The sequence below is a fragment of the Piliocolobus tephrosceles genome, chromosome 5 (genome assembly GCF_002776525.5).
Source record: "Piliocolobus tephrosceles isolate RC106 chromosome 5, ASM277652v3, whole genome shotgun sequence".
Classification (NCBI taxonomy): domain Eukaryota; kingdom Metazoa; phylum Chordata; class Mammalia; order Primates; family Cercopithecidae; genus Piliocolobus; species Piliocolobus tephrosceles.
In genome coordinates, this window is record NC_045438.1 from 148,997,647 (window position 1) to 149,069,735 (window position 72,089).

Here is a 72,089-nt window from a genome sequence, read left to right on the forward strand (position 1 = left end):
AAGACAAAAACCACATGATTATTTCAGTAGATGCAGAAAAGGCATTTGATAAATTTTAACACCACTTCAAGTTAAAAACTCTCAATAAACTAGGTATTGAAGGAAAATACCTCAAAACAATAAGGGCTGTGTAATGGTTAATACTGAGTGTCAACTTCATTGGATTTAAGAATACAAAGTATTCATCCTGGCTGTGTCTGTGAGGGAATTGCCAAAGGAAATTAACATTTGAGTCGGTGGGCTTGGAAAGGCAGACCCACCTTTAATCTGGGTGGATACCATATGATCAGCTGCCAGCTGGCTAGAATATAAAAAGCAGGCAGAAAATGTGAAAAAGACAAGATAGGCCAAGCCTCCCAGCCTACATCTTTCTCCTGTGCTGGATGCTTTCTGCCCTCGAGCATCAGACTCCAAGTTCTTCAGTTTTGGAAATTAGACTGGATTTGGAAATCCTAGTTCCTCAGCCTGCAGACGGCCTATTGTGGGACCTTGTGATCATGTGAGTTAAAACTTAATACACTCACATATATATATATATATATTCATTAATTCTGTCCCTGTAGAGAACCTTGACTAATACAAGCTGTCTATGACAAACCCAGAGACAACTTCATACTGAATGGGCAAAAGCTGGAAGCAGTTTGAGGTCAGGAGATTGAGACCATCCTGGCTAACATGGTGAAACCCCATCTCTACTAAAAATACAAAAAATTAGCCAGGCATGGTGGCAGGCACCTGTAGTCCCAGCTACTCTAGAGACCGAGGCAGGAGAATGGCATGAACCCAGGAGGTGGAGCTTGCAGTGATCCAAGATCACGCCACTGTACCCCAGCCTGGGTGACAGAGCGAGACTCCATCTCAAAAAAAAAAAGTAAAAAGAAAACCCAGCACAAGATAAGGATGCCCTCTCTCACTGCTCCTATTCAACATAATATTGGAAGTCCTGGCCAAAGCAATCAGACAAAAGAAAGGAAAAAAGGGCATGCAAATGCAAATAGGAAAAGAGGAAGTCAAACTATCCTTGTTTGCAGATGACATGATCATATATTGAAACAACCCCATAGTCTTGGCCGAAAAGTCCCTTGATCTGATAAACAACCTTAGCCAAGTTTCAGGATACAAAATCAACATATAAAAATCACTAGCATTCCTATACACCAACAACAATCAAGCTGAGAGTGAAGTCAGAAATGAAATCCCAATTACCATTACCATAAAAAGAATAAACTACATATGGATACAGCTAACCAGGGATGTGAAAGATCTGTGCAAGGAAGACTGCAAAACACTGTCCAAAGAAATCAGAGATGACACAAATGGAAAAAACATTTTATGCTCATGAATAGGAAAAATCAATGTCATTAAAATGGCCATACTGCCCAAAGAAATTTACGACTTAATGCTGTTCCTATCCAACTACCATTGACATTCTTCAGACCAAAAAAGAGCCTAAACATCCAAGGCAGTCCTAAGCAAAAAGAACAAAGCTGGGAGCATCACACTTCCTGACATCAAACTATAATACAGAGTTACAGTAACCCAAACAGCATGGTACTGGTATGAAAACAGACACATAGACCAATGGAACAGAATGGAGAATACGGAAATAAGACTGCACACCTACAACTATCGATTTTCAATGAGCCTTACAAAAGCAATGGGGAAAGGACTCCCTATTCAATAAATGTTGCTGGGGTGACTGGCTAGCCATATGCAGAAAATTGAAACTGGACCCCTCCTTACACTAGGTAAAAATTAACTCAAGATAAAGTCTAAAATGTAAAACCAAAAACTATGAAAAACCTGGAAGAGATCCTAAATGATATTATTCTGGACATTGGAACAGGCAAAGATTTTATGAATGAGGAGGCAAAAGCAATTGCAACAAAAACAAAACTTGACAAATGGGATCTAATTAAACTAAAGAGCTTCAGCACAGCAAAATAAACTACCAACAGAGTAAGCAGGCAACCTACTGAATGGGAGAAAATGTTTTCAAATTATGCATCTGACAAAGGTCTAATATCCAGCATCTATAAATAAACTTATAAGAAAAAAACAACTCCATTAAAAAGTGGGTAAATGTCATGAACAGACATTTTCCAACATGCAGCCAGCAATCATATGAAGAAAAGCTCAGCGTCACTGATTATTAGAGAAATGCAAATAAAAACCACAATGAGATACCATCTCACACCAGTCAGAATGGCTACCATTAAAAAGTCAACAAATAATAGGTACTGGGGAGAATGTGGAGAAAAAGGAATGCCTATACACTGCTGGTGGGAGGGTAAATGTGTTCAACCATTGTGAAAAACAATATGGTGATTCCTTGAAGAACTAAAAACACAACTATGATTTTACCCAGCAATCCCATTACTGGGTATATACCTAAGGTAATATAAATCAGTCTGTCACAAAGACACTTGCATGTGTATGCTTATTGCAGCACTATTCACAATAGCAGACATGGGTTCAACCTAAATGCCCATCAATGGTAGACTGGATAAAGAAAATGTGGTACATATATATCATGGAGTACTATGCAGCCATATAAAAATGAGATTATGTACTTTGCAGAAACATGGAGGGAGCTGGAGTCCATTATCCTTAGCAAACTAACACAGGAATACTGCATGTTCTTACTTATAAGTGGGAGCTAAATGATGAGAACACGTGGACACATAGAGGATAACAATAGACACTGGACTGACCTCGATTATGGAAAGTGGAAGGAGAGAGAGGGTCAGGAAAAATAATTAATGGCTACTAGGCTTAATACCTGGGTGACAAAGTAATCTGCACAACAAACCCCTATAACATGAGTTTAGCTATATAACAAACCTGCACATGTACCCCTGAACTGAAAATAAAAAAGAAAAGATTTTGAGATAAATGAAATGAAAACACAACATACCACAACTTACCAGAGACAGTGAAAACACTTTTGAGAAGGAAGTTTATAGCCATAGATGCTCACATAAAAAAGAAGAGAGAACTCTGAAAAAGAATTCACAAAAATAAGAACAAATGGAACCCAAAGCTAGCAGAAGGAAAGGAAAAATAATTAGAGCATAGACAATAAAAGAAATAATGGAAAAACAATAGAAAATAATCAACAAAACAAAGAATTGTTTATTCAAAAAGAACAAAACTGACAAACCCTTAGATTAACAAAGAAAAAAGAAAGAAGACTCAAAAGACTGAAATTTAAAACAAATGAAGGGACACACTTCTACTGATGCCTCAGAATTCAAAAGAATTATAAGAGAACATATGAATAATTACATGCTAATAAATTGGATAACCCAGAAGAAATTTACCAAATTCCTATAAACACACAGCTTGCCAAGATTGAATCATGTGTAAGTAAAAAAATTGAATAGATTTATAACTAGTAGGGCGACTGAATCAGTAATCAGAAGCCTCCCCCCAGGCAAAACAAAACAAAGCAACAACAACAACAACAAAACCCAAGATCAGATGGCTTCACTGGAGAATTCTATCACATATTTTAAAAATATTAATACCGATTCTCCTGGAACTCTTTAAAAAAATTGAAAAGGAGGAAGCATTTCCAAACTCATTATATGAGACTAGTATTACACTGACATTAGAGCCAAACATAGTACAAGAAAAAGAAAGTACTGACCAATACCTCTAATAAATACCGATATAAGAATTCTCAGCCAAATAATAGCAATCCAAATTCAGCACCACATTAAAAGGATTATACACCATGATTAAGTAGATTTATTCCTAGAATGCAAGAATGATTCAACATATAGAAATCAAAGTAATACATCACCTTAACAGAATGAATAATAAAAACCTAATATCACCTCAATTGATGCAGAAGAGGCATCGGCAAAATGTAACACTCTTCATGATAAACTCACTCAACAAACTAACAATACAGGGAAACAACCTCAGCATTATAAAGATCATATGTGAAAAGCCAACTGCTAACTCAGTGGTGAAACTCAGTGATGCAAAATTGAAAGCTTTTTCTCTAAAATCAGGAACAAGTCAATGATACTCCTAGTATTTAAAGTCCTAGCCTGAGAAATTAGGGTAGAAAAAGAAATAAAAGTAGTTCAAATGAAAGAGGAAGATGTAAGTGTCTTTGTTCACAGGTCACATGATCTTATATATAGAAAGCCCTGAAGATTACACACACACACACACACACACACACACACCTGTTAGAATGAATAAACATGTCCAGCAAAGTTGCATGGTACAAACCAACATATAGAAATCATTTGTTTCTACATGCTAACAACAATGTATACAAAAAGGAAATTAAGAAAGCAATTTTATTTACAATAGCATAAAAAAGAATAAAATAATTAAATATAAACTTAACCAAGGAGATGAAAGGCTTATACATAAAAATTACAAAATTTTACTGAAAGAAATTAAAGAAGAAACAAATAAATGGAAAGATACCCTGTGTTCATGGATTGAAAGGCGTAATGTTGTGAAAATGTCCACACTACCCAAAGTAATCTGCAGTTTCAGTATGGTCCCTAATGAAATTCCAATGGCATTTTTTGTAGAAATAGAAAAAAATTATAAAATGTACATAGAATCATAAGGAACCACAAATAACAAAAACAATCTTGAAAGAAAAGAGAGGAAAGTAGGAGACCTTACACTCTCTGATTTCAAAACATATTATAAAGCTATAGTAATTGAAATGATATGGTATTGGCATAAAGACAGGCATGTAGACTAATGGAATAGACAGTCCAAAAATAAAATCTCATATATATGTTCAAATGATTTTCTTCAAGGGCACCAAGACTACTCAGTAGGGAAAGTACAGTCTCTTTAAAAAAATATTGTTGGGAAACTGGATAGCCACATGCAAAATAATGAAGAATGAAGTTGGACTTTATATTTCATTATGTTTAAGAATTAGCTAAAAATGGATTAAAGACCTAAATGTATAACCTAAAAATATGAAACTCTTGGAAGAAAACAGTAGAGAAGTTTCATGGCATTAAATTTAGATTTTCAGAGTGAAAGGCAACCTACAAAAAGGGAGAAAATACTTGTAAATCATGTTTGATAAGGGGTTAGTATCCGGAATATATTGAAACTCCTACAACTCAAGAACAACCAGAAAAGCAACCCAATTGAAAATTTGAGTGAAAGACTTGGGAGACATTTCTCCAAAGAAATTGTCAACAAGCATATGAAATTATGCTCTCAACATTATAAATCATTAGAGAAATGCAAAACAAAGCCACAATGAGGTATCATCTTCCATCTGTTCAGATGTCCACTATTAAAAAACTAAGAAACCCACAAAGAATAAAACGGAAAATAACAAATGTTGGAGAAGATGCACAGAAATTGGGACTTCTGTGCACTGTTGGAGGGAATGTATAATGACGCAGCCACTGTGGAAAATATTATGGAGATTCTTCAAAAAATAAAAAGTAGAATTATCATATAATTCAGCAATCCTGCTTCTGGATATATATCCAAAAGAACTGAAAGCAGGATTTCAGATATTTGTATAGCTATGTGTATTGTAGCATGATTCACAATAGCCAAGAGTGGAAGCAAGCCAAATGTTCATGGGCGGAAGAGTAAAGAAAATGGGGCATACATATAGAATGGAGCATTATTCATCTTTTAAAAAGAAAGAATCTTGTCACATGCTCTAACCTGAGTTAACCTGGAAAATAAGCCAGTCACAAGAAGACAGATATTGTATGATTCCACTCATACAAGGCACTGAAAGTAGTTAAATTCACAGGAACAGAAAGTAGAATTGTGGTTTCCAGGGGCTGGAGCAATGAAGAAACGGGGAGTTGTTTAATTGATACAGAGTTTTAGTTTTTCAGGGAGTTGTTTAATGGACATAGAGTTTCCACTTTGCGAGATGAAAAATACCTGGAATATACTTCACACTGCTGAACTATATCCTTAATTGTTAGATGGTAGAATTTATGTTATGTGCTTTCTTAGCAAAATATTTATTAAAAGCAGGTTATTCCCCAGATTTGGCCTGAGGACTATCATTCACTGCCCCCTGCAGAGGATCAACTGTTGCTGAAGCAGAAGGAAAAGTCAAAGATGAACAATGGGTGCTTTCTGTGGCTACTAGGGACCATGAAACAAAATGTTGGTTTGTCAATTCTTTTAAGTTGTCTTAGGCTGAAAAATGGGGAATTTGATGGACTATTCTGTATCCATATTAGAGGAAATATTGTGGAGAGAAAGCACTCTGGGCCTAGTAGCTGGAGGAGGTAATGCCTTACTGTTTTAAGTAGATAGGAAGAATGATTAAATGTGTTTTATGTTCATTAAGTACACTGAAACCTTTATAGGGTGAAGTGACTATAAGCCTTTTAAGAATGAAAAAATCTTATCAAAAATATATCCAATTTGATTTTCCTCTTGCAATGGAATTGTTGATAGAGTCCCACGTATTGTGTCTAACATCTAACAAAATTTATTTCAGCTTTTCTGTTGTTTTTGCTTTTTGTTTTTCTTTAAATCTTGGGTTTCACAATAAACAAGTTGATGTCTACGATTTGATTTTTCCTTTTGGGGTGGGGGAGGTATGGTTTAAACTCTTCTAGTGTTTTATTTGTGCAAATTAGATGGTAAAATCCTCGATATGGAAATCAGGTCTTTTTATATATTCAGGAAAACATCTTACATATATAGTGCTTTATGGATCATAGTTACCACAAACAGCTTGAATACAGCAATCAGAGGAGTTGAAAGTAATAGTATAACTAATATTTTAAAGAGAAACATAAAAGAAGATGATGCTAGTTTTAAAATGCTGTTAAAATGTTTGGACTGTCAGAGATGTTCCATTCTCATAGAACTTTAAATAATGTGAAAGATATATATTTCTTATTTCTTTTTAAAGTTATTTTTAATTGCCTGCAGAAGTGCTATATATAGGGTGGACGCTGTGACTCACACCCATAATCCCAGCACTTTGGGAGGCTGAGGTGGGCAGATCACCTAAAGTCAAGAGTATAAGACCAGTCTGGCCAACGTGGTGAAACCCTATCTTTTCTGGCCAACGTGGTGAAACCCTATCTTTACTAAAAATACAAAATTTACAAAATACAAAAAATACAAAAATTACCCAGGTGTGGTAGTGCACACCTGCAATCCCAGCTCCTTGGGAGGTTGAGGCAGGAGAATTGCTTGAGCCTGGGAGGTAGAGGTTGCAGTGAGCCGAGATCATGCCACTGCACTCCAGCCTGGCCACAGAGTGAGACTCCATCTCAAAAAAAAAAAAAAGAAGTTTTATATTTTATACACACACACACACACACACACACACACACACACACACACACACAGAGTAACACATGCACACACATATATATATTTATGTTGATTTATAATGCATAGTATGTATTTGTCTAATGGCAACAAACAAATATCCTATTAACATGTAACTTCCTGGCTATTAGGTAAAAGTAGATGTCTGGAAATTTAGAGGAGAAAAAGTTGTTGCTTTGGTAATTGAGAACCCCAGTGTTCCCTCATATTTCCCAAATGCAGCATTTGATACATCCTGGTTCATGAGGGCTCTGTCATCTATCAGATTCCCCCTTTGCATAGAGAACACCTCTTTAGGATGGAAAAGGTACACGCTCCACCCCACTGAATTTCTATGATTATAGAAAGCTCAGTGTCATGCACATATTAAAATGATCAGCATTCTCATAAAAGATTTGTAAATTTTACTACCATAAATATTACTTAAAAGATTTTATGTATTTCCCCAAATACTCCTTGGGACCAAATTCCTGGAAGTGCGTTTTTTTTTGCAGGGGGGCAGGATGTTTTCGGACATATTGCCAGCTCTCCCAGAAAGGTTGTGCCAGTCAGTACTCTCATCATTGGTGTTTGTGAGTGACTGCTCCTCTGAAAACATTTCCTCCATTCCTATCACACAACAATTAATCTAGACTAGTTAGTTTTGAGACAATGGCACAGCTCCCCAGTGAAGCCACACACTTGGTGTTTTATGACGCCTGTAAGGATGCTCATTGAAGCTTTCACAGTGGAAGCTGAGGGGTAATTGATGAAATGGTGCCCTCGTGGTCTCAAAGTGTTCTTCTGCTTTAACAAATTGCCCCACTGAATCAGAGAGGCAATTTATTAGATATGCCCTTTGATGAAGGAAGCATCTTGGAGAGGGTCCGTAGGTAGAAAACACAGGTTTAAAAAAACATTCAGTGAATACTGTGGTTCCTTGGTATCCATGGAAGATTGGTTCCAGGACCCCAAAGATACCAAAATCTATGAATGTGCTAGTCCCTTACATAAAATGGTGTAGTATTTGCAAATAATGTACACATATCCTCTCATATATTTTAAATCATCTCTAGATTATACTCAGCATCTAATACAATGAAATTGTTATGTAAATAGTTGTTATACTTTGTTTTTATTTGTATTTTTAAAAATGTTATATTTTTTTTAATTGTCTTTTCCCAAATATTTTCGATCTGCAGTTGGTTGAATCCATGCATGTGGAACCCACAAATACAGAGGGCCATCTGTACTGCTGTCTTAGAAAATATCATGGAATTTGTTTCATGATTAATTTAGAAATTCAGTCAGTATCTAGTGAGCACCGCACTGTTCACAACTATGGTTAGAGCTTAGAGTACAAGGAAGAGTAAAGCACTCACATGTGATTTAGGAGCTCACGGTCTAGTTGGGGAATAAGATGTTAAGGATGATAGCCTGAGGAAGCTCAGGAACTGGGCAGCAGAATCCGTACTGCATATGTGAGGCTCTTTCCTCCACATACAGCATCCTGGTGGAACCATGCCCTGTGCACTTCTGAGCACAGAAAGAAAGGGAAATATCATTTGCCACAAGTCTCTTGTTATCTGTTTATCTTTCTCACTCGTGACCAGCAGTTGGAATGACTGGATATAGTTAGTATTTTTTCCATTTAGAACACAGACACACATCTCATTTTAGCCTAATGTGTCAAATATTTCTACTGTCAAAAATAAAATCTGATCAAATTAGAAAATGTTATCGTGTAGTCAAAAGGGATGTTTGCCAACTGGGAGACTTTGAAGTGAAGATGGTTAGAAGCTCTGCTTATGGCAGTTACAGCACAGTTTATAAAGCATAAAGGAGGAAGTGTTTTGACCTTTTTTGCAATTGGCTGTTATACATTAACATTCTTTGTAAGGCAAGCAGAGCTGTTTAAGCTGATTTGTCTCTAGCTGATTGGTTTCATTTCACTGAATCATTCTGACAAGGGTGTAAAGCTTACGTTTTGTGTTTTGTTTATAATTAGAGCTGGCTTTTCAGGATGACAAGTTTTGCCTATGTAGTTACTGGTTGTGGGTGGTTGGACTTGGGGTACGTTTAAACTGTTGTCTCCATCTTAATTTTTTAACACTACAGATCCATGAAACATCATCAAATACCAGAATGTGCATAATCACAAAATCCCTAATAAGAGCAAAGAATGAAGAGAATTTCTTCTTTAGCCAAAAGGCCCATTTGCCTCTTGCAATGCGTATCTTCTCTTTGAAAATCAGCGCCATATATTTTAGGGGCTTTAATGCATGATTTCTGATTTTGGATTGTCAATAAAAGCTAAATTTAAAGCAAAAGAAACAATTTCTCCAATTCCTGAGTGATTTAAAATATATGGACTTGAACAGAAAATTTTCATGTGGTTGTCAGTTTTTCAGGGGGTTCATTGCTTTAATATCTTTCACCTGAACACTTCTTGTATGAATGGCATTCTAATGAGAATGTTTACAATATGGTGCTAAAGTAATAAAACAGGACTCAAAATTACAGTTATGCCATGATTATATCTGTGTTAAAATATGTAATCATGTGAACAAAGACTGGAAAGGAATATCCATGTGAAATTATTTACTATGTTAGATGCAGAAAGTTGACATGATTTATTTTTCACCTTTAAAACCTCCTTAATATTGCTCTCAAAACTTTTCTTTCCATTCTGAAAGTTTCATAATCATGTTAATAATAAATACTTATTTGAGAGACAGTCAAATCATAACTGAGACTTACAAAATTGTGCCCTGATTTTGAAATTTCACTGGCCAGTGAAATTATTAATGAAAATATGAGGGGCTGACACTGGGTGACTAGCTTTTACATTTCCAAGGAATGGGGGAAAGCTGCATCTATTATCTACTATCACCATCATTTTAAGAAGAAAGGCCGTTTTGACACTGAACAATTATATTTACTAAAGCATCAGAGGTTACCGAGGTGTTAATCATGAACCCAGGTCTTCATCATGTGGCTGGGAGTTCCTGGCTTAGGGACTGTGGTTACTACTCATCAGCGCTCCCCGGACCTGCAGGGCTGGTAACTTCTACCGATGCCTCTTAAAATCAACACTGTCACCCAGGAGGTGAAGCTTGCAGTGAACCAAGATTGAGAGCCACTGCACTCTAGCCTGGGCGACAGAGCAAGACTCCGTCTCAAAAAAACAAAAAGCAAACAAACAAAAAACACAAAAAATCAACACTGTCAGTTGCATACACAATGGTTATTTCTTGTCTTTCTACCATCCTAAACAGGATGTCAATGTTACCTGCAGCAGTGACCACACTAGGAATAACAAGGTCCTAGTGAATTCACAATTTAAAAATATTAACATAATTTAATAATCTCTGTGTATTTTAGCTTTCTCAACTATGAATTATTTGGCTTCCCAGTTTTTTTTTTTTTCCAACTCACAGAATCTCTTTAGCTATGTTTTGAATAGATAATATCCCAGGGCCATTCAAAATAGACAGATGTTCGACAGCATGACTGGAAGATACATTGGGGATATTATTAAATAAAATAAATGTTTCTATTCATTTGTTTGGGATATAAAAGAATATTGACTCTTTAGAAGAAAAAATGTGAAAGACTCCCATTATGATTTTTTGCTTGGTAGACAACAGTGTGATTTAAAACTGATAGCTGACTTCAGTACAGATTCTGTCTGATGATGAGTCCCCATCAAATCACTTCACCTTGCTGAATGTCTTTTTCTCTTCTTAAAAAATGTAGAAATCAGACCATTTCCCAATTCCTTTTCAGAACCAAAGCTCTGCAAACACAATAAGCAACTTTCCACCTTTGGTTTTAAAGCCATCTGAAGCCATGACGTTTGTGGCAAGAACAGCAATTTGCCCAGTGAAAGATCCCAGACTCTCCTTCAGATCCTCTAGCTTCAATGCTTGCAGCCAAAACCAGCACAGATATGCATAATTTCAGCCCTGTCCTCCTGAGGACAGAGGTTTCTCACATTAGCAAGGCCAGGGGTTCCCAGACTTCAGTATGCACCAAATCTCCATGAGACTTTTCAAAACACAGATTGCTGGGTCCCACCTCCAGAGTGTCTGATTCCATAGGTCTGGGGTGAGGCCTGAGAATTTACATGTATAAGTCCTTAGGTGATTCTGATGCTATTGATCCAGGGACCACAGTTCTGATCACAGAAACCTTAATGGTAAACCGCCAGTTCTTCTTCATTGATTGGTTGTGGCTGTGCCTCACAACTCCTGTACAGACATGTGAGGTGGCAAGGTCTGAGGATATAGGGAAAAAACGAAACTCAGTTTCTCCTATACCCTTACTTAATAATCAACACAGAAGACTTTTGCGCCCAAATGTGTGGGGATTTTCACCCTCTATATCAAGTAAGCAATCAATTTCTGCAGTAGTCACCAGCTGGGTATCCTCCAGTTCAATTCCAACAGAGACAGCGTTCAGACCCCACAGGCTGAGGCTTCAGTCTCACAAGACTAACCCCCACTTCTGCTGCCCATCAAAAGCCTCAGGTTGTTTTACCTGTTTTTCTGACTGACCAGGTATAAATTGGGATTCCCATAACGCCTCCCAGGGTTTGATTAATTTTCTAGAGTGGCTCATAGACCTCAGGTGAATACTTGCTTACATTTACTGCTTTATTACAGAGGATATTACAAAGGATACGGATGAAGAGATGCATAGGGTGAGGTATACAGAAGGGAAGAAGAGCTTCTGTGTCCTCCCCAGGCTCCCTGCTCCAGGAACCTCCATGTGTTCAGCTGTCTGGAAGCTCTCTGAATAGTCCTTTTGTGTTTTTATGGAAGCTTCATTATGCAGACACGATTGATTAAACCACTGGTGATCAAACCATTGGTGATCATCCCAGAAGTTGGGGAGTGGGGCTGAAAGTCCCAACCCTCTAATCCTATCGTGGTCTTTCCAGTGAAAAGCCACCCTCCTGGAGATACCTAGGGGCTTCTAGCCACCGGTCAACTCACTAGTACACAAAAAGCCCCCTTGTCACTTTGAAGATTCCAAGGATTTTAGGAATTGTGGGCCAAGAAATGAAGATGAAATATCTGTTTCTCTATATCACACAAGGGTTTAGGGTTGCTCTGGAGGAGCACAAAGTGTGGTGTATGCAGCCATACCTGGTCCAGGGCTGCTCTATGTGGGATAGCGAGAGCCTAGCCCAGTGTGTGTCATGAAAACCTCTGGCCCGTATGTTTCTTGGACCCTGCATCGTGTATAAATTTTTGTGTTTGCCCATGCCTTTCACTCAATGAATTTTCAAGTAATTTTTAACGACGATTTTTAAAAACATAAAGAGTAAAAAGATAGACATGCAAACTACTTTCAATTATTCCACAAATAGTGAGTGAGAAAAATAGTACGTGTTAATGTATTTTCTTGCATTTAAAAAAAATTATGCTGTGTGTATAATTTGGAGTCCTGGCTCTTTTTTTTTTCCACTTTACATTATTGTAACATGATCATTATCCAACTTATTTGAAATCATGTTAAGTGGTTTAACACACATACATATATAATTATTCTCCTAATTTTATAAATATGTCAGATATAATTATGAATATGGTTTAACTGTGTCCCCCATGATTGAATACTTTATTTATTTCTTATTTTTCACAATTTTAAATGGCCAAATGTCATACTTCTTTACCCTTAACTCTGATTACTTTCTTAGGATGCATTCTTAGAAGCAAAGTTAGTGGCCCAACTTATGAGCATTTTGAAGGTTTCTAACTATTGCTGAATCGCTTTCCAGAAGGTCAGAGCAATCTGTCCTTCAAGAGCAATGCAAGGGCAGTCTCTCAACTCTCGCCACCAGTGAGTCCTCTCAGAAATCTTTGCCAATTTCATAGTGAAAATTTGCATGTCATTATTGCTTTAATTTATATTTCTTTTTTTTTTTTTTTTTTTTTTTTTTTGAGACGGAGTCTCGCTCTGTCGCCCAGGCTGGAGTGCAGTGGTGGTATCTCAGCTCACTGCTGCAAGCTCCGCCTCCCGGGTTTACGCCATTCTCCTGCCTCAGCCTCCCGAGTAGCTGGGACTACAGGCGCCCGCCACCTCGCCTGGCTAGTTTTTTGTATTTTTTTTAGTAGAGACGGGGTTTCACCGTGTTAGCCAGGATGGTCTCGATCTCCTGACCTCGTGATCCACCCGTCTCGGCCTCCCAAAGTGCTGGGATTACAGGCTTGAGCCACCGCACCCGGCCTTATATTTCTTTAATTGTCCTAAAAAATATACCTTATTTCTTTATTAGACATGTATTTCTATTACTGTCATTGTCAGTTTCTATCCGTGCGTTTAAAAAATATTTTAAATTTGTATATGCCTTCTGAGGAAAAAATGGAATTATCATTAAACGAAGAGGGGAAAAAGTACTTATAATTGGAACAACAAAAAATTAAGCACCATTCCCATTATGCCAGATGTTTTTATTTGCATGGGTATGTACATTTGTCTATGTTCACCTATGTATTTTGCTCAGAAACAGGAACATTTATAGAAGTTGTCTGCAAAAAAGGAGGTCACAGTATATGTAAACCTTATAACCCACCTAAATTAAAAATATATTAGGCCGGGCATGGTGGCTCACGCTTGTAATCCCAGCACTTTGGGAGGTCGAGGTGGGTGCATCATGAGGTCAGAAGATAGAGACCATCCTGGCCAACATGGTGAAACCCCGTCTCTATTAAAAATACAAAAATTAGCTTGGCATCGTGGTGCCTGCCTGTAGTCCCAGTTAGTTGGGAGGCTGAAGCAGGAGAATCACTTGAACCTGGGAGATGGAGGTTGCAATGAGCCGAGATCGCACCACTGCACTCCAGCCTGGCTACAGAGGGAGGCTCCTTCTAAATATATATATATATATATAACATTTTAATTTCAAATTTATTTTTAATTTTAAAAAAACCTTAAAACATCACTGAAATTTACTGAATAGAATTTGAGTATATGCATGCAATATTCAACTCATTCTCAACTTAAATAATTTGTTGTAAGAAGCATATTATTCATTATTGGGAAAAAAATTCTAGAAATGGAATTTCTGAGTCAAATTCTTCAGCACATACACACACAAACACACATTTCCCCCAATAATAAATGAAATACAAATTTCTAAAAATTTAAATGTTTCATAAATAGACATGCTACTATATATTATTAATATTAAAATTTAAAAATTAGACTACATTTAGTATACTGTTCTGCAATTTACTTATTTTTCAACTTGCCATTATATATTGAACAATGCTCCCATCAATATAGTCAGATGTGTCTAGTTTAATAATCCCTGCGTACTATTACATTATATGGATGAACTCAAGTTTCATTTAACACTTCCTTTACTGATAGATGTTGGGATTGTTATCAAATTCTCTCCATTATGTACCCTTGCACATTCGTGAGACTATTTTCTTTCAGAAAAAACTAATATAAGTGGAAATGTTCAATAGATGTAAACATTTGAAATAAATATATTTCTAAATTTTCATTTGTGAATTTTTTTTTACATTATTCTCCAATGAATAGGGTATTAGAATGCCCATTTTCACCTATAGCGATGAACATTTAAAAGCTTTTGGAAGATGTTAAATGACTATTCAGAAAATTTGAACCAACTTAGTTTCCATCTACCAACAAAAAAGAAAGAAAGAAAAATCTAGAAGGAAAAAAGGAAGGAAGGAAGGAGGAAAAAGAAGGGAAAGAGAAAAGAAACACTTTGCTATTCTGTTATTCAAGAATTGTATTTTGCTTTTATTTATGATTTTTATTACTGGTCAAGCTATTTCATTTTATATGTAGTGTTTGCACAGAAAAGTAATATGGAAACTACACTGTACTTTTTTACTTTCAATAACCAGTCCGTCAATGCCCTTTCCTCATTTTCCTACTGAAGTCCTAGTGTCACGGTAACCGATTCATAGGAGCTTCCTGAAGCTCAAGGTCTCTAAATCACTAGCATTGATGCCCTTGGTAGGCTTCTAACATGTAAAATATATATATACATTTTATTACACAACATTAGGCATTTACATAAATTATTTCTAAAATAGCTGATTCAGATAAACTTTTAGCCAAACCTTTTGCTACATCTTTAATGTAAGCAAAGTGCTCGCAGTAAATAGTAGCTTCAAAGGTTGTCTGAAGCTTCAGGGATGGAGGATATCGAGACATAGGCTGCAATTACCAAACATGGAGTACTAGCCCTTTTAAAAACGAAGACATTGAGATGGCTGGGAGCAATGTAGGGTGTTATTCAAATTAGTTTATTTTGGTTGCTTTCTCTCTCAGATCCATTCTTTTTGGCCAATATATATGGACTGCCTTTCATTTGATAAGAACCATGCCAGTGGAAATGTGAAAGCATCAAAGTATTGGTTCCTGAGCTGTACTAGGGATAAATAACGTAATGACACTAATCAATAAAATGCTGCTTGGGGTTCAGATCAGCTGTGGTACGGCACATGGAACCGCAGGCCCAGCCATCTGATACTCACTTATTTTAGTGTTTTGTTTTCTACGTATTTCAAGAAACAGAAAAATGCATTATATTAATACGTTCATGTCCTCCACAGTTCTGAAGGGCCACAGTGGTGTCATAAGATTAAGTATTGCTTTAAAAGAACACTGAAATAACATCTGGCTAATAGACATAGTTGGCTTCAGCCTTCCAGTGTTTGTAAATAGCGTGTGATCTTTGTGATAGGAGATAAATTCATTTTAAAAATATTAACTTCAGAAGGAAATTGTCACATGTGTTCCTTTTGTTCTCATTCTGTTAACATTTATGGAGAATTTGGCCCCATATTCATGTGGAAAATAAATAAAAAGAAATACAGATGAACTATTAAATGAGATTAAGCCTTCTGAATTTTGAACCTACTCATATTTTTTCCTTTGATTTTTATTTGAGTTCTCAGATTAATTTTTAGTGGACATTCTTGTTTATTTTAGAAAAAAAAAAAAACCAGCTATTGTTTCCCATTCTTTAAAATTTCAAAAGGCCAATAACAAATTATAGTTTATCAGATGAAATAACATGGGGATATTTGACAAAAATCAGTGGATCTGATGACCTTTGATGAAGCCTGCAACTCTGAGATAATATAGAAAAAAAATATCTCTGGGCATAAACTCAGTAGACTGGAATTCAGAGAAATAGTGCTCAGCATTTAAGTAGATATATTTCTTTCTTTCTTCTTCTTTTTTTTTTTAAAAAAGAAAGGATGTTGACAATATAGAAAGTATTTGCAAAAACAGGTACTTTTCAGGGTGAAATGATAAAGGTTTCAGAAATTAATCTTCCTACATTTTCCCTGGAATCAACAAACAGAAATGGTCTATTTTCTTTCATTAAAATTGATTTGATTTTAATTTTGACAGTCATTGGATGTTATCTATCATCTATACTTTTGACAGTGAAGCAAGATAATGAAGCCTCTGAATAGGAGTTTTCTATGATTGGGGTAGTTGTCATTACTAGAAGGTTTTGTGTGAATAATAGATGCCAAACCTGGCTTGACTCCTCATTTCCAGTCCTTTTTACTTCTTTTGTATCAAATTGTTAATAACTAGCTTCATCTTTTGTCACCAAAAAAGAATGGCTTTTTTGTTTGCCCACAGAACTGTATTACTCAGTGCTGAGCAATGAGTTATCACAAGATGATAATCCACTCCTCTGGAAACAGGTCTGTGAATCCACAGGCACTTCCACAAATAACAGACTGCAGGCTTTTGAGCAGACACTTTTATACCCCTTTTGAAAGCTGTTTATTAAATCTGGAAAGAAACTGCTTGACTGAAAGAGAAAGCTACACCAAATAAGACGATTTCCCTGACTGTAGAAACATTTTCTTCTTCCTCAGAGGGAAAAGTCCATAAGAAATTTGAGTAACTTTAATGCGTTTTAGACAATCTATGCATATATGTGTTGTTTCCCCACCCCCAAGTCTTCTTTGGTATTAATAAAAGGATTTAAGGAGCAGTGGTCTAGGATGTTTTTTTAAAACAGAACTGATTAATGACAGATCCTTTGTATTCCAATTCAATGTCCCCAAAAGGAAATTACTTACAAGAAAAATCACATTTACCGGAGAATCATTTTTCAAGTTTTCTTCGTCACTTGGGATGTTGACAGTATATACTTGTATCAGTCAGGAAACCACTGTGAGCCACAGGACCAGGGGTTTATTACAGGAATGAGAGCTTTTCCAGTGTAGAAGGAGCTGGGGGAGTAGGGGTAGGCAGGAGTGGGGGCATCAGAAGAGTCAGCGGTCAGGAAGGCATAAGCTGAGCAAAGCCCATCCAAGGTGGATGGGAAGGGGAGGTCATGGAAGGCCTTGTGGAGCTTGCGTCTGTGTGGCAGCTGCCTCTGCGAGTTTGCTGCCAAGCATTTGCTGGTGGCCCCCCCGCTGCTGTTGATCAACAGTGTCCATTGGGACAGAGGAGCTGGACACAGAATAGAGAAGAGTGAAGATGAGCTGGGAACACCAGCATCTGCGATCTTGTCACTACTTCTCACCATTTCATTCAGAGTGTACTGGCCGCTGCCTCACTTCTGCTCTGTATCTCATGTAAATTCCTCCTTGGAGTCAGTTTGAAACTGGAATTATACAGGGAAGGGGATTCAAGGCTTTGTGGTGTTATCTTATTCAAGTTCACCCACCACAAACTCCAGCAGAACTTAACTGAGACAACAGAGGCATCCTAGAGAAAAGGGTTAAAAAATGCCTTGGAAAGATTTGTCTTAGGAAAAAATAATGGTAAGGTTTTAGATATTTTCAACAGTCTTTAAATAGTGTCTTCACAGAAACCCCATAGCTCACAATATTAGATAGTATTTACCTTTTTGACAAATGACACTCAAAGTATTAAAGGAGCCAAGGGAAATCTTCCACTTCAACCTCTAAAGGTTCTCTAAAAATCAATTGACAAAAGGCATATTAATAGGAGCAAAGGCATAGAAATTTACTTGGTCATAGTTTACCATGACGTGAGAGCCTTCAGAATGAATACACAAAGGTACAGGGGAAACTGTCCATTTTTATGCTTAGGTTCAATACAGTACAAACTGCCATGTAGGACTGCCTTGTAGAACTGCTATGTAGATGCTCATAGGAGCATAAACCTTATTGTGAACTGTGCATGGGAGGGATCTATGTTGTGCACTCCTTACGAGAATCTAATGCCTGATGGTCCCTCACTGTCTCCCATCACCGCCAGATGAGACTTTCTAGTTGCAGGAAAACAAGCCCAGGAATCCCAAGAATTCTGCATTATGGTGAGTTGTATAATTATTTCATTATATTTTACAACGTAATAATAATAGAACTAAAGTGCAAAATAAATGTAATGCACTTGAATCATCCTGGAACCATTCCTCCCCCACACCCCTCTGTTACGGTTTGGCTGGGTGCTCACTCAAATCTCAACTTGAATTGTATCTCCCAGAATTCCCACATGTTGCGGGAGGACCCAAGGGGAGGTAATTGAATCATGGGGACCAGTTTTTCCCATGCTATTCTCGTGATAGTGAGTAAGTCTAACGAGATCTGACGGGTTTATCTGGGGTTTCTGCTTTTGCATCTTCCTCATTTTTTCTCTTGCCACTGCCATGTAAGAAGTGTCTTTCAACTCCTACCATGATTCTGAGGTCTTCCCAGCCATGTGAAACTGTAACTCCAATTAAACCTCTTTCTCTTTTTTTTGAGATGGAGTCTCACTCTGTCACTCAAGCTGGAGTGTAGTGGCGTGATCTCGACTCACTGCAAGTTCTGCCTCCCAGGTTCACACCTTTCTCCTGCCTCAGCCTCCTGAGTAACTGGGACTACAGGCACCCACCACCACGCCTGGTTAATTTTTTGCATTTTTTAGTAGAGGTGGGGTTTCACCGTGTTAGCCAGGATGGTCTCGATCTCCTGACCTTGTGATCCGCCCTCCTCGACCTCTCAGAGTTCTGGAATTACAGGTGTGAGCCACTGCACCCAGCCAATTAAACCTCTTTTTCTTCCCAGTTTTGGGTATATCTTTATCAGTAGTGTGAAAACGGACTAATGCAGTAAATTGGTACCAGCACAGTGGGGTGTTGCTGAAAAGATACCTGAAAATGTGGAAGCAGCTTTGTAACTGGGTATCAAGCGAGATTGGAACAGCTTGGAGAGCTCAGAAGAAGACAGGAAAATGTGGGAAAGTTTGGAACCTTCTAGAGACTTGTTGAATGGCTTTGACAAAATTGCTGATAGTGATATTAACAATAAGGTCCAGGATGAGGTGGTCCCAGATGGAGATGAGGAATTTGTTGGGAACTGGAGCAAAAGTGACTCTTGTTATGTTTTAGCAAAGAGACTGGCTGCATTTCGCCCCTGCCCTAGAGATTTGTGGAACTTTGAATTTGAGGGAGATGGTTCAGGGTATCTGGTGGAAGAAATTCTTAAGCAGCAAAGCATTCAAAAAGTGACGTGGGTGCTGTTAAAAGCATTCCATTTTAAAAGGGAAACAGAACATAAAAGTTCTGAAAATTTGCAGCCTGACAATACAGTAGAAAAGAAAAACCCATTTTTTGAGGAGAAGTTTAAGCTGGCTGCAGAAATTTGCATAAGTAACAAGGAGCCTAATGTTAATCCTCAAGACAATGGGGAAAATGTCTCCAGGGCATGTCATAGATCTCATGGCAGCCCATCCCATCACAGACCTGGAAGTCTAGGAGGAAAAAAGGGTTTCATGGGCTGAGCCCAGGGTCCTCATGCTGTGCACAGTCTAGGGACTTTGTGCCCTGCATACCAACTGCTCTAGCCATTGCTAAAAGGGGCCAAGGTACAGCTTGGCCCATGGTTTCAGAGGATGCAAGGCCCAAATCTTGGCAACTTCCACATGGTATTGAGCCTGCAGGTACGCAGAAGTCAAGAATTGAGGTTTGGGAACTTCCACCTAGATTTCAGAAGATGTATGGAAACACCGGGATACCTGGGCAAAAGTTTGCTGCAGGGGCTGGGCCCCCATGGAGAACCTCTGCTAGGGCAGTGCAGAAGGGAAATATGGGTTCAGAGCCCCCACACAGAGTCCCTAATGGGACATCACCTAATGAAAGCTGTGAGAAGAGGGCCACCGTCCTCCAGACCCTAGAATGGCAGATCCACTGACGGCTTGCACAGTGTACCTGGAAAAGCCATAGACACTTAATGCCAGCCCACAAAAGAAACTGGGAGGGAGGCTGTACCTGCAAAGCCACAGAGGTGGAGCTGTCCAAGACCATGGGAACCCACCCGCTTGCATCAGTGTGACCTGGATGTGAGACCTGGAGTCAAAGGAGATCATTTTGGAGCATTAAAATTTGACTGCCCTGCTGGATTTGGGACTTGCATGGGCCCTTTAACCCCTTTGTTTTGGCCAATTTCTCCCATTTGAGTGGCTGTATTTACCCAACACCTGGATCCACACTGTGTTTAGGAAGTAACTAACTTGCTTTTGATTTTACAGGCTCATAGACACAAGGGACTTGCCTTGTCTCAGATGATACTTTGGACTGTGGACTTTTGGGTTAATGCTGAAATGAGTTAAGAGTTTGGGGGACTGTTGGGAAGGCATGATTGGTTTTGAAATGTGAGGACATGAGATTTGGAGGGGCCAGAGACATAATGATATGATTTGGCTGTGTCCCCACCAAAATCTCAACTTGAATTATAGCTCCCAGAATTCCCATGTGTTGTGGGAGGAACCACGGGGAGGTAATTGAATCATGGGGACCAGGGGTCAGTTTTTCCTGTGCTATTCTTGTGATAGTGAACAAGTCTCATGAGATCTGATGGGTTTATCGGGGGTTTCTGCTTTTGCATCTTCCTCATTTTTTTCTCTTGTCATGTAAGAAGTGCCTTTCACTTCCTGCCATGATTCTGAGGCCTCCTCAGGCATGTGGAACTGTACGTCCAATTAAACCTCTTATTCTTCCCAGTTTTGGGTATGTCTTTATCAGCAGGGTGAAAATAGACTAATACCCCCACCCACCCTGGTTCATAGAAGAATTGTCTTTCACAAAACCAATCTCTGTGCCAAAAAGGTTGAGGACTGCTGCTTTAGGGTCAAATTTCATGTGAATTGTTCTGAGAAGCCTGTATTATATATCCAGGAACACGTCTTCCTACTTAGGATTAGTTTCCTATCATGACCTATTATACGAAGAAACATGATTTCTCATGGGTGTATATGTCTCGTTCATACTATCATTTTCATAAACCACCAGTTTTTGAATGATGCGTGAAGAAGATATTTAGGCAATCTGTGAACTCAAAACTTTTTCTAAGTTCTAACTTACTGAATAAGCAAAAAGGAAGATGTGCTGGCTGACTGTATTTTTCATCTATATTAAACTACCTTTACAGCGTATGTATGTGTATTAGTCTGTTTTCATACTGCTATAAAGAACTGCCTGAGACTGGGTAATTTATAAAGGAAGGAGGTGTAATTGACTCACAGTTCGGCATGGCTAGGGAGGCCTCAGGAAACTTACAATCATGGCAGAAGGCGAAGGAGAAGCAAGGCACCTTCTTCACAAGGTGGCAGGAAGGAGAATTGCCCAATAGATGGAGAAGAGCCCCTTATAAAACCATCAGATCATGTGAGAATTCACTGTGATGAGAACAGCATGGGGGAAACCACCCCCATGATTCAATTATCTCCACCTGGTCTTTCCCTTGACTCATGGGGATTACGGGGATCATGAGAATTACAGTTCAAGATGAGATTTGGGTGGGGAGACAAAGCCTAACCATATCAATATGCAAGTAAGTCAAAATTTCCCATATTTTAGGAAAATTCGTTTTTGCAAAAGTATTACCTTATTTCCAAACCATTCCAAGCAATAGGACTTGGCCATATTTGTCTTTCTTGCCAGACATTGAGCACAGAAATGCCAGCCATCATCACTTGGCTAGACCATGGATTCCCAAACTTACTCCATTCACAGCATCTTTAGTGTCTTAGTTATTTTTCAAAGTGCTTCTAGCTAAAGTAAAACAAAACAAAACCAAAAACACCCTAAACATAATTGTTCCATTTATTAATTGAGTTTAGGTCCAAGCTTGCTTATTAAGTTGATTTAGGTCCAAGAAAAGTCATGGTAATAATAGCTCATGTGGTATTTGACAAATGTCACTATGTTTTCCTCTAAAATGTTGTCCATGCTGCAGTGACCATATGAATCACCACAGCACCTGGGTGCCCTCAGCACACAGTTTGGGAACTGTAGGGCTGGATTAAAAACAAAGCCTGAATCAAATCATGTCTGTTGTATCACTTCTCTGCCCAAACTCTTTTTGGATAATTTTTCAGTGTGGTTGATATTATTTTTAAAAAATGTGTATCAATGTAAATATTGAATATTATTTCTATACTCTAGCCTACTGAGTTTATCCCCAGGGATGGAAATATGGAAAAAAATATATATATCTCACCACCCCACCAATTGGAGGCATGTGATAGTACTAGGTACAGTGTGGTGACTGAAAAATAAAATTTTTCTGGATCAGTCATTCTAACAGCGTTTTACGCCCTAGGGACAAAATTATTTTATTAGTAAGTTTTCGATAAAGTTTGAGAGCTTGAGTCCCCAAACCCATGTTTTCTGGTTCCCTTTTCCTAATTCCTAATTGCAATGGAGGAAATGCATTTCTTATTTTACAAAAGTAGTGATATGGATCTGTATCATTAAACTCACTAGTGCCAAGCTGCTGTGGTGTTCTGACTCACCATGGCCATGGAGTGTATTAGGAGGTGAGGTTCATCGCATACAGAGATAATAACGTTCTAGTCTCTATTTACTTACTCAAAGGTGATGACAATGCCTCAGGCAGTGAGGGAAGAATTCCAGTGCAGCCCAGCTTCCTTGGGAAACTCTTGCATTCTACCACAGCAGAGCCCTGACTTGGCCAACCACAGATTTGTGTAAAAGACAGGTCTGATGCATGATTCATAGACACCCCTCCAACCCACGAAGGGTTCCTAGAAATACATTAGGAAATATCTGTACAGCGATAGGCTTCTTTAAGAAAAGAAAGTGGAAGCTCTGAGGCACTGAGAATTTTCTCATGGTTTGGTGAAGACTGAGATGCTGAGGTGAGTGTTTGTCCTTTGCCTCTTGTTGCAGGAGCCACCGACTGCTTCTCTCCCCTGAACACGTGCTGTCCTCATCCCTTGCAGTGTTGGTGCAGAAGGGTTCTCTTTCGCCAGAGATTATAAGACTTTGGAAGCATGGATAAGTTGACTGGGTGGGCACTTTTGTGAAGATGCCTTTTGTCAAATTCAAAAAGCACTCTCAGGCTATGCATAACTCATTCAAATCATGGTACAAGCTCCCCACCCAAGCGGAAGCTGGGAAAGCCTCAGTCTCCCTTTATTCTAGCAAGTTAATTCTGGTCAACTCAAATCAAATGATTATCCACCAAATCATGGTTATTATGACCCCTATGAGGACTTGAAGAGCTTCATATAAATTAGAATCTTGACTTCCCACACTATTTGTGAACCTCCCTTAATTTAATTTTACTATCTCCCTTTCCCCCCAAGTAAAAAAAAAAAAAAAAAAAAAATGAATTCAAACTTTCCTACAGTTGCATTTTGTGAAATCTTTTGATATAAAAATTTATCAATTCCAGTGACTTTAATCACTTAATGAGCCCTCTTATCTTTTTGCTGTTCCACCTTCTGAATTACTTACGGAGCAAGCCAACGGAAAGTGCCTATTGATGGAACTTTTGAATGGAAACAGATGCAGGCTCAATTTTGCACGCCAACACAAAAGGCAGCATCCACAGTTTTTGGGATTCAATTTGAAAATTTAGGTTAATTAATTTTAGACCAAATAACTCTGATAACGTTATTCATTAAGGGCTTTATTGTAGAGATACATATGCTGTTCCTTAGCAAAGTTCCTTGAAATTTTCTCTATTAACTATTTTAATTTTTAGAGTAAACTTTTATAACTTTACATTAGCTGAAAGTGGAAGAGAAATATAACAGATTAGAGCCAAAGTACTTATCCAGAACTGACATTTGAGAGTCTTTATAAGGCTATGTGGGACTCCTATGGGAGTTATTTTTTCATAGTTTTGTATAAAATTACAAAGAAATATGGTTTGAAAGTGAAGGTGCCCCCAAAATCTGGAGAGCCATGCCTGAATTTATGATGTTGGAATTGCTTTTGTAACGTTTATTTATAGATTACATGTTATTTTAAATAAATGATTTAATGGTATTTGCTACTTAGAAAAATCTTGCAACAAATCCTTCTAAAATATGAAGAATTCTTGGGTTAAGTCATCAGATACTACCATGTATATGTGCTGTGTGGTTGTATTTTCGTATAATAGATTTTCTCAAAGCAGGAGACTCTTAGACCTAAACGTTTCCTCATGCCAAATTGTTCTCCATCTTGGGAGAAGTGGGCCAGGCGCAGGGGGTGCACTCTGTTCTTCTGAAATGGTCACCACTGCTTGTGAGTGTGTGTGTATGAGTGTATGTATGCATATATGTGAGTGAGTGAACTGAATGAGTGTGCGTGTGTGTAAATGTGTGCATATGTGTGAATGTGTGTATGCATGTATGTGTGTGGGAATGTGTGGCTGTGTGAGTCTGTGTGTGTGTGAATGTGTGTGTGAACGTGTATATATGTGTGAGAGTGTGAATGTGTGTGTGTGAGTCTGTGTATGTGTGTGCACGTACTTGTGACTGTGTGTGTGAATGTGTGTGAACGTGTGTGTGTGTCTATGTGTATGTACATATGTGTGACTGTGTGAATGCATATGTATGTGTATGTGTGTGAACGTGTATGTGTATGTGGGTGTGTATGTGTTAGTGTGTGTGCATGTGTGAGTGTGCAAATGTGTGTGAGGGTGTGAATGTATGTGTGTGATTGTGTGAATGTGTGCATGTGTGTGACTGTATGCACCTATGTGTGTATGAGTGTGTGTGTGTATGTGTGAGCCTGTGTGTGTCTGTGGGAGTGTGTGTGTGTCTGTGTGTGTGTGAATGGGCAGGATTAGGCAGGAGAAATAAAAACATTTGTAAAAAGATTAGAGGTGGACCCTCTGTAATAGCACAGATATGATCTCACTGACCATCAAAGCCCCTTGGACTTCCTTCTTTTGAACTTCAGACCTCAGAGTGTACACTCTTAAATGGCGTATTTTTTCACTCCTGGTTTAGTGTTCATATGTATGCTACATTCTTTTTCTTCGTTGTTCTCATTCTCTTTCTCTCTTCCGTCTCTCTCTCTCTCCCCGCTCTGTCTCTATATCCCTCTCACACTCCCCCTCATTGCCTTGGTTGTGTGTACACAGTACCTCTGCATTTGACCCTCTCCATGCATGCAGTAAAGTTTAAAACGGATGCTTTCCTCTGTGCCTGTCTTTTCACCTGAGAAGCAGGAAAATTACAAATTTATAATTAATGTGGATGTTGTTTCCATGGATTCATCATATTTTGTATCTCGGTAAGGGAAAGGGAAGGGTGGTAGACAAATATGAGAAAACTCAAGATTTTTATAAAGTACAATTCATAAAGAGAAAAAAAGGTATTAGTATGTTTACTATGAAAATCTGAATGACAGACAGATCTCCACAGAGAATCCAGAAACAAAACTGAGACCGAGGACCACAGACCAGATGCTCAAAAAGACAGAGGTCTGGAGTAAGAGGCATCAAATGATAATTCAAGGTAAATATACGGATTTTTTAGGGAAAAACTTACATCCTTCAGTCAATTAAGCCTGCAAACAAAAAAGTTTACAGAATGGTGGTTTATGCAATTTTATTTCCCAGATAGCTAGCTTATGGAGAAAGAGGCTCTCGAAGCTAAAATTACTTAATTTCCCTAAAAGTTACTAGACTTTGTTTTTAAATACTTAAATCATATGATAATGAGATTCATTTTTTTTTCTATGAACAAATGTCTTCAAAATTATTCTAAAGTGATTTCTGAAGTGTCTCATAATGGTTTTATTTCTATTAAAACCAGGGCACATTTGGAAAGTCAAAAGTGCGGTAATGATATTAACACACTTCCACACACATTCTAACTACCAAATTATCTTATTCATTGTTACTAAAAATAAAAATTGGAACGTATGTTTGCCACGTATATTGGTTTGAAATAGAAAACTTGAGACAACAGATCTCAGTGCTTGCTAATGGGTTTTTAAAAACCTACATTTCGTGAGTACCCAGAAAGGACCTCTACAGAGGATTTCCAGTTTGATAACATTGCGATAGATGACACTGTATGTGCTATATTGTTTGAGTATAATGATTGCACAGGTGAAGGGTGGTTTATAGCAATGCAATGGTCTAAAGGGCCTACTCACCTTCAATTTCATATTTTGTTTCTCTTCCCATCAGCACCTTCTACCTCAATATTTTCTATGGTCAGATACATACAATGACTCCTAGGACTGGACTGACTAAGAAATGCCAGAATATTGAAGGGAGCCTGGGACTTAGGACTAGGCAAGTGAGAGGTTAGAAGAAATGATGAGTGAAGAACGAAGCTTATAAGCAACAGTGACAATAAGTAACAGTGACAAATGGGCAGAGAAAGTATGTGGACAAATTATTTGAACCATCTCCCTACTTAAATTTTCTGGATGGAATTGCTATGTACCCAATGTGCAGCTCTCTCCCTGAGTTAATGCTGTTGGAATATCCTTGTTTAGATTTCCTTCTCTTCCCATCTCTCTACCACCACACAATGATTTTCACTGCTCCTAACTGCTCCGGCTCACCTCTCAGATCATGGATTAATCCCATTACTAAATACTCAACCCCAGATCCCGTTATCCACCCAAGAACTTTTGATGTTGATCTTGAAGCTTCCTTCTTGTGCACAGCTAATTTTCCTGTGCCAACCTGGCTGAAAAATCTGTACTTACAAAAATATTATGATCAGGCTAAGAGGTGAATCAGCTCTCAAGAAGACAATTAGGTGAGTATCGTGGAGACAGACAAGGGGCAAATTAAGGGAATTAGAGAGAGAACTCTGGTGGAAGTCACAAGTACAAGCTCTTAGGAACATGACAGGAGAATATAACCGTTCATTTAACAAACATTTGTTAAAACATTTGTAATATTCCAGGCACTTTGATTATTAAGTCTGATCAGTTAATAATTGCTTATACACTTTTTGCAAGGGCAGGAATTAATTCAGGGCATTAAAGACCCAAAAGCCAAGTATGCGGACAGGTAGTATGAGCATGCCAGGAGGAAGGATAATTTCCTAGATTAAACTGGAATTGTCTAGGAGGAACAGTAGGACCATAATTCTCCACCCCTTTAGGTCCACATAAGACCTAAAAGCATTGATAGGCCCAGGACTCTGTGCTTTTAAAACACTTTCAAAGTAATTCTCATATGCAGCTAAATTTTAGAATTACTGATTAGGCACACAATATTTATTCACACAATGGATATTTGTAAACATCTGCTACAAGTTTACATGCAATAATAAATTAGAAAGGACTCCTACTCTCATGCAGTTTATATTTTAATAATACACAAATGTATTTAACCCAAGATGAAATTTAAACGACATAAAATAGATACAGATAGAGTTCAGAAAAAGAAGAGCTTACTGATGAAGTTTTAGGAAAAGCTTTGTGTGGGAAGAAAGCCATTTGAACTAGAGTTTGAAGTATAGTTTACATTACAATTATTTTCTATATCAAGGCAATTCGTTTTTACTTCTGAAAGGTTGTAGAATACAGATAAATGACATGCATACATACAAAACAATTTCTTGATCCATAAATAACATATGCATACATTGGTGTGTATTTCTACTCTCTCAATAAAATTATGAATATGGATATAAATGAATATATACATATTTAAATATGTTGCTTTTTATAAAAGCAAAACCATTTGTACAGGTTGGTTCTGTAGCTTATTTTTCTCCATCAAAAATATATATCATGAATGTTATTCCATGAGAATCAGTATTAATGTGTGGTATCATTTTTTTATTGCCTGAATACTACATTATTACCTATGGATATATTATAACTTATTTAAGTATTATATAATGTTGGGAATTTGGGGTTGCTATCTGCTTTTTATTATTAGCATACTGAAAAGAGAATCTTGAAGGAAATTTGTTTTCTTGTAGATGAATGTCTACAAATGGAATTTCTAGGCCAGTGTGTATGTTTGCTGGATACATGAAAGGATGAGACATATTCCAGGGGTGGGGGTCATAAAAGCAATACCCCAAATATAGGAAAGTAATATAGTTTCCTAAAAATAGTGTAGGCCGGCTGTGGTGGCTCAGGCCTGTAATCCCAGTAATTTGGGAGGCCAAGGCGGGCAGATCACCTGAGGCCAGGGTTTCAAGACCAGCCTGTTCAACATGGTGAAACCCCGTCTCTACCAAAAATACAAAAATTAACTAGGCATGGTGGTGGGTGCCTATAATCCCAGCTACTTGAGAGGCTGAGACAGAAGAATCGCTTGAACCTGGAAGGTGGAGGTTGCAGTGAGACCAGATTGCACCACTGTACTCCAGCCTGGGCAACAAGAGTGAAACTTCATCTAAAAAAAAAAAAAGAAAGAAAGAAAAAGAATAGGACAAAAGGGAAGTAATAAAAGAAAAAGAAATATGGCTGAAAATTTAGGCTGGGACCAGGACTTTCAGGGTCTTCAGTGGTAGATCAAGGAATATAGGAACAGGATATCAATGCAGTGTTCAATGGCTTTTAGTTTGATGCTACACACAGACTCTGCAAGTGTCGTTGCCTCAGAATCCCTACGGTTTGGGATAATTCTGGAGTCATCGGCACTATTACTATGGTGCTTTATACTGCCGGATAGTTACATAAGTCCTTTTTTGACAGAGAAACAACAAAACTACCCCGTTTTCAGAAATGATCAATGCTTAGCCAAAGGGCCTCCTGTGGTACAAGTTTTGTCAATGGCTGCTCCCAAGGTGAGCGTCAGGGTGTTCAGGAAATCTCAGCAGAAGGTGCTCTCCTCATAGGAGTCTTTCCACATGCACTGCAAATACATGAGAAAGCTATGTGGTGGTTGACAGTTACATTTTTAACAGAACAAAGGAAGGATCCCTTCAGTTTTTCTCCTTAAGTACCATGAGAGACAGTTTCTAAAATGGCAGCTCCAAAAGCTTCTTAAGGCGTATCCAGAAGGAGATGGAAAGTCCATGGGGACAGAGAGCACTGGCTGTTTTCATTCAGGAAGAAGTTGCATTATCCTCCTTTGACTTTTCTCTCGCACTGGGAAGTCATTATTATGCTGGCATTCCTCCTGACATTTTTATGACTTTGTTTATTTTAATACATGGTTCGTTATTTGTTTTGGAACAACCCTCCAAATTATTCTTCCAAATGCCACTTGAGCTTAGCCGAGGAGATGTTTCATCATCTCCTTTGTTGTCATTTCTTGCAACTTGCCTAACTTTCATCTTGGTGGAGGCTATAAAGCTCTGTAAGAGTCCTTGTGGGCTATGGCTTTGATTTGCCTCTGCTTTGGCTGATTAGGCAAATCCAATAACTATTGATCAGCTTTAAAACAGTGAGATTTGTATTAAGTCCCCTACTCTTGATGGGGAAAAATTATGACTTTGCCCTTTCAACTTGGAAAAGAACAAACAACAAAACCCACAACCTGTTAAAATTCAATTAAGAAATAAGTAGCAGCAGTGGAAGCAGAAACAGGCCACTGAAAGGCGTTTCTTTCTCTCTGAGTGCTTTTCTTTTCTGGCAGCGAAGGGCTTCTGTGCAGTTAGAGTCCCATGTTTGATTGACTCGGCTCCCAAGCTGATGTTTACACGGCTGTATTCATCTTGCTCCGATGACTGTGACATGCCACCCGGATGCGGTGAGGCTGACAGGGAATGTGAGGGGGACCAGACAGATGACAACGTCTCCATTCTTCAGAGCCCAGGCAGGATGATCTGTCACCTGATGATAGGCCACAGCCTGTCATTTATTTACTTACAGCTTTAATGTGGGTAAAATGAGCAGGAGACGGGGGAAATGTGACAACAGGCAAAGAGAAAGTGAGTGGTTACAGGAAAGAAAAATCTGACAGACCCTTTTCGGCATCAAAATATCAACAACAGCTATTTCCTACATCTCAATGGGCATCCTGGCCCAGAAGCCAATTATGAGCAACATTCTGAGCAAGAAATCAGATTTGCAAAGCAGGAACTTGAGCCATTAGTCTGTGGCAGTGCGGTAGACAAACCCCACTGCCACTCGACTATATTAAATGCTTGGAATTTTGTCTTGTGCATTTAATTTCTGCAATTTTCAATGACCATTTGGCAAGCATTTTTTTCCCTTTTAGTTTTTTAAATCTGTACACAATTTGCAAAGTAACATTCCTGTGCAATTGGAATTATCATCCAAGCATCCTATTTGCTATAAAAGTGCAGCTAGGTTGGGCCCGGTGGCTCACACCTGTAATCCTATCACTTTGGGAGGCTGAGGCGGGCAGATCACTTGAGTTCAGGAGTTCAAAACCAGGCTGGCCAACATGGTGAAACTCTGTCTCTACTATAAATATAAAAAAAAATTAACTCGGCGTGGTGGCGGTTGCCTGTAATCCCAGCTACTTGAGAGGCTGAAGCAGAAGAATCACTTGAACCTAGGAGGCAGAGGTTGCAGTGAGCCGAGATCACACTATTGCACTCCAGCCTGGGTGACAAGAGCGAAACTCTGCCTCAACAACAACAAAAAAAGTGCAGCTAGAAGTCACTTTGAAAACCATTGACCTGCTTGTGTTGACACCCTGGTTATGGGAAAGAGATGTCTGAAAACCAGGGGAAATGACAAAAGATATTTTAGCTGTTAAAGTAAACCTGTAGGCACAAAACAGACTGAGACTATATTTTAAGGGGATTTCGTAAATTTAAAAAATGGATCTTTGCCAGTATCTAAATGAATATTTTTCAATTAAGCCAATTTAATGAACAGAGTATATTAAGTATTATATATACTAGCACAGATTTGAACCACTACAATGAAGTTTTAAAAGGGATCTACAGTTTGGGAGTTCTTTTAAAATTTTTTTATGATACCAGATCTTGTTTTCTCATACAGCATTTGGAGGAGAGGTCCCAGGAACCTCCCACACACTCTGACGATTGTGCACTGAGGGCGTGATGTGTACAGAGACAGTGTACCTGAGGGCGCACCTTTATATGCCCAAAGACCACAAAGCATTCACAAATCATTAACAGTGGGGCTGATGAGGCTCAGGTATTGGGTGCAGCATTATGTCAATAAAATCCATCATGCAAAAATACCAATGATCTGACACATTTCCTAAGAAACATTGTCCTGGGGAAATTGTAACTGTAACTCCCAGTAGCCTGAATCCGGCAATTCTGAGACTGACTGTTACCAAGGAGGCTCTCTGGTTCTTAGTGCGTCATTTCCAAATGCCTCTTTCGGCACATCTAGCTTGGCAGTGTACTTTCAACATGTGAAAGTATGGTGACCATCCCCCCAGGAGGCTATCAGATTTGCAGCCCCCAAGTATCCACTCAACAGGCAGCCTGGGATACAACAGGTCTCACTTTTGCCCAATAAACGCAAAATTTCTGAGTCACAGTAAATGTGACTCCCCAGAACATTGTGAAGAACGTGGCATTTTAATCATGTGCGATTGCTTTGGGAGGAGAAATAGCTGCGGTTGCTACTGAGAAGGTTGTTAGAGCAGATCAGCCACTTCACCCTGTGGCTCCATTAGCCCTGTCTTCCCTGAATGTCTCCCCGCTCTTAGATATCCACGTGCATTGCTGCTTTGGGCTGCCAGCTGTGTTAAAAAAAAAAAAGATTTGGCACATCTTCATATGGGGTTCCCTTACTGAAGGTAGAAATACAACCTACACTTGTCCAGCCACTTCTCCTGTAGTTCTGTTGCCAAGGAAAGGGAGCTTTACCACTAACCCTGGGGACAAAAGGGCCCTGTGAAATACAGGACTCCCAATCAGCAACTTGCTATGTCCATTTCTGGAGCTGATAGTGTCCTCAATTCCTGGTGAGTATAATTTGGCATATACTTGTGAATGAGCCACATGGTAAAATAAAGCCATTTATATTCTGAGAACTGTTTGATATATGTATATTTGAGACAGGGTCTTGCTCTGTCACCCAGGCAATGCAGTGGCACCATCATGGCTCACTGTAGCCTCAACCTCCCAGGATCAAGTCATCCTCCTACCTCAGCCTCTTGAGGAGGTGGGACAACAGGCATGCACACCCAGCTAATATTTTTTATTTTTTGTAGAGAAGGAGTCTCACTATGTTGCCCAGGGCTCAAGTGATCCTGCTGCCTTGACCTCCCGAAGTGCTGGGACTACAGGCATAAGCCACATGCCCAGCCAATTTTTTTTTTTTTTTACGGAGTTTTGCTCTGTCACCCAGACTGGAGTGCGGTGGCGCGATCTGGGCTCACTGCAAGCTCCGCCTCCCAGGTTCACACCATTCTCCTGCCTCAGCCTCCCAAGTAGCTGCAGCCGGATATTGTTAATGCACTTTTAGAAGTTTCATTTTGTATTGGCTGAGTTCTACTTCTTTCTCTAAGAATTTCAAGAAGGAAGAGAATTTTGTCCCCTTCCATGTATTTGGCAGTGTATCTCTGATGCTTAAAAGAGCCAAATTACCTGTCCTCATTTTCCTGCCTTGGCAGGGGAGCGTGATGAGTCCTATAACCTTGCTCACAACTGTGCTAGATACTGTTTGTGTTGGATTTATGTGGACACAGGTGGTGCCCTCAGGGTCCAGGCATTCATGGGGAACACCTGTTTCTATTCTTTTGCCTTCATTACTGCTGGGAAAGACATATGTGGGGTGGGGCCTTAGGGTATATTCACAGGATCAGTGAGGTGAAGAGTGTTAAACGTTATAATTTCATTACAGTTAAGCTGTATGCTTCTCCTCAACAGCCCCTCATGGTTATTTAGCCTTTTAATCTGTCTGGTTAAGATATTGTTAATATTGGTGATACAGGAGGAATTAGGAAGCAAAGGGAAAAAGAGCAGGGTATTCCTGGAGCTGACCCTGCCTAAGAAATGTCCACCTCCCACTGCCCTATATACAAATACCTGCCTCTAAAAAAAAATTATACTTTAAGTTCTGGGGCTACATGGACAGAACGTGCAGGTTTGTTACATAGGTATACACCAGCCATGGCAATTTGCTGCACGCATCAACCCGTCCCCTACATTAGGAATTTCTCTTAATGCTATCCCTCCCCTAGCCGTCCACCCCGTGACAGGCCCCAGTGTGTGATGTTCCCCTCCCTGTCCATGTGTTCTCATTGTTCAACTCCTACGTATGAGTGAGAACATGCGGTGTTTGGTTTTCTGTTCCTGTGTTAGTTTGCTGAGAATGATGGTTTCCAGCTTCATCCATGTCCCTGCAAAGGACATGAACTCTTTCTTGTTTAGGAAGAAAAGGGAAGAAGAGTAGGGTATTCCCGGAGCTGACCCTGCCTAAGAAATGTCCACCTCCCACTGCCCTAAATGTCCACCTCCCACTGCAGATAAATGTTTTATAATTTGCCAAATATTTCAGTCTGTATGATCACGTACTGTAGCATGTCCTATAGTAATTTTACTAAGGTACGCTATATGTAAAAATCATTTATTGTTTGTCCTTCCATCAAATATTAATTGAGGGTCTTCTGTGCAGAGTCCCAGTATCTTTTGACCATGGTGGTAATCTCAAGCCCCTTAATATGTAAACAGAGTTTAAAAAATATGGCCACTGTCTCTTTTTTAATAAGCTGAAGCAGCTCTTTCCCATTTCCTGTCTTTTATATTATTTTTGTAACAAAAGTGGAAAGTAAAAGTAATTATCTTCCCTGGGGACCTTTTCTGTTGAGACCATAAGATGTGCCCAAATCTATAATGTGCAATTTTTATCACCAACGTTTTCATTCTTGACTCAGATGAGCTTCTAGTTCCATCCAGCATCAGTCTATTCGTGAAGAGCTCTGAACACAAAATTATATCAAACATAATAATAGATAAGCAGCTAGAGTGAATCATATATTTACAACTGAATACTGCTTCCCTATAATACCTGTGAGCTGGGGGCATATTTAAGATATTTATCTTATTTAGTAGTTGAGCCCTGATCAATTGGAGTGGAAATTGCCTATGAACAACTGGTATAGTACTGTTCAAAGAGCCTCACGCATTCAGGGCAGCATCTGAGGATGGGTGTGGAGGAGAAGCCACCTCCCTGGTGACTTGAGAACATAATTGATGAAGGCGCATTACCTTTTCTATATGTTTCCCAGGGCTGGAACAAACAGCTACAATCTAGGTGGCTTAAGACAACAGAAATTTGTTCTCTCACAGTTCTAGAGGCCAGAAGTCTGAAATCAAGGTGGTAGCAGAGCCACGGGCGTTCTGAGGTTTCCAGGAGAGAATCTTTTGCCTCTTCCAGCTTCTGGTGGCTCTTGGTGTTCCCTGACTTGTGGCAACATCACTCCAATCCCCGCCTCCATCTTCACATGGCTTTCTTTTGTGCTTCTCTGTGTGCTCTCCTCTTCTTACAAGGACACCAGTCACTGGTTTTAGGAAAATCATCCCCTTAAATCCAAGAATGATTTCAACTTGAGATCTCTAATTACATCTATAAAGGTACTATTTCCTGATAAAGTCACATTCTGAGGTTCTGGGTAGATATGATTGGGGGAGCACACTAAGCAACCAAGTCCACCCTCATTTGCTTTCCATGTTTCTCGAGATCATATAAATAGCAAGAGGATTCTCAAATCAGAGAAGCAATTAATAAAAAGAATGCAGAATTTTGCAATTTCTGCAATTAATAAAAAAATGCAGAATTTTGAGACCCCTTCCAATGGGGCTTAGAATTTAAAATTATAATTCTCTGATAAATATTTGGAAGCATCGTCATATTTATCTTTCTTGTTTGATCCTCTCAGTGGTCTGGTGAAGGAGGTGGCGCAGGTAGCATTAACACTGGCCCTAGGGAGCGTGACTCCAAGGCTCAGTGAGGCTGAATTTTACCAATATTCCTCAGTTAGGTGATTTATGGAACTGGCTAGGACTCCAATGTTTAGATTGGACTTCTTCCCATTCGTTTAAGAAACAGCCTGATTTTCACTTTTGTTGTTGTTGTTGTTACAGTACCCAAGGAGACATGTGCCTCTATTTCTATTTTCATATTCAGGTTTTCATTTTATTTTGAATTTCAGAGATATGTTAGCTTAGCTATTCTGGTTTTGGGGTCAATCTGAGCTGTGTTCTAGTTCAGGTTTTGCCACTGTCCAGCTTTGTAACATTGGGTGAGTTACACTACCTTTTTGGATTTTTATCAACTTTCTTTCTCAGCTTTCTTATCTAAGAGAAGAGAATAATAATTATCTTGTAAGGAGATAATGAAGAAAAATATCCTAATATATTTAAAACATCTAGCACTGTGCCTCAAAAAGCAGCAGCTGCTTTTTATGGTGTATGTTTTATTATTAAGCAGAAGAAACAGTGGTAGGCTTGAAGAATCGGTGTGTCCTGGGTCTGCAGAACCAACGAGATGGTCTTGCGCAAATATCAGACATTCTGGGTCTCAGTTTCATCACCTATAAAATAATGGGAGGTCTTTAAGTCCATTCAGTTTCTTGATTTATGGGCAAAAGACTGAGAAAGAATTACAAACAAAGAAGTCTCCAGTTTACCTAGTTAAATGCTGATCAATTTAAACTTCATGTGAGAAACATTTATAAAAACTTCTGATACAAAATAGGGAGCAGAGAATCTCTGCAAGAGGCCTAAACAATTATTGGTGTTGTTTCAGTGTGTCAGATAAAGAAAGTGAGAAATGAAGCATTTCTTGTGTATTTAAGGCTGAGTAAAGGTTATCATTCAAGGAAAGATTACCTTTTCTTTCCATTCATCCAAAAGATAATTGCACAATTTTCACATTTCTCAAAGCACTCTGAAGATGACATGGGAATTGAAACTTCTAGTGTTTCCAAAGGAATTTAGAAGCACAAAATAATGTCAGGCTCAGATCAAATAAAAATAACTTTTATGTCTCCATTTATTAAAAATGCATGTCTTGTTTTCAAATGTTTTCTTCCACAGCAGTTACACACCGGCAAGACCCAGTTTGAAGCTTTTTAGCTAGTGCTTTTGACAACTCCAAAGCTCTTTCCCTGCTGCCCAAATGCTGCTCCTTCATTAAGTACCCCAAGGAAGCCAACAAGTCAATGGCAAATAGAGACAATACACCCTCCTTGTTCCAATGAACTTGCTCCTTTCATTTGTCAGAAAACAGAGAGATGCTTGTGAGAAAGCTGACTTGGAAACAAAGCCCACACAGGGCAGTCCTGTTCGGCACCACAATCTTTTATGTAGATGGCAGATGAGGATCTTATATGCCATTTACACAAAAATTAATACTTAAAACAACATGTAGAGAAAGTGGTTCCAAGTCCCAGTCCCACTGCAATCTCTTCGTGTTCTCTTCTGTGTCTTTCAGTATTCTGTGCTGTTTTCTAGGCTTCTTTCTCGTTTCAGCACACTTTGTCTTCCTGTGTGCCCCTTCATCTTCCTCCTTTAAAAATTCAAACCAGAATGATTGCAATTCTTTCCTGGAATTTGTTCTTTCCATCAAAATTAGAATACAGTATTATCCCTTTACTCTAAAAACACTCTTTTTTTTTTTTATCCAACCCAGAATAGGCAGGAAGCAAAAGGTTAATATACTCTAATAGCTTTTTATAATATAAAAATTTATATGGTCCTGATAGCTACATTTTGTGAAATAAACATCTGCTGATTGTAGTCCATGTGCCAGCTCTGTGGTAGTGATTGGACAATGAACAGAATGGTCCCTACCAGAAACTAGGTTACAGTCTATGTGGTTAACATCAGCTACTTCTGTGGTGTCTTTGACACCGTACCCTTTTGAGAGGGGAATGCTTAAGCTCCAGCTCAGACTTTTATCCCAAAATTGATAAAACACAGTATGATAAAACGTTCTTCCCTTTATTTTTCTCATTCATAAAATGAGTCAGTCGACTAGGATGGAAGATTATTTTCTGCTTGACTATTTCATATCAACTGAGTGATAAAGAGTTCTTTGGCTTTCTCACAGTCTAGTTTGATTTTTCTGTGGTGGTGACATTCATTGTCTCTTTGAGGATTTGGGAAGGCAGGAGGCAGAAAAGGGGCCTAAAGAAGGAGAATAAAAACTTGAGCGCAACCCTCAGCTTTCTTAGATTTTTCTAGAAAGAGTAGAAAGAATGAATCAAGTCTGCATATATGCCCAATTTTCTCCAAGCAGACTCTTTGTAAGCTTTGACTTTAAGTGCTCAAGTAAGAAAATCTCTTCTGTCTTTATTATGATTAGATTCTACAGCGATATGGTGGGTGAAATGCTGCTCTCTAAATTTGAATCATGTGCCATGGGGCAGAGCCCAGGGTTTGACCTGGGGAAGATGCTCTTTTTGAAACTTCTCCACCGTTAATTTACACACTCACAAAGTGGAAATGATGTCTTAAAGCTATCCTTAAAGAGGTCCTCTTTCTACATTATGCTTGTTCATTTTCAGGCAGTGGGTAAAGAAGCATAAATACAGAGATGGCTTTTGGGTTGCTATATTCCTGCCTGACATAGGCTGTCTCTGCAGGGCTCCAGAACTGGAACATTCTACAGAGTCTTCAGAAACCCTTAGTTCACTTTTGAGCTTTAACTATTTCAGAAGTATGAATGTACTGTCTTGTTCAAGTGTCTCTTAAAATAGTAATTATTTATGTTTTTTAATATGTATGCAATTTTGTAAATCTTGACTGATTTTTTTCTTTTTCTAGTCAGTGTGTATCATTTTCAGTAAGAGAAACTGGAAAAATTTAAAAACAGATTTTGAAAAATTCACTAAACCGCATGAGCCTAGAGGAAAGGTAACCATAAATATTACAAGTGGTGCTCTTTGGAAGTTTGTAGCATTTGTTTCTGCCTAAATTATGAAAGCTCGAAACTCCACTAAGACTTCTGGGATAACCTGTAATAAGTGACAGCTTATTTTGAAATTCAAATACTTTCAAATATTTTTAAAAATAGATTGAAATGCAAAAAGACACAAACATGCATTTAACGTAACTTTTGAGTTAAAAACTCAATAAAATTAATGTCAGAAGACATTGGATGTCTATGGATGCTGATAAAAACTATGGATACTCATTAAAATCAGTCAACCTGTTAAGAAGTTTGTTTTTAAAAATAGATTTTCAATTTAGAGAGACATCACAGATTTTTGCCAATTCTGGAGGCTAGGTAGAGCTTCTCTTAGAGATTGGGGCAGAAGAAGTCAGCAGTGAAGTATCAATTCATGACCCTGGCTTAGGAAGCCAGATTCAAAAGCTCTTTTGATGTAGCTTCTGTTTAGAATACAGTCAAGCCTGGTCGCTGTTGGGATTTTAATTTTAGACACAATGGATGTAAAACATTAGGCAATATGAGCAAACTTTGCACTTCTCTCTAGAAATGAAGGAGTTACATTCTCCTGTCCTGTCTGACGTTCGGTTACAGAGTGCAGTGAACTGCTCAAGAGTAAGGCATTTGGTTAAGAGGCGGCACTGTGTATCTATAGAACAGATTAAAGTGTATGCTGATTCTGTTTGCTTTGAGAGCAAATATTTTCCTTGAATTTTAGTCTCTTTGGTTGGATGTGCGGAGTGGGCATGTGCAATGGGCACCATGCCTTGCTCCATCAGCAGCCCTACCCTCTAAGGCAAGCTGGCAGTGTGAGGAGCCACAGTCACCCATCAGCTGCGTGTGTGTCCTCCATTATACACTACACGTATGAATTATAGCTCATGTCCTCCTTCACACCTCACTCAGGGTTTATTGTGGCAATTATGTTCACAGACCTACTGCATGTTTCATGCCCCGTTCTGAATCTTGCTTCAATCAGAAATTTGGTGTGTCTTTACCAGCACAATGGACATTAAGCTGATAGAGCAAAGTGCAATAGTTATGTGATGTGGGATGCCCTTGGTTTGCTGGTAAATTTTATTTAGGGTTATGCAGTATAATCCAGGCTTGCCGTTGGATTTCACTGGCGTTGACACAGCTGAGGAAGAGATCCAAACCTGGACATGCCACTTATTCAATTAAATATGCTGCCCCTTGTATATACTTTAGCTCCCATATTTTACAGTGAGACAATAGTTTCTTCAATGATCAAGTGATACAGCATGCAGTAATTACTTGAAGTGATAGCAGCTCTGATTTTTGGCTCCATGTAGTGATGTCCTTTCTAAAACTTCAAGTCATTTAAAATTGGAATAAGCTGCCTAGTGGGTGGTGAATGCCCCATCACTGGAAGTGTTCAAATGCAGCCATCTGTCAGGAATGCACTGGACAGAACCCCTATGTTGGGTAATATGATGTCCTCTAATACTCTTTCCAATATGAAGTTCTTTGGTTGTGTCAAGTCTTCATTTTGTAATATTGTAATGATTCAGATTAGGGATACTCACTGTTCACTTTCAACTGGCCTTACTATAGAAAGCACTCTCATTTGCCACAATTGAAAAATGTACATTTGCCCAAATAACAGCATCCTCGATGTTGTTTTGCTCTTTCCTATTATAGGTATAGTGACTAAGAAATATGTGATGACTAGATCTAGGGGAGGAGTGCGATACCACACTGCCCAGCTCTGCTGCTTACAAGCTATGCGACAGGGGCAAGGTTCATAAACCTGAACCCCGAGGTAGATCATCTGCTAAATTCAAAGCATAACAAGTACCTACCTAACAGAATGTTGAAGGACTAAATAAATATATAAAGTATTTAGCACAAGGCATGGTACTTGTGGTAAATATAAGTATTCACTATTTGTTAGTTGCAGTGGTTTTTATTGTTTACCTGGGTTATCTATTCTCAATTAATCAGCAAATCTGTCACTTGTAAACCATGAACAGATGTTGGATTAGATTTAGAGAACTATGTTAACTACTGGCATTTTTAAAGGACAAATAAATATAATCATTTTTTGCTATTTATGTATTTTCACTCATCTGTACATTAATTTCTATAACTCTATTAATGATATTTTTAAGAACAGTTTTAAAGTCTGAACGAATGCTTCTTGTGTGTATAGTCAACTTAAAACAATTTTAAACAGCCTAGAATTGTGTAGTACCTCTCTTAAATTCCAACCTCAGGTTTAAAAGCCTGTGTTACTTATCATCTATTGCTATTAACATTGTCATTGTGGAAGCTTATTGTATTTATGTGACAGACAATATTTGGACTTAAAATTTTTCAGATTTTTGTTTTGTTTACTGAGCTCTGATTCACATAAAAGTGGTAGCTCCAGTTTAATGTATGAATTCTGCTTGCGTGTGCGGCTTTCCTTCCCATTGAAACAGAAATGATCCCAGTGAGTGAAAAGCAAAGATAAGCTGAGAATAGAGTTGCAATCTTAGTTTGTGCAGGTGCTGTTTTGTTAACATCCTGGTGCATGTGCATTGTATTTTTGCACACATAGTCATAGTCAATTTTTTTTTTTAGAACATGCATTACAATGTTCAGCTCATTACAAGTCATGACAAAGCTCCGTTGGAACCAAAGAGAAGACTCATGCTCTTTATATACCGAGAAGCTGTTCCCATTGTAACTCAAAGAATTCTAGTTCAGGAAATATCAACTGGCGATTTGCTTTGTGGGTTGTTTACAGACCAGCTACTTTTTGCCTTCCATTTTTTTAAATGTGCTGTATTGAGACAGTCTTACACTTTGAGGTTAGTCTTCTCAAACAGGCTTTAAGATGATAAAAATCACACCAGGTCCAGCTGGATCTTTATGTCACAAGACCGTCTCCCCTTTTCCTCTCTACTTCTTTTCCTCCATTCAGAGCTAAAACAAACCACTTCATAAGAACCTCATGAAATTTTCCCCGTGTGCACTTTAGTTAAAAGACCCTCCTCGGTGGTGCATTCAACTCTGTGGGGACACTGTGCCACAGTCAGCTTGCGGGGAGATCAAAGTGGAGAATCTTCAGCTTGCAGAATGCCTGATGTGTCCCTATAATGCATCTAGCAGGCCTTCTGAGTGCACTCTGTTTCAGAAGGCTGACGGGAAAGGGCATTTTATCATAACACAGAAGACATTCAAATTTTCAGATAGCTTAGAGGATCAAAATAATTGTATCTTCAATAGATGAAATGACGAAGTGGCTTTCCCCAGGTCAATGTCCACAGGGACACATTCTCAGGCATTTGGCAGCGGGGAGGGGGGGCATCAAATTTCTTCTTTTTTCCAATCAGAAAATTTCTAATTTGATTTATAAATTATGAATGTAACTTCTCAATTCTTTAAAATATAAGCTGTGGAGAAGGGTTGTGTTTGCTACTACACACTTCAGCAGCTCAGGTAATACGGTGGGGGCATTTTAAGAAATAGAAAAACATGTTAAATATTGTGTATGCAGTTTTATTCTGGGCTTTTAAGCTTTCTCTCTCTCTCTCTGTCTCTCACTGGCTCGCTCTCTGTCTTTGGCAGACTGGTCTTGTCCTCAGCTAAACTATTTCCTGCCTATTAATTTTGAATGATAATTTAAGTTTCCTTGATAGATTATTTAGTATCTCAATTTCTTTACCAAATGCCTTTTTTTGCTGAAGGTCTAGTAAATAGTTTGACGGGTTTTGAAGGTGGAAGAATCTTTAAGAAATCGTTTTAGTTAAGTGTTGACCTTCACATTTTATGCAGTAGGGGTCTGAAATTTGTCCAATATTTCACATTTGCTAAGTGAATTACATATTTTATCTAATCTATGGCACCAAAGATTGTAAAATATGCCATCACTTTCTGTACTGATAAGACAGAAAAAAAAATATCAACTTAAATTATGAAATCACTTTGGCAGTAAGATATATCCAGATTAAAAAGAGATTATAAGCATAAGATCGTGCTGTTAATACAAACATATCTCTCCTTTATGAAATATATAATTTGCACCCTGTATTTCATAAACATAGCAAATGTTGCAAAGAGTAGTCACATGTCTTCTCTAAGGGGAAATCAGGATAAACACTTAGATTGACTGGGGAGGCAGGCATAGGAAAGGTGAAATACCAAATCAAGTACACCAAGCTTTAAGACATGTTTTTTTTTGTGTTTTGTTTTTTGTTTTTGGCTAGAGGCTGTCCTAGGATTACTAATAGCCTACATAATAAGGCAAGTGTATCCAATATTCTCTTCTACTTACAGCGCCTTCCCTCTCTGCACATCGTAGTTCTTTGTTGCAGGGGATCACCTGAATGATAGACATTGCTCAAAGTTCCTAAGCTTCATGAGAATGACTCCAGGGCATCGCTGCTGGTGCCGGTAGCTGTTCCCCAGTCTCAGGCCCTTAAACTCCTGTAGGGGGAGTGTGTCTAGATGCTGCCTCTCTTATCTGCTCAGATATTTAATCCACTGTCTCCACCAAACCAGAGTCATCTCTGGGGCTTGGAGGAGTGATACTACTAGCTTCCTCATATGACGGGATCCTAGGTCTAGCAATAATAGATACTTATTAGAAATAAAGGAGGTTGGGATATCCAAAACCAATTATATAGCTTTTGCTTTGAACCGCCTATTAATGTGTGGCGTAGACTATCAGTGTGAATAAAGAAACTGTAATAATTTGGACTTGATCCTTCTTTTATAAAATGTGTGGTCTGTAGATACCACCTTTGAGGAGAAATGGTATTTGTCATTTAGATTCTACTTGACTGCTAACTTGCTTTGGAAAAGTAGATGATTACTTTCTCCAAAAATGAAATGTAACACTCCAGTCTCCAATAAAAAGAAAAAAATGTAGCCTGTGTACCAACAAGTCTCAGGAACCATCCCTGCTTAATTAATATCTTGCTTTTGTGACTCAATATTTTTTATTCTATTCAAAATACCACAAAATTAAGATAATAGCTCCACAAAATTGATTCAGAGATATTAATTATTTCTTTGCTTGTCTCCAGACTTATTAGAATTCATTACTTTCTCCTGCTGTGGTTAATGTTGGCATAGTTTGGAGCTGGTATACTGCACCATTAACAATTTTTATAAGGCACCACGTATATGATTATATCCCTTTGATTTTTAAAATGTCTTCATTTATTTCCTGGAAGTTATCAAGCTGACATAAAAAAAGCCAACATCTAATGGGAGTGAATTTTCATAATGCTATTTTCATCAAATTTTATCCTCAGATATTGTATTTGGCCCTGTGACAAGCATTAGATTTCCTTTCTTGCACTTTTTCTTAATCTAATAAAACATTTATTATGTATATTGACTGTATATTGTTAGCTGTAATATACTATGTATATTTTCTTGTTTTTATAAATGTTTTTCAACTAAAATTTTTGTAAGTAGAAGCAAGCCTTTTACAGCTAAATCTATGGATCACAAAACAAGAGGAGAAAATTGATGGTTGCCTGTTACACTAATGGAGCAGACAATCATGTATAATTTTTATCAAATTCTCATTGGCAATGGAATTTAATCTAACAGGACTATTTCAATATTGTTGGCTTCCTGCTTAACTTTAAGTTGGGTAACCCAATGGGCTGGTTACTTGTCTGTTGACTGTCAGCTCCATGCTCATGCATCTGTGTTTCTCTCTTAGAAGCAGGCTGAAAGTCTGCAAACTTTATTTTTAACAAGATTCGCTCCTTACCAAGCAGCTTTCTTATACTCTCCTAGTGGGAAGTCCTAACAGGAAATTGGAAGGTGGGAATAAGATTGAGAGCATTTTATAAAAAAGAACGAAATCATGTCTTTTGCAGGGACATGGAAGGAGCTGGAGGCCATTATCCTCAGCAAGCCAACACAGGAATGGCAAGTTCTCACTTATAAGTGGGAGCTAAATGATGAGAACACATGGACACATAGAGGGGAACAATACACACTGGGGCCTTTCAGGGTGGCGGGTGGGAGGAGGGAGAAGGTCAGGAAAAATGACAAATGGGTATTAGGCTTCATAACTGGGTGATGAAATAATCTGTATAACAAACCCTCATGATACAGGTTTACCTGTGTAACAAACCTACACATCCTGCACATGTACCTCTGATCTTAAAATAAAGTTGTTGTTTGTTTTTAAAAAAGATTGTGGGCATTTTTTCCTCTCTTGGCTTTAGGCAGTATATCAGCAGAGTAGCAGAAAAAGCAGGTTACTTCTATGATCTTCCCAAGTAGTGGCAGTGGTGGCTCTGACCGCAGCAGGAGATTATCCAGCAACTTTAATGGCAGAGATCATGGGCTCTTGAATAGTATTTTCCCCTTTAGTCTCGTCACTGACAGGATAGAAGTATCATCTTGCAGTTACTGATCAAACCCTCTCCTTTTTGCTCTTTTGGGCCTTCCAGTATTGAGTAACCAGTTTCCTACATGGTTACCTCCATTAGAAATTCCTCAAGTTGTTTCAGTTTTCCTGACTGAGCTCTGACTGATGGATCTAGTAGAACCATATAGAACCTTTGCACACAGCAAGGAAAAGCCCAAATAAGGAACCATGGGAACTTGATAGTAGTTGTTCAGATAGGTCTCAATTAATGAGCAAATATTATTAAATGTCTATAGGCAACGTGTTGCACAAAGTTGTAATAATAAAGAATAGAAAGATTGTATATTTTGGCGAAGTAGGTTGCCAGTTTACTTATTTATTCATTTATTTTATTTCATTTTTTTGAGACAGGGTATTACTCTCTTACCCAGGCTGGAGTACAGTGGTGCAATCATGGCTCACTGCAGCCTCAACCTCCTGAGCTCAGGTGATCCTCCCACCTCAGCCTCCTAGGTAGCTGGGACTACAGACATGCACCACCATGCCTGGGTATTTTTCGGTATTTTTTTGTAGAGATGAGGTTTCACCATGTTCCCCAGGCTGGTTTTGAATTCCTGAGCTTAGGCCACCTGCCCACCTAGGCCTCCCCAAATGCTGGGATTATAGGCATTAGCCAGTGTGCCCAGTGAGGTTGCCAATTTACAATTCAGGGAGAATCTTCCTTGGATTCTAAATATTAAATAATGAGCTGTCTTTACTCAGTTCACACCCATTTGATCACAAGAACAAGCACATCTCATACCCTCACATTTCCCCCATTAATACAGAACTCTCAGCTACTGCCCAATACTGACCATTTTCCACTGTCTCATTCCATCAGATTCATTAATGATCATGAAAAGCACAGCTGCAGTGTTGCCATGAAGCCACTTCCTACCTCCTCTAGCTTCCAATATTTACTCATTCTGGAAAGAGTTCTTTCTGTTAATTTCCACTTCGTTAGAACCCCCAATAGATAAGGCGCTTTTGCCCCAATTGGTCACGAAATTTTAGTATCATATCTAATTGAAGTTTTGCTCTTTATTACAACCCTCTCTCCCTAAGCAGAGGGTGGGGTTATGTGAATAAAAGGCACAGCATGTACTCAAAATACCCTTTCCCCTTTGGCTGTTCACTTAAGCGTCTCAATATGTTCTCCCTCAATGTGTTCTATCAAGGAGCATTCTTAGTTTGCACCCTCTCCCCACCACATCTCCAGTGCCCCCAAAGATGTCAATATCCTATGATAAGTTCAACTTAGGCTAAAGCTGGTGTCCTAGCTATACACTGATAGCCCAATTCACTGAATATTTCTAGTGTCACTGGTATTGTCTGTGTTTATGTTGGACTCCATTGGCTGAAATTTGGACAAATCAATTTCTCTGTGCCTAAACTTCCTGACATGTTTAAAAAGAACAAAAACGGGAGTGGTGAGGCATGTATGTGGGATACTGACAATTCACTCCTGATAGCAGTTGATCCCAAAATACTTCTTGTAAATATCTATTATTTAAATGCTGAATAAGTGATAATAAAGTTTATTTTATTATTTTGCTTCAATAACACAGCCTCAAAGCTCTGTGATCCAATTTTCTAGTTCATTTTTTCTCAGTCACCTAATATCATCGTTGCATGGGATTCAAGCCCCTTAGTGTTAATTTAGGGACTCAATTACTTTTGGGGAGTTTGCTGGCTTCTAGCTCTTTTAACTTTCAAACCAAGTTTAAAGAGAGTCAGAGAGTCATTGAAAGTCACTTCAAGTAATGTTTTAAGGCAAACCATCCTAAGCTTTTTTTTTTTTTTTTTTTTTTTTTTTTTTTTTAAGTACATGGTGCTAAGTAAAGTTTAACTCTTAAAAGATTAACTATGGTGTAATGCCTATGTACTGTCCATGGACAGTTTCCTGGTCTCACCTGGGCTAATTATTTGTGAATTATTCTCTGTTTTCAACTAAAGTGTGCATATACATACACACACATGCACAATGACTTGTGCGTGCGTGCGTGCGTGTGTGTGTGTAAATTCTGTTTCTTATGCCATTCACTTTGTGTGTGCCAGTAGGGGCCTCTGAGGGATCACATCACAAGGAGCCGAGGATATGGCAGAGAAGCTCCTTTTTCAACCATTTTATTGTGGCTCTGTAGCCTATATAGTAGCACAAGGCTTTAGGGCAAGGCTCCCTGCATTACCTTTCTCTCTTATTATAGGTCCATCTCAGAGTTAATATTTCCTCCAAGGAGGTGATGCTGTAATAAAGATAATTAAATTGAAATTTAATATATTGGGGCATTGTACTATAGCTTTATATCAGATGAAGGTTCTGAGAGAAACCATTACTGTGAGGGTGGAGTGTGTGGTACGTAATTAACAATTATGTTTGTCAGGTTTATGAAACAGAAAATTAATAACATGGAGACTAAAACAGTGAACAAAGCTGAAAATTCTAAATTAAAGTGACTAGGGCGTCATTTACCCCTAGAGCAATAGGTGTCTTTCTCTTTCAGAAATAGAATGCAGGATTATCTTGATTTACTCACTTAAAAAAAAAAAACTTGCACTCCCAGACAGAATAATTTCTCTTTAGCGCAATGATTCTCAATCTTGGCTTTGCATTATAATTACTTAGAAAGCTTTTTAAAATCCAGGTGCCTTTTTAAATATGCTGTTGGCCACCTAAATGTTTCTTTTGAAAAATGTCTGTTCATGCCTCCTGTCCACTTTTTAATATATATATATTTTTTTGCTTGTAAATTTAACTTCCTTCTGGATACTAAACCTTTGTTGGATATATAGCTTGCAAATATTTTCTCTCATTTTTTGGTTGTCTGTTTACTCTTTTGCTGTGCAGAAGCTCTATAATTTAATTAGATCCCATTTGTCAATTTTTGTTGCAATTGCTTTGGCAACTTCATCATAAAATCTTTGCCTGATCTTATGTCCAGAATGGTTATCTTTCAGGTCTTTTTTTTTTTTTTTTATAGTTTTAGGTTTTACATTTAAGTCTTTAAGCCATCTCGAGTTGACTTCTGTACATGGTATAAGAAAGAAATCCAGTTTCAGTCTTCTGCATATGGCTAGCCAGTTATCCTAGAACTGTTTTTTGAATAGGGAGTCTTTCCCCATTGTTTATTTTTGTCAATTTTGTTGAAGATCAGATGGCTGTAGGTGTGTGGCTTTGTTTCCGAACTTTCTATTCTATTTCGTTGGTCTATGTGTCTGTTTTTGTACCAGTACCATGCTGTTTTGGTTACTGTAGTCTTGTAGTATAGTTTGATGTGAGAGAATGTGATGCCTTCAGCTGTGTTCTTTTTGCTTAGGATTGCCATGGCTTTGGGGGCTCTTTTCTTTTTTTTTTTTTTGTTCCATTTGAATTTTAAAATAGTTTCTTTTCTAATTATCTGAAGGATGTCATTGATAGTTTATAGAAATAGCATTGAATTTGTAAACTGCTTTGGGCAATATGGCCATTTTAATAATATTGATTCTTCCTCTTCGTGAGCATGGAATATTTTTGCATTTGTTTGTGCCATTTCTGATGCCTTTGAGCAGTATTTTATAATTCTTGTTGTAGAGCTCTTTCACCTCCTTGGATAGCTGTATTCCTAGATATTTTATTCTTTTTGTGGCTGTGGTGAATGAGATTGCATTATTGATTTGGCTGTCAGCTTGGACGTTGGTGTATAGGAATGCTACTGATTTTTGTACCTTGATTTTATATCCTAAAACTTTGATGAAGTTGTTCATCAGATCAGGGAGCTGAGACTACGGGGTTTTCTAGACATAGAATCATATTGTTTGCAAACAGGAATAGTTTGACTTTCTCTTTTCCTATTTGGATGTCTTTTTTCTTTCTCTTGCCTGAATACTCTGGTTAGTATTTCCAGTACTGTGTTGGATAGGAGTGGTAGGAGTGGGCATCCTTGTCTCATGCTGGTTTTCAGGGTAAATGCTTCCAGCCTTTTTCCATTCAGTATGAGGTTGGCTGTGGGTTTGTCATAGGTGACTTTTATTATTTTGAGGTATGTTCCTTCATGCCTAGTTTGTTGACAATGCTCAACTTCACTAATTATTAGAGAAATGAAAATAATCTCGTATCAGTCAGAATGGCTATTATTAAAATAACAGATGATGGCCTGGCAAGGTTGTAGAGAAAAAGGAATGCTTATACACTGCTGGTGGTAATGTAAAGTTCAGCCATTGTAGAAAGCAGTTTGTTGATTTCTCAAAGAACTCAAAATAGAATTACCACTGGATCCAGGAATCCCATTGTTGAGTATATACCTAAAATAATGTAAATCATTCTACCACAAAAAGGCACATGCACACGTATGTTCATTGCAGCACTGTTCACAATAGCAAAGACATGGAATCAACCTAAATGTCCATCAACGGTAGACTGGATTTTTAAAAGATGTTACATATAAACCATGGAATACTATGCAGCCATAAAAAAGAATGAGATCATGTCCTTGGCAGCAACATGGATGGAGCTGGAGGCCATGATCCTAAGCAAACTAACACAGGAACAGAAAACCAAATACTGCACATTCTCACTTATAGGTGGGAGCTAAAATTTGAGCACACATGAACACAAAGAAGGGAATTACATCAACTGGGGCCTACTTGAGGGTGGAAGGTGGGAGGAGGGTAAGGATCCAAAAACTACCTGCCATCTCTAATTCCTTTGAATAGTGTCTTCTGAATCTCCTTGTAGAGGCCTTGCACCTCCTTAGTTATTGGGTATTATGCTTATTACCAAGGGGTGACAAAATAATCTGTACACCAAATCCCTGCGACATGCAATTTACCTATCTTTCAAATCTGCACAAGTACGCCTGAACCTAAAATAAAAGTTAAAAAAAAAAAAAAAAAAAAAAGGTCCTTGGTGATATAAAAAAATCCAGATGCCCAGGTCCATCCCAGACCAATCAAAGTAAAACCTCTGGGAGTGGGACCCAAGTACCAGTATATTAAAAAGCTCTCTAGGTGATCCCAATGTGTAGCCAAAGTGGGAGATCCTGTTAGTAAATGTTTAGTGTGGTGATTGATTTCCCTGGAGGAGAGTGTTAGGTTAGAAGAAAAGAAAAAAGAAAAAAACAAAAAAACAAAAAACCAGGAAAGTATGACTGCATAACAATCAAGTATTCATAGACTGTACTTATTCTGACAAATAAAAATTTACAGAATTTGTCCACGAACAGGAGGTATTATTAAGACAGTACTGCCATTTCTGATATTTTGATACTCACGTTTCCTGGGAAAACAGCTCAGAGAAATCTTGGCCCCTTCCTAGACTCCACTCTCTGGGCTACCAAAACTCATGAATGTTGAATGAGGCCACGGAATTTCCCAAATTATTATGGGCAAATACTGGTTCTGTCTTTGCCAGTCTGGGCTCTTATAAACTCCATGGCAGAATGAGAGGGAAATATGGCCAGAGTGATGATCACACAACCAGGAAGGAGAAGAAAGTATGCTTGGCAAATCCGCATTCTAACCATGCCTTCTGCATAAAGGCAGGGTCTGGGATCTCTGCAGAAGCTGGTATAAGTATGTGTGTCACATCACACGTGCACAAACACACACACACAATCTCAGAATATACCTGCATAAATAGCATTCCTGTATTGGTCTTTTTGAGTTTAAGAGGTCACCAAACTAGACTGGATTGGAGGTAAGTTTACTATTTATTGATTTGCATAATTTATCTTTTGTGAATTATGTATTTTGAAGCTCTTCTCCTGGTAATTCTGATGTACTTTTATTGAGAACCTTTTAATTTGACATCTCCTGGTGATTCTGATATGCTTTTATTGAGAACCTTTGAATTTGACAATGATAAACCATTGAAGTATATTCTCAAAGACTGCTTATGAAGCCACTGAATTTTGCCTGTTCTGTGGAATTTGAGTGTATCTTGTGCTTAAGAAAAGAGGGGAAAACAAAGAGTTGTGTGGCAGCCAGACTATGTCCTGGGATTTATAGGCTGGAAATTTTTTTCTCCTGTTTCAATTTTGACATAAACTATGAGAGTTAAAAACTAACTAGATAAACTTTCTCTTGCTTCATCACACTTAGAAGAAATGAGGTATTTATTTTTAACCACAATCAGTGAGATTATAATGGTTTGTTTTTCCACTTGGTCATACACAACGTAACCACAAGACTTTGGCAACGTTTATTCTCATTTAGATCAGTTTTTCCCACTGTATATTTTTCTACAGAGATTATTCAGATTTTTCTGTCACTAAATCTAAAGAATGAGGAAAAGTAATTATGCATGTGACTAAGAACAAAGGACTAAGCCTATGAAAATATTAAAGCCTTGAAATTTAAATTGAGTTAATCACATTTATCAATACAACTCATTTTGTAATTTGCTTTCTCTTTTATTAAATACTACCGCTTAAATTGGTAGACCATGGCTGTATCTATGTAACCAAATAACTAGAATGTAGCCTTGTAGTGTTGGCTCTTTCTGCTGTTTTTCATGGTACCTGTGATGTCTACCCAGACATGACAAGTAGCTATCTAAATATTACTTTGTAATGCTTGATTTGTTGCCTGTGAATTGCCCTGGTCTCATAGAATTGTACTTCAAATATTATACTTTCCAAATGACCTTAAATTTTCTACCACCAGACTATTTAGGTGTTTAGATACCTTAAAGAATGGGGACCATTTTAACAAGTAATTTACATATATTAATGATTATTTTGAAAACCCTAAAAATTGGAATTACAAGTGATCTAATTTTATCTCATGCAAAACCTCTATTTTTAATGCCAATCCTAACATGTTAACCAAAGTCAAAGTAAAATTTCTATGAAAAATCTCAGGATAAAGCAAAATCTAGGCAAGAGGTGTGATTTATTTCAGAAACATTTTTAAAGTTCTTTATCATTCAGTGATTTCACCAAGATCACAGTTTTTATGACAGCAAGTTAAAAAAATTTTTTGATTTACAGAAGGGAATTTTTTAACATTAACATTTATTTACCTGTAAAGCGAAAACCAGTATTTAGTTCTTTGAGTTGTATATCTGATGTTGATCAAGCTCTGTTTTTCTGTTTTTACAGTTGCCTCATGCTTGGGACAGGCAGGTGAGAAATCTCAGGAATAAGTAACAGGAATAAGTAACTAAAATCTCAGGAATAAGTAACCAGCTTTCCTGATTGAGGTTGTGGTCAGTTGGGGTAAGTGTGAGATGTAATTGCTGGAAAGGAGTTGACCTGTCCTATACACAAAAATGGTCCTGGTCTGCGGGCTGCACAGAAAACCACTCCTCTCCTGTTAACGCTGGCTGGAAGCACATCTCTTCTACAGAGACTCTGTCAGGTGGCTTCTAGACCCTCAGAGTCCCAAGTTTACCTGTGGACAGAAAAGCGGTGTTCTAAAGCTAGACATTGGTCCATTTGGTTAGGAAATCAGGAAGCTAGAGGATATAGATAGAGCCTTGGCCTGGTCTGGGTAAGCACATGCAGTCTCTTCCTTGTATTATTGAACTCTCCAATGGAACACTTTACAGGCCCACCAGAAAAGCCCCACTATAGAGAAGATCATGAGCAACATCCATCATTCCAGTCCACCATGACAGCTGAGCAAAGACAAGGAGATGATTAAGCACCTGGACATATGTATTCATACCAACTGAAGTGTCTGTGGTAGCCCACTATTAACCAGGGTACAAGGCCTCCTAGATTTCATGTACAAAGTGCACAGACAGAGTACATGGCACTCGGCCCAAAGATGTCCTGTAGGTAGAGGGTGGGAAAGCAGGGATGGGAGGAGGGGAGCTACAGTGAATGCATTGCTATACAGCCCCTGAATCCTTACCTTTACATAAACTATATACTTGATGTTCATTGACTGGATCTGCTCTTTAGCATACAAGCTAGCTGCCAGGTGGCTGTCCTAGCAAATGTATGCATGCTTTGCAGATTGAAACTTCATCATTATTTCTGAAACATGTAATATGAAAAAAATTCACCTGGGTTTAAAGTCCAAATACATGATCTCAGGAAATTTCAATAATGTAGCTGATAATTTAAGAAAAGGAAGAATTATTAGATTAAAAAAACCAATTATTGTAAATGAGTGGTTTCAGAAATGTTTAAAATATACACTATTTACTTACATGGAAATATTTCAGAGAGCAAATACTGAAAATTTGATGAAATCATCATTGTAACACCTTGGCTAGGAATCAAGTAGAACAATTTCAACCTTAAAACCTAGTATTATAAAAGCAAGCTCAAATTTCTCTTTAAGTGTTTGAAGTTTTATTTTAGAAATAATCTATATCTTTCCTAATACGCTGCATTTCTTTTTCTTACCAAAATTTTACAATGTCAGTAAAATAATATTTTATAGCAAATTCCAAATAACTGTTTTCACACCCCTTGCTGTTTGCCACAGTGTTATCACAAATAAACACTTACTATATGTTTCATTAAAAAGAGGTTGGCAGCCAGGCGTGGTGGCTCACACCTGTAATCCCAGCACTTTGGGAGGCTGAGGCGGGTGGATTATCAGAGGTCAGGAGTTCAAGACCAGCCTAGCCAACATGGTGAAACCCTGTCTCTACTAAAACTACAAAAATTAGCCAGGCGTGGTGGTGTGTGCCTGTAATCCCAGCTACTAGGGGGTGCTGAGGCAGGGGAATTGCCTGAACCTGGGAGGTAGAGGTTGCAGTGAGCCAAGATAGCGCCACTGCACTCCAGCATAGGTGACAGAGTGAGACTCTGTCTTTAAAAAAAAAAAAAAAAGAAAAGAAAAAGGTTGGCAAGAACTTGTCTATAAAATTTTAAATATCTGTGTATATGCTTAAAGGATGCACTTAAATATCTATCTCTGTACCTATCTAGCTAAGTGGCAGGAGTAAAATCATCTCTCTTCTGCGTAGAATCCTTCTTCCTCTCTTTATCCATTCACAATACTGCATGAATATGCATTTTCCTTTCAAAGGGTAGTGCAGCTCAGAATATTCATTCTGAGCAAAGATATATTAATGCTATTCTGATGAAATATTTTCCCACAAGCTCATATGTTGCACCTACCAAACCCATAGATGAGGAAGCTCGTCAAGTATAACTTTTAGGCAAACAGAAAACCAAAAGCAACTTAAAGACATCGCCAGCATTTTGGGTTAATTTCTACATTTTAATTTCATGATGTCACAGAAGAGCCAGAACAAAAGGAAATGGGGAATATTCAAGATGATTAACTCCTTGCATTCCAAAATTCAAAAACAAAATCCAAAGTATCCCAAAAAGTATATGTAAGGACATATATGCAGTTAGTCATTCATGGCCTTCTTTCATTCACTAATTTACTTATCTAAGTATGTTTCTCTAAAGTCATCTATCACTTGGGCAATTAGCTCCTGTTATTTTAGATCTGAGACACTTGGATACCTGCTAGTTCCCATGGCACTGTGACATGATTTTGAGGTTGTAAATGCCTCACAATTAACAAAGTCTCTTTTATTATTTTGAACTCTCTCCCTCATTGCCTTTGTCTTCTATAGAAGATGAAATGACAAGGTTTTTAAAACGTGTTTTCTTATTTTCTGCAATATGTATTTTTAAATCACACTGACAGTTTTATTCCATAGCACACCGGCAATTGCTAAGTTCTTATGAACCACTCTATCCCAACAAAATCACTCAGGGAAGAGAGGTTTAAGGAGACGAATTTCAGCTTCATGCTTCAGAGGGGTTGTAACAAATCATGATACGGGAGGAGGAAAACAAATATAAAAATGATGAAATGTACCTTGATAAGAGTGTGTTTTTAATCACTATTTTCATAGACAGGTGCAATTCTCAAAATCTTTCCTCTGTGGGGCTGTACTTTATGAAGTTTGTGTGCCATATTTTCAGTACAGTCAACACCCACTCCCTCTTCTACTTATGACCATGCCTATTGCCTTTGTAAGGGGTAGAATTCCAGGTCTGGGCTGCTCCAGGGGACACCTCATCTTTCCACTATGGGGCTTCTCCCGATCTTCTTGCCTTCTGAAGGATTTGTTTGTAAGAACATGTCAGCCTTAAAGTAATGGGCCAGCTTCCTGAATTGCTTAGAGCTAGCTACAATTTACCAGCCTCTGAAGTGGCATTAAAGCAATGTTCGTTTCTTAATGAGTATTAAATTTACTTTTAGCCAAACCCTCTAGCTGACAATGAAGTGTTCGCTGGGCTTGCTATTGGCTCTCTCTTTGGTAATTACTCTACTGCCGGTGATTACTCTATCTTTCTTTTTGAATGCAGAAGCTTAAAATGTTTGAGTCTTATACTTAATTTTAAAAGTAGGAACAGCAGTAAAACTCTCCAGATTTCAAGTCTCTGACTAGGGCCTCTCCTCAACTATGAAACAAATCCATATGGTGTAGTGGAAAGAACATGGACTGTGGTAGAAAATCTAAGTTTAACTCCTGAGCCTGTCTCTTCTATCAGGGCTTGGTAAACTACTGCTTGTGCACCAAATCCAGCTCACCACCTCTTTTGGTGCAACCTGTGAAACAAGAATGTGTTTTACATTTTTACATGATCTGGGAAAAAATCAATTGAATAATAATATTTTATGACATGAAAATTACACAAAATTCAAATTTCAGCCCATAACTAAAGTTTCACTGGAATACAGCCACAGTCATTTATTTATGTATGGGCTATGGCTGTTTACATGCTACAACAGCAGAGGTGAGTAGTTGCAAGAGCAACTGTATGGTGCAAAAAAGCCTAAAATATTTACTATCTGGTCCTTTACAGGAAACGTTTGCCAATGGACTGTTATAAATAGTTGATTGGTCATAGGAGCATTAATTTACTCCCAAAGCCTCAATGGCTTTGTCTGTAGAAAGGGATCAATAACATAGTTACATCACAGAACTATTGTGAAGAACAAATGAGGTTGTTAATCTCAGCACTTAGAAAACTCCTTGTTAAAAAAGTCAAAATGGAATTACTGATTATTGGATGTTTTGCTCTAATAATTATTCTTATCCTTCTATCAACTCAACTGAGTTTATTTTTAAATAAATGATTTATGATCTATTTAATTTATTTATATTAGATATGATTTAGAAATTGGCATTTAAAATAATTTATTCAAATACTTATTGGATGTCTATTACAAGTCAAGTACTCACCTTTGAGGAGACATTATATAAAAATGAAACTCCTCCACTCTCTCAAAATGTCTTTGGAAAAAACTCCTCAAAGACTTACCGACATGTGTAATTTTTCCACTTGATCCTATTTTTGATTGATCTGTGTGATCTTTTTAATTGTTCCCAGATCACCAAATGGAAACAAAGTAAATCTACATTCCTCAAATGCATTTGAGCTCTATCAACAATTGCATATAAAATAAAAAGAAAAATTGGTATATTTATTCCATTCATCCAGCATAAATTATGTTCATCTTTATCACAAAGTTTTATAGCTTAGGAAGTTCTTTAAGTTTTCACCTCGAATTTTACCCCCAAACTAGTTTATGGATAAAAATCCAATAAAGATTTCTCTTCTAAAAGGATGAAGGCATTTGCCATGCTGCTAATGAAGGAAGAAATAGAGGAAATCCATTTGGTTATTTCCTGATTCTTGTCCAAAAGCAATTGCCTCCTGCTGTGGTCTGTTCTTAGTGTTCAAGCAGCGCTGGTTCAGGTCCAAACCTTCAGTCTATTTTGATCTAGGAGCGCTAACTTCTTTGATGTGTATCAGTGACTTCTAAAGTGCCGTGCCAGGTTTAATCAAAGGTACATAGCTTCAGCAAAAATAAATGACGAGAAATGATCACAGTGCCACACGCAGGGTTTTTAAGCAGCCTCCAGACTTTGCTGTGTTAGGCCCCCTCCTCAGAGGACAAATGCAGGAACCCCAGAGGGTCTCTCTCAGATAAAATAATTGCAGAAAAACAGAACAAAGGAAGCAGGGCAATATTCTCAAGCCCTCCGATTTCATGATGCAACCAATATTCCTCTGGCTGCTGTGGCTGAGGTCCAGCACAGCTCTGCATGCTACTGCCATGAGTGTAGGTGGCAGGAGTGGATGCTGAGCAGGCACTAGGACCACAGGGCCTCCAGCGTGAGTGTGCTGGACAAGAACATTAGAGCTGGCATTATAGAGCCTATCCTAACTAGAGTCAAGCAGTTGCTCACTTAGTGGCCTTTTTACTCATATATAAGGATGTATCCAAACACAGGTTGATTCTAGATCAACCATAACACAACTAAGTAGCAAAAAGGCCTTTTCAGCTTTCTGCTAATTCTTTCATTATAGTACAGTGTTTTACAAGCATTTTACATCTCCCACCTCTAAAAATGTTTTTAGATGTATGTACGCATGCACATGAATTATTATCAACTCAAAAATATATATATATTATAATAATATATTGAATTTTAAATTCTTACAAGATTGATGTCTAATGCTTTCTTCCATACCAAGCACTAACCAGGCCCAAACCTGCTTAGCTTCTGAGATGAGAGAAGATAGGGGGCGTTCAGGGTGATATGGCCGTAGACTCCAATGCTTTCTTTCCATTCCCCAATGTACTATTTTAGGTGCTTTCAGAGGTCTGCATACCATATGTGTTGCTATATTATCTAGACAACTTAGAAGCCAGGGTTATTTTCTGAAAAGTTCACTTAACATTTTAAAATCCAAAGTCACAGGATTATTCATTCCTTAGCATGGCCTGTGATTGAATAAAATTTTATTTGACTGCTGTACCAGATTTTATCTTGTTAATCACTCTTGTAAAACTCTCTTTTCTCTGCCTGAGTCAATTTCCTCCCCTGCCACTCCTCTTGTGATCTCATCCTATCACATGGCTTTAAATATCATAAATATTCTAACAACTATCTCTGGACTGGACCACTCCCTTCAAATGTAGATTCATATATCCCATTTAACTCAATGTCTAAACCTAAATTCCTTGTCTCTCCCAATGAAGCTGTTCCTCTATTAGTCCTCCTCAACTTAGTACAAACTGTCTCCAACTTACATGTTTCATTTACAATTTTTTTACTTTACAATGGTGTGAAAGTGATACATAGTAGAAACCATACTTTGAATTGGAATTGTAATATTTCCCATATCACCAAGGCTAGTGATATGTGGTGTGACACCCTTGCGATGCTGTGCAGTAACAGCTCCTCATGTGATCACGAGGGCAAACACTAGACATTCTACAGTGGACTCTGGTGACAGATGATTTTGCCCAACTGTGGGCTAATGTAAATCTCTGAGCATGTTTACGGGAGGCTAGGCTAAGCTATGATGCTTGGTGGGTTAGGTGTATCAAATGCATTTCTTACTTAGGATATTTTCAACTTAGTATGGGTTTATTAGGATTTAACCCCATCATAAATTGAGGCGCATCTGTAAATGCAGCTACATCCTAACCCATGCTCAGACTAAAGGTGGGCTCACCTTTAACATTTCACTTTCTCTCACACCCTACATCAGCAAATCTTGTCTGAACCTTTTAGAGACATGCAAACTCTTTATATCACTGTTACTCTTCACTCTGTAGTCTAAGCCACCATCTCTCACACAAGGATGACTGCAATAACCTACTCATCCTCTTTATCCCTCTGCAGCTTGTCTCAACACAAGATTCCAGAATAGATCAGGTCAGTTCTTTACTCAACATTCTCCACTGGCCTCCCATCTATGCAGAGAAACCATCCTCCCACCTCAGCCTCTCCAGTAGCTGGGACTGCCCACATGGGCCACCACTTCTGGCTAATTTTTGCATTTTTTTGTAGAGATGAGGTTTGCCATGTTGCCTAGGCTGGTCTCGAACTCTTGGACTCAAGCGATTCACCCAACTTGGGCTCTCAAACTGCTGCGATTACAGGCATGAGTCACCGTGCCAACCTTATTTAAAAGAATTTATTAGTTCCTTTAGCTTACTGTTTTCCTATTGAAAAATAAACTTTGACTAAAAAATGTGACTTCATGTTTTTGCCCTAAACTTGTTTCCAAACACTGGGGTTATTACCATCACAATATAAAGCACTTTTGAGTTTATGTGTTTTTTTTTTTTTTAATTTTTATTTTAAGTTCCAGGTGAGTGTGGTACATATACACCATGGAATACTATCCAGCCATAAAAAGGAATGAGATCATATCATTTGCAGGGACATGGATGGAGCTGGAAGCCATTATCCTCAGCAACCTAGGGCAGGAACAGAAAACCAACCACCACATTTTCACCGTGGGAGCTGAACAATCAGAACACATGGACACAAGGAGGAGAACACCACACAATATTTAGTTTACTTATTTAGTCAATTTTGAGATGGAGTCTTGCTCTGTGCCCAGGCTAGAGTGCAATGGCATGATCTTGGCTCACTGCAACCTCTACCTCCCTGTGAGAGGTGACAACATGCTAGCAGTCCTCGCTAGCTCTCTGTGCCTCCTCGGTCTCAGCGTCCACTCTGGCCATGTTTGAGGAGCCCTTCAACCCCTGGCTCACTGTGGGAGCCCCTCTCTGGGCTGACCGAGGCCAGAGCTGGCTCCCTCTGCTTGCAGGGAGGTGTGGAGGGAGAAGTGCCAGCAGGAACCGGGGCTGTGCATGGTTTTCGAGGGCCAGGGCCAGTTCCAGGTGGGCGTGGGCTCAGGACCCCAATTTGGAATGGCCGGCCGGAGCCGCCAGTCCCGGGCAGTGAGGGGCTTACCACCCAGGCCAGCAGCTGCAGAGGGTGTGCTGGGTGCCCCAGCACTGCTGGCCTGCCTATGCTGGGCTGAATTCTCACTGGCCTCCACTGCTTCCCCGTGGGGCAGGGCTTGGGACCTGCAGCTTGCCATGCCCGAGTGCCCCCTACCACCAGTGGACTCCTACGTGCCCAGCCCCCCCGACGGGTGCCGCCCCTGCCCGGCAGCGCACCCAGTCCCATCCACTGCCCAAGGGCTGAGGAGTGCACGTGCCTGGCCTCGGACTGAAAGGCAGCTGTGCCGGAGGCCCTAGGCAGGATCCACTAAGGGAAGTCAGCTGGTTTCCTGAGTCAGGTGGGGCCTTGGAGAACTTTTATATCTAGCTAAAAGTTTGTAAATGCACCAATCAGCACTTTGTGTCTAGCTCAAGGTTTGTAAATGCACCAATCAGCACCCTGTGTCTAGCTAATCTAGTGGGAATTTGGAGAACTTTTGTGTCTAGCTAAAGGAATGTAAAAACACCAATCAGCACTCTGTGTCTAGCTCAAGGTTTGTAAATGCACCAATCAGTGCTCTGGGTCTAGCTAATCTGGTGGGGACTTGGAGAACTTTTTTGTCTGCCTAAAGGCTTGTAAATGCACCAATCAGTGCTCTGTGTCTAGCTCAAGGTTTGTAAACACACCAATCAGCACCTGTCAAAACGGAACAATCAGCTCTCTGTAAAATGGACCAATCAGCAAGATGTGGGTGGGGTCAAATAAGGGAATAAAAGCAGGCTGCCCAGGGGCAGCAGTGGCAATCCTGTGGCACCTTTCCTGGTGGAAGGTTTTTTTTTTCCCCCTTTTGCTCTTTGCAGTAAATCTTGTTGCTTAGGGGTTGGGTCTATGCAGCCTTTATGAGCTGTAACACCCACCGTGAAGATCTACAGCTTTATTTCTGAAGCCAGTGAGACCATGAACCCACCAGAAGGAGGAAACTGTAGATACATCTGAAGGAACAAACTCTGGACACACTATCTTTTAAGAATTGTAACACTCACCCTGAGGGTATGCAGCTTCATTCTTGAAGTTAGTGAGACCAAGGACCCACCAATTCCGGAAACACCAGGTTCAAGCAATTCTCCCGCCTCAGCCTCCTGAGTAGCTGGGATTATAGGTGCCTGCCACCATGCCCGGCTTACTTTTGAATGTGTAATTGAGGCAGAGTTTCACCATGTTGGTCAGGCTAGTCTCAAATTCCTGACCTCGTGATCTGCCTGTCTTGGCCTCCCAAAATGCTGGGATTACATGCGTGAGCCACTGCACCCAGCCCACACTGTTTAGTTTTTAAAGGTTAGTTTTTTTTGTCAAGAATGTTTCACTAATGTGTACTTCTAAATAAAGTTTTCATCAGAATGTGGTAGGGTCACTATGTTTTTCAAACTTAAAGTTGATTAAGATGCAAAAATGACCTGATAACCTTATAGTGAAAAATTCTTTTGATTGGTAGTATATTTTTAAGATAATTCTGTGACATTTTAATAAAATACACCTAAGTGTTCACCCTTTAACAGATGCTTCTCTTGCCATCAAGACATTTGCTAAAATGAAGGTATCTCCTTTTAAAACCTTTGGCATTGACAGCAATTAATCCATGCAACAACAATCAAGGCTTTTTCTGCTTGGCCTCTTGCTTGGATTTGGTGCTGTATATTGCCTTTTGAAGAATAAGTTTGGATGTGTATTTTGCAGAACCTGTTTCACTATCACGAAGGAGAGTCAGTTAAGTCTGCTTCAATGTGTGAAAGCAAACAAAAGGCCTCCCTCTTCCCGGTTCTAGGGGAAGGGCTTACCTTCTTGACCTGCTTTCTTGGCGGGCTTTGTCTTCCAAGCCCAGACACCCAAGTACATACAACAGATGTTGCTCAGAGTCAGTCCCAAATCACAGCTTGCTAATGAGAACGCAGTTGCCTCAAGGGAGTGGATTCACCCATCCCCTCCCTGCCACCACTGTAGTCCCCTTTGTGAGGGGAGGAGAGCTGCGCTTCTGAGGCCTCAGTGCCTCCATGGCTTCTCTGCAAGTTCTTCAACTCCTGGTGCTTTCAAAGTGTCGATTACACCAAAGCCAATTATTAATGTTCACCATGAAATCGTTTGAATAATACTTTCCATGGTGAAAGTATCCGAACTTTTTTAAACAGAGGGCAGACAGGAGCTAATAAATAATCAATAGTAGATATTCATTCCTTAATAAAACTGAATTGAAAATTTAAATAGAACTGAGTGTTCCAATGTTTATGAAAGAAATTAAATAGAAAAGTAATGGTTGCCGCAGCTGTCCTCGGCTCCTTAAATGCCACGCTCACAGTGTAGTCCATCTTTGTGTTAGCATTACCGAGTTTCAATACACCCTCTGTTACCTTTTCTGCTTATAGCACAAGGTTTTGGCTTGGTTTCTTTCTCAGAAGGGAAAGGTAAAAGAATCATATTAGGGAGGAAGGCATACTGGTATAAAAACTGTCTTCTCCCTCTTGTTTTAAAAAATGTCTCGAAAGGTATATTTTTGTTGTTTATATATTTTAAAAAGTATTATGAACTGTGACTTATGAATCGCGTGCAGTTGTTCATGGCAGAAGGGGTAGTAGGCAAAAAAAAAAAAAAAAGTATAAACAGACTATAATAAGAAAAGAAAAAAAGAAGCCTCAATTGTAGCTCTTCCTACTATACTTTTCAGAACAGAAAAGACAAACTGGTTACACGGTGGCACCCAGCCAATCTCTAACTAGAATCAATTGCTTTGCCAACAAGAAACACAAAAGATGTTCAGTGTTTGCAAACCGAGTTTCCTGCAAAAGCACCTTTTCTCCAGGCTAGTGAAACGGGAGATCAAGACAATTTCTGCTGCTGCTCCTTACCGATGTTTCTCTCCTCCCTGTGTTCCGAAACCTTTCTGGAAGAAGGCAAATACTCATCTAATCCCAGAGGAAAAGGAGACTTTTCACTTCACAGCGTGATCTCTTCATTACAGCTGTGTGACCACAGCAGGCAATTGTTCCAAAAGACAGCGACCAATATTATAATTATCTATATAAAACAGTTCACTGGGTAGCCTTTGTTTTTTTGAAGTTTTAAAAATTTGTATATAGTCTTTCATCTCAACATGATGTGGCCATTATGTAGGGGGGTGGAATACGAGCATGGCTGGAAGGAGCCAATTCTTGGAAGGAGAAGGGAGAGGAAAAGACAGAGAAAGCTCTCCTTCACCTTTTGCTGCTCCCCTGCTCTTTTATTTCCTCCTTCACTAACCACTAGAGGGTTAGAGTGAAAGCAAAATAGAAAACATCAAACTGTAATATAGCCTTTCTCTCCCCATCTTTTTCTCTCTCCCTCTTCCTCATTTCAAAAGTATTTCGTTTGTTTGTTTGTTTGCTTTTTTAAAAAACATTTCTTACAATCTCAGCCCTTGTCCTTTTTCTTGGCACCATTCAGCATATGCTTTTTCTTCCTCTTCAGTGTACAGCTCTTCCCCAGGTTTTTCATCACTCCTGCCTTCCAGGTCTCAGAGTCTTGAACAACTTACGACCTAATGCCTAAGATTCTGCAGTGCCATTAGCTCCATCCACAGGGCTAATAGGCATTTGTGTGTTACCTGGGAACCTCTCCAACATTTACAACACTCTTTCTATGGCAAACATGTATTCTGGGTGCCACATGGCCTACCTAGACAAACTTTTAGGGTACAGCCAGGTGGTAGTTTGAAGGTGTGTGTGATGTTTTTAAAGGAACCATAAAAAAAGAACTAAACATTCAGTGTGAAAATTACAAAGATGTATACAAATCACTGGAGGAACATCCAGGTCCCAAAGAGGCACTTGGAACCAGTCATCATACGACTATTTGTGACAAAAATTGAAATGTATTTAGTGGACTATACTTTCTCAGGAAGATTTATTTTTAGAGGTCAGATGTGGATTGAGGACCCAAAAATAGTTATTGTGTAGATTTGAGATGATATTTTCTATTTCACAACTTTCGTATACCTTGAGATGAGCCATAATTATCTGTAGAAACCTAAATAATGGATTTAAGTCAGTTTCCAGAATGAGTTCTGAAATAATAAAAGCTTGTTTGTTTCCTTTATGAGAGAAAGGTTTTTTTATTTTTTTAAGAAAGCAAATATTTATTTCATTGGCTAGTAAAAGAACATTCATATTATTCTAAAATTAAACCTATTTGATGTAGAATATCATCACCAGAATGCACCTTTGGAAAGTTTGGAAAAACACCCTAATTTCATATCTGAGAAATTACTAATCTCAAGTCGATCCAAAATATAACTAGTCCAAAAGTTTAAATAAATAAGGTACTTTTCAAAACATTACATAATGATAATCGATGTTTAAAGTGAAACTTACAAGCACTTTATGAATCTGATTGCATTGCCTTTAATAATATTTTATATAGAATGTGTATACATCTGAAGTCTTTGAAGTTAAAAGACGTTAACAGCATATTGTGAAATTTCTGCCAATGAATATAAAGACTGAACTAAGAATGTCTAGGTGCTATTTTCATTTGTTTCTCTATTTGCTAACATACTCACCCAACTCCTAATTACGTCTTTTTTACTTCACTGTCCCACTGACAGTTCATACTCAATATCAGTTAAATAGAGCAACCCTTCACATTTTTCTTAACTCCTATTGCACATGTTGGTGACTGACACTTTCTTCCACCTATGTGTGTAATCCAGACACTAGAATGTCTCTTTCTACTGTTCCTTAATCTCACATTTCATCACATCTCTCTCCTCTTCCTCATACTCCCTGGCATTGTCTTTAGTGGGGTTCTCATTTTTCATTTGTGTTACTCTAACCATAAACTTATCTGCTGTCTTTGCCTCAAGCCTTGAGCCTCCTTTGCATCCTAAACACAGCGGTCAGAATGATATTTCTAAGGAATTTGATCACATCCCTCCTTGCTTAACATTCTTCACCATTAACTCCTCTTTGCCTTCGGGCTGAAATCCCAACTACTTAACCTGGCTTATAAAACTCTTCCAAGTGTGAGCCTTGTGTTCTGCCTCATGTTTCAGCAACTGATAATCTAAAGTTGTGCTGCTGATAGGATGGCCACTGGCCATAGGTGGCTGCTTCAATGTCATTTAAAATAAAATAGAATAAAATTAAAATTTCTATTACTTAGTCATACTCATTACATTTCAAGTACTTTACAGCCACTGTGACTGGTGGCTTTACAGTCACCTACTGCATTAGAGTGAAGACAATATGAATATTCCCACCAATGCAAAAAGTTCCTTTGGGCGGCACTGCCTGTTATTCAGTCGTATAGCCAGTGTTCAACGCAGTTAGAAGTTCCTCAAAGATACACACTTTCTTCTGCATTGTTGCTTAAACTCTTTCCTCTCTCAAGAGTGTCCTCATTGTCTTTCTCTTAGCTAAATCCTACTCACTTTTTCATAGTCGTGCCCATTCCAACCTGGGTTAGTCCTCTTCCCATGGGTTTCTATAGCTTCACCAAAGGATCTTTTCTTGCAGTACATTCATTGTAGTTATCTGTTTCCTTATCTTTCTCACTAGACTCTCAGCTCCGTGCTATCAGAAACTATTTCCTTTAATGTCAAATGCCATGCTTGATTCGTAGAAGGCACTTGAAGCCATGTCTTAGGATAAGTCAAATATAAAATATATACTAAAAGTATTTCCTTTGTGATCAAGACTCATGCTTATGGTAAACATTTAACGTTTAAAGTTAGGCAGAGAAGAATTATAAATTTCAAGTTTCTCTTCTTCCAATTTTTTTGTACTTAGCCAGTCAATTGATTATAAAGTGCTTATCTTACTATATGTCTTTAACACCCAGTATAAAAGTAAAAGGTTAAATTATTGAGAAGTAACTTATAAAATTCTTTTTAAAAACCCAGAATATTGGTTAAAAAGACCTCTCAGTGGATGTGGAGAAATAGGAACGCTTTTACACTGTTGGTGGGAGTATAAATTAGTTAAACCATTGTGGAAGACAGTGTGGTGAGTCCTCAAGGATCTAGAATCAGAAATAGCACTTGACCCAGCAATCCCATTACTGGGTATATACTCAAAGGATTATAAATCATTCTGCTATAAAGACACATGCACACGTTATGTTTATTGCAGCACTGTTCACAATAGCAAAGACTTGGAACCAACCCAAATGCCCATCAATGATAGACTGGATAAAGAAAATGTGGCACATATACATCATGGAATACTATGCAGCCATTAAAATGGATGAGTTCATGTCCTTTGCAGGGACATAGATGAAGCTGGTAACCATCATTCTCAGCAAACTAACACAAGAACAGAGAACCAAACACCACATGTTCTCACTCATAGGTGGGAGTTGAACAATGAGAACACATGGACACAGGGAGGAGAACTTCACACACCAGTGTCTGTTGGGGGTTGGGGGACTAGGGGAGGGATAGCATTAGGAGAAATACCTAACGTAGATGACAGGTTGACGCGTGAAGCAAACCACTATGTCACTTGTATACCTATGTAACAAACCTGCACGTTCTGCATGTGTATCCCAGAATTTGAAGTATACTAAGTACTTAGTATAATAAATACATATGCATGTTCTGTACATGTATCCCAGAACTTAAAGTATAATAAAATTTTTTTTTAAAGACCTCTGAGTGTTAGATACAATGGTTCAGGTGTAAAACATACAACACAATATTTCAATAGTATCATTTAGTTAGATTTCAACACGCTGTGTTGTAATGTCTTTTACTTAAAGTAGGAGAATTGAGCAAATTTATATCACTTTCAACAGTTGGATTATTAATATTTCTAACACAATATGTAGACCACATTCTCACTTTTGTTTTTATAAATCATTAGGCTGTGCACATAGAAAAAAAAGGAAATTGATCTGCTTTCTTTTTTGAACATCGGCTTATTTTTAAATTAATGAATCATAGTGATAACACAAAACATTGCTTCCGCTGTTGTATTTTTTATCTTTTAACTTACTGGAAGCACTAACTTGTGGGTCATTTAAAAAGGTCACTCAACAATACATTTTCTGCTTTTAGTTTTCAATTATACATGAACATTTTATGTAATATTCAGAGTTTTGGAGCTGAAGAAATGTGTAGGTAGATTCTGCCTGAGTCCATTCTACTCTGACTTTCCCATCTCTCTCCACACAGTTTTCTTTTTCTGCAAAGGGCCAACACATCCATAATTGGAGAATAACACATTCCAGAGTCTTCATATGTCAAAATTGTTTTATTGTTTTAAGAAATAAATAGTTATGATCAATGCATTAAGTTTATTATTCATTTAATTATTCATTTATAGTTATACAGGTCATGGAGCAGCCAATGTGCATGGCTGTACACATGGAGGAAGGGAGAATAAATAAACTCCAAATAGAAGGCCTTTATTTGCAAAAACACTTTGAGATAAATCAAATGAGGTTAGAATTTACTATTCTGATTAGAAGAGCCTAGACCAATATTAAGACAATTATAGGCCATCTCTATCCTTGCACTAAAAATGTATCCCTTTTTCTGATAGAGTCTATAGGAACTATAGTGTTCACCTACATAGTGCTAGGGTGCATTTTCTAATCCAAGTATAAGGGATTTACCCACTAATTAACCTATAACTCATTCTGTGTGACAACTCATGGAGCAGATAGAGTGCATTTGTAGTTTCGTTCTTATTACAGAAAAGGAAAACAAGAACCATAATTGCCTCAGGATTACTGTATCATTCAGGATTGGCCAAGTTATGCTAAGATAATAAATGAACTTGGAAATCTTGTTGACTTAAACAAGTGTTTTTCTTGCTTATGCTACATATCCAGTATAGTTGCATGTATGAAGGGAGGTGGTATGGGGCTGTCCTACTCATGGAAGCTTAGGAATACTGCTGATGCAGGCTCCACCATAAGAGACCATACATGAAGAGCTCATACCTTTCTGTCACTTCTGCTCACAGCTCATTGGCCAGAGCTAGTTAGGTGGCTCTGCCTTATTTAAAGAGAGTTTGGAAGTGAAGAGGGGAAGGTGAATATTGGATGAATAGAACTGTCACAACTAACTAGAGAAAGTGTCAAACCCAAGACTCCTTCATTCCCACTAGCATCAGTAAAAATAACTGATAAATGTTAACTGGAGACAACTCTATTTCCAAATTAAGTGAATGGTGAATTGACTCTTTTTTACTATTTTATTTTATCTTTTTGAGATGAAGTCTCACTCTGTCACCCAGGCTGGAGTGCAGTGGCGTGATCTCAGCTCACTGCAACCTCTGCTCCCTGGTTCAAGTGATTCTCCTGCCTCAGCCTCCTGAGTAGCTGGGATTACAGGTGCACACCACCACACTTGGCTAATTTTTTATATATTTTTTTATTTTTTGTAGAGACAGGTTTCACCATGTTAGCCAGGCTGGTCTCGAACTCCTGACCTCAAGTAATTTCCCCGCCTTGGCCTCCCAAAGTGTTGGGATTACAGGCATGAGCCACCATGTCTTGCCTAAATTGACTCTTAATGAAACCAGTTTATCTCCTTTTAAATACTGGTTTACTGTGACTAGTTTTTGATTCTCAATATGAATTCAGGGCATCTGGCAGGTTAAGTGGAAAGTATTATTCCTCTCTATATAAAAAAATGCAATCATTGGAGGACATAGTACAACTAAGTGTCTCAACGGAAAATTGAATTACAACATAAATTAGCTCTTCCTTCATAGATAATTGCCCAATGTAGATGGGGACGTGGTTATTAGGTTATAGTGCAGTTGTTGCCAAAATGGGGTGCATATACATTTAATAGACAGATTGATACTTGTTCATTCATTCGATTGGTATGTGACAGTTTCCCTTGCCACATTTGAGAGGAAATCCTAGAACAAGAGAAGTAGTTCCCTATCATAGAGAGGCTGAAGGTGGTGCCATTACTTATTTGATTGTGTATGTGTGTGTTTTTAATGTTTTCTTAATTAGAACAGATTCTGTCATGTGGGTGTGAATAGAATTGATTTTTCTTAGAATTTTCATCTTTCCGCCCACATTACTCATCTGTGCTTGCATGTTGTTTACCTTTTTTACTACATCTCTTAAGATATTAATTGTAACATTTTAAAATTCTCTGCCTGATAATTCCAAAATCTATGTGATATGTGAGGTTTTTTTTTTTTTTCTTTTGCTTTTTAGCATGTCTTCCATTTGTTTTTGTTGTTGAAAACAAGGCATGACATATAAGGCAATAGGAACTGAGGTAATTAGGCCTTTAGTGTGAAGATTTATGGTAATCTTGATATGGGAGTTATGAAGAAATCACTTAGGCAGATAATGAGGGTACAGAAGTCCTGGGTAAGGCTCTTCTTTTCAATGAAAAGCAGCCCCAAATAATTTTCTAACAAAGAGCATGACTGTAAAGTCAAGCTGCAGACATAGATAAGCAAGCTGGAAGCTTGCAAGTGTGAATACTGGCAGGAACTAGGGACTAGACATATTCAAGATGGTGGCTCCATCTTCCCTTCTCTGCCAGCCACATGTACAGTAAGGAACAGACAAGATGGCACCGATTAATTGGAAAGCTCATTTGCATAATAAGATTAGGGTGAGGAGATCAGCCTTCCCTGTGCACTAGGTAAAGGTCATACCTGATTAACCAATCTGTGAGTCCTATGTAATTCAGACACCACCTCCTCAAACCTGACTATAAAATCTGACCCATTCACTGCCAGCCAGTCCTTTCCCCTTGGAAACCCCTCTCTCTATGAAGAGACCTGTTTCTCTTTCTCTTCTCTTCTGCCTATTAAACTTCCACTCCTAAACTCCTCCTGTGTGTCCATGTACTAAATTTTCCTGGCACGTGATGACAAACCCTGGGGTGTATACCCCAGACAACATAGCTGTTTCAGTCTGGCTAGGAGTTGGGCCCACCTTAATGTTTGCTATAGCTATAGGTGGTAGTGGTCTCAAAGTCCTCTAGTGTCTATGTTTTTACTGCTTCAGGCTTCCCTAAGAAATATTCCTCAGATAGAGTTTGTGTGCTAAGGTCTGAATGTTTGTGGTCCCACAAAATTCATATGTTGAAATCCTAACCCCCGATATGATAGTATTAGGAAGAGGGGGGTCTTTGAAAGATAGCCAGGTCAAGAGGATAGAACTCTTATGATTGGAACTAATGCCCTTATTAAAGAGGTCCAAGGGAGCTGGTTTGCCTCTTCTTCCATGTGAGGACACAGCAAGAAGACACCATCCACGAACTGGGAATTGGGTCCTCACTGGACAGCAAATGTGCTGGCTCCTTGATCTTAGACTTCTCACTTTCCAGAATTGTCAGAAATAAATGTTTGGTGTTTAAACATTTATAGTATTTTGTTTATAGTATTTTGTTATAGCAGCATGAATGGACTAAGACATGGAATCTGGAGTAAGACCAGAAATCTCAGCTGAGATCTGCTTGTCTGGACAGGAACTACTAGAGGCTTAAACTAGCAGAAACATGTAAATAGCAATGTGCTCTTTCAGCTGTAAGTCACTGTTATTCTAGTGGAGTCCTGCTGGTGTGGTGGTAAGGTAGGGCAAGGGAAGTGTTCTGTAATCTAATAATAAAATCTCTGTTTTCAGCAGGCCTGAGTTCTGGGGCTTTGACCTTTGCAAAGGTTCTATAGTTTTGTTCGCTTCTAAGCTGAGACAGGAAGTCAGAGAATTGTCCTTTCTCCAGGTGGGTTTTAAAGCTCTGGTCCAGTGTTTCCCCCACCAACTGGAAAGTAGGCTTTTGTCATGGAGAATGCTCTGGGGTGCTTTACGATGATTATCCCTACCAGAACCATGAGGGGATTTTTCTTTTCTCTTCACCATGGAGGCTTGTTGGGGTTTCTAAATGTAAAAGTGAGGAGGCCCTTCTAAGACTGCAGCTGCCAGGATTTTCTCAATCGTAAGCTAGTACATATTTCATCTCCTCTAAGTCATCAAAATTACTATTTATGTGTTTTTACTAGTTTAAGACTCCAGTAGTTCCTGTCCAGATAAGCAGCTGATATTTCTGGGTTGTGGTTTGCCCTGCTACCTCATGGGTACAAGAAAAGTCATTGATTTTTCAGTAGGTTCAATTTTATCTTGTTGAGAAAATGAGAGTAATGACTTCCAAGCTCTTTATCTGCCAGAGCTAAAACTGGAGTCTGAGCTTATTTGTTAATAATGTAAATTTGCTCTACCTTAATGTCTTCTGATTAGTTGGCAAGAATAATTAGCAGAGGTCAGATGAGAGGAAAATTTTTAACAGAATTTTAAGAGAAAACATTGCATAATTAGTAGATAAACTTGAAAATAATTTCCACAATTTAATCGGTATGATCAATAGTGCACGTCTTCTATTTATATTTATATGTTAATGTTGAGTGGCTTTTCCATTTATCTGGCCATAAAATCAAGTATCAAAGTAAACTCAACTTAGAACCAGAATTTCCTATTGCTAAATCACAAGTATTAAATAAAATTCTTCAAAAAAACAGAGCATATTGAATCATACATTTTGTACTAAAAATGTCATAAATACTACTTTTTGTGTGTGAACAAAACTTTTATTTCATTGATAAAAAATATGTAACAAAAAATATTGGTTATTTTATATTTATCTCACCCTTTAAAGTTCCCATTTTGATAGTAAGTTTTATAACATATTCAACATATTAATAATGTTATTAATAATAATAATGTTAATTAATATTAATAACAATATTAATGTATGTACAAATTATAAAGAAACATGTATATGGAAAGGAATATTCAGATTTTTGCTGCTGGTGTTAAGATTAAAACAATCAGTCTACACAGCTACTTGAGTAACTTTGACCAAATTATGTAACTTCATTGAGCTTCAGTTCTGATATGCAAAATGGAGACGATGATTTCTATGTCTCCATCTTCTAAGGTTCTTGGTAGGATTAAGAAAGGCAATGCAAGGCTGAGTGCGGTGGCTCACACCTGTAATCCCAGCATTTTGGAAGGCTGAGGTGGGAGGATTGTTTGAGGCCAGGAGTTTGAGACCAGCCTGGGCAACATAGTGAGGTCCCATCTCTAAAGTTTTAAAAAGTAGCTGAGCATGGTGGCGCACACCTGTAGTCCCAGCTACTTGGGAATGTGAGGTGGAAGGATTGTTTAAGCCTAGGAGGTGAAGACTGCAGTGAACTGGGTTCTTGTAGCTGCACTCCAACCTGGGCGACAGAGTGAAACCCTGTCTCAAAACAAAAACAAAAAACAGAGAATGTATATGAAAAAGATTTTTCAATAACTGTTAAGTGCTAAGCAGCAGCTATCGGTGCTTTAATTTTTCTGAGTTTTCATCCATTGACTCCATATTGCTGCAAAAGGGAATAGTAGTTTTTTTTTTTTTCTTCAGCTAAATAGTTCACAAACTGGGAATGCATTAAAAACTGTAATAATTTTTTTCTACAAAAAACACTGCATAATTACTCTGAATATGTGAAAAAATACACTTTTCTCTGAGAAACAACAGTATTACACAGTATCTGGCCCCATGTTGCTCTTAGTATAAAAATTTAAGAAGCAGAACTTGAGAAAGGCAGAAGATGCCAACTTAGGCCCCTGACATGTTAATTAGGCCCAGAGACACATAATTCTGGACAGGATTTTTGGATAATAGCTTTCTCTTTTTTCCTAGAAACCACCTGGGATTTTTATTTAAAGGTTATGGGCAG

General features: G+C 38.4%; 1 long non-coding RNA gene across 1 annotated transcript; it reads right to left on the reverse strand.

Annotated features, from left to right (window-relative positions):
* Positions 1–36,394: 36,394 nt before the first annotated feature.
* On the reverse strand, positions 36,395–45,607 carry LOC111541157. Its single transcript, XR_002731202.1, has 2 exons — positions 45,512–45,607; positions 36,395–36,928 (listed from the first exon to the last, which is right to left on the reverse strand). It is a non-coding gene; the product is annotated as an uncharacterized LOC111541157 (long non-coding RNA).
* Between the last annotated feature and the right edge of the window lie 26,482 nt (positions 45,608–72,089).